At 36.3% G+C, this 72,089-nt stretch overlaps 3 protein-coding genes and 2 long non-coding RNA genes across 5 annotated transcripts; 3 read left to right on the top strand and 2 right to left on the bottom strand.

Moving 5' to 3' along the window:
* Positions 1-3,199: 3,199 nt before the first annotated feature.
* Positions 3,200-20,848, top strand: LOC132633810 (uncharacterized). The gene is made up of 4 exons (XR_009579837.1): positions 3,200-3,954; positions 16,185-17,021; positions 17,360-17,405; positions 17,520-20,848. It is a non-coding gene; the product is annotated as an uncharacterized LOC132633810 (long non-coding RNA).
* A 7,518-nt stretch (positions 20,849-28,366) lies between these two features.
* Positions 28,367-31,041, top strand: LOC132630781 (protein FAR1-RELATED SEQUENCE 5-like; the record flags this gene model as incomplete). The annotated part of the gene is made up of 4 exons (XM_060346370.1): positions 28,367-30,314; positions 30,391-30,454; positions 30,556-30,630; positions 30,722-31,041. A coding segment is annotated over one exon (1,524 nt), but the record flags the coding sequence as incomplete, so codon positions are not given.
* Positions 31,042-32,085: 1,044 nt separating this feature from the next.
* On the bottom strand, positions 32,086-34,143 carry LOC132630780 (uncharacterized). Its single transcript, XR_009578685.1, has 2 exons — positions 33,867-34,143; positions 32,086-32,670 (listed from the first exon to the last, which is right to left on the bottom strand). It is a non-coding gene; the product is annotated as an uncharacterized LOC132630780 (long non-coding RNA).
* A 5,149-nt stretch (positions 34,144-39,292) lies between these two features.
* Positions 39,293-48,081, top strand: LOC132630779 (LIMR family protein At5g01460). The gene is made up of 14 exons (XM_060346368.1): positions 39,293-39,846; positions 41,753-41,838; positions 43,412-43,527; positions 43,649-43,759; positions 44,182-44,280; positions 44,387-44,509; positions 45,739-45,801; positions 45,906-45,970; positions 46,076-46,185; positions 46,278-46,392; positions 46,499-46,564; positions 47,319-47,429; positions 47,521-47,587; positions 47,667-48,081. Exons 1-14 carry the CDS (start codon positions 39,497-39,499, stop codon positions 47,712-47,714), a joined length of 1,530 nt encoding a protein of 509 aa, XP_060202351.1. The 5' UTR covers positions 39,293-39,496; the 3' UTR covers positions 47,715-48,081.
* A 624-nt stretch (positions 48,082-48,705) lies between these two features.
* LOC132630778 (GDSL esterase/lipase WDL1-like) lies at positions 48,706-54,250 on the bottom strand. The gene is made up of 6 exons (XM_060346367.1): positions 53,993-54,250; positions 51,401-51,478; positions 51,051-51,191; positions 50,573-50,649; positions 50,336-50,476; positions 48,706-49,108 (listed from the first exon to the last, which is right to left on the bottom strand). Exons 1-6 carry the CDS (start codon positions 54,101-54,103, stop codon positions 48,895-48,897), a joined length of 762 nt encoding a protein of 253 aa, XP_060202350.1. The 5' UTR covers positions 54,104-54,250; the 3' UTR covers positions 48,706-48,894.
* Positions 54,251-72,089: the final 17,839 nt, after the last annotated feature.

The following is a 72,089-nucleotide window of genomic DNA, read 5'->3' as shown; positions in this document are numbered from 1 at the left end:
CAAAAATATAATAAAGAAAATTAAAATCTTCACTAAATAAGTACTATTGTTGCCACCACCAATCCTTCAATGTTGATAGTTTGATGTTTGTAGAATAATAATTCTTTCATTGTATAGTTACTTCTATCCATCTGTGTTGAATTTCCATGAATCTTTCAGGATGCACAACTGCAACATGTCATGATAGTGAAATACAATCAGGCATTTAGTGAAGGATGTATCATGATAGGTGTGAGTTCAATTGAACCCCTAACTTTTGACTTGAAGCATAAATTATGTATAAAAGTTTATGAAATTTACAATAAATAGAAGACATGATCCATAAATTTTAAAATATGACGCGTTCAAACTAAGAATTTTAAAAGGTTGAACCCGTAGAGTTGGATCGTCTCTTCATGAATTTGAGATCATTCAGGGCAAAGCTCAAGTGAAAAATAAAAAACTAATTGAAGAGCATTTTCCTGGCATAGAAATGACAAACAATGAAGAAATTGTATCTGAAAATAGTTATGTAGCCAAGAGAAAGATATTGACAATTTTTTCTCAAGTTCTTGCTTGTTCTAATTGCATGCTTCGATGTCTGTTTATTCACTTCTCATATATATAAAGAGAGAACTTTTTGGCACACGTTGTTTATCATATGGCCAACTAATTAGTAAAATTGGGCTGAAGTTCGTGCAACATCGGCTGCAATAATGCCACGAAGTGGTTTTCGAGAACACATAAAAAGGAAAAAAAAAATAAACCAAATCGAAGAGTGTTTATCGAGATAGAAAAGGCACACAACTTTTTTAAGAAAATTGCAAAGCATAAAAAGAAAAATATTAATACCGCGTATGAAAAATGTTAGCATAGCAACCAAAATCGATAAACATGGAAAAATAAACTACTAAATGTTATGCTCTATTATGTACCTGAAATTGAAGATGACGGACAAGAAATAGAACTCCAAAGTTAATGGAGGATGTGAAGGTTATATACTGTAAAAAGATTACAAAATCATAGGCACAAATAAAAAATTTAAGAAAAAAAAAGGAACAGAAAATCAAGCAAAATATAAAAATTTGAAGACCAAAAAGAAAGAATTTATCTGTGGCAAGGGGAGGAGAAAGAGGGAAAAGAAGAAGGTATTATTATACTAGACGGCCTATGCCCGTGCTGCGCACTGACCCAACACTTTAGATTATAGTGCATCTATGTGTATGTAGTTGTCTTTGAATAGTGATTATATATATATATATACATAGAGTATATATTATGTTCAAAATACGATTAATATAACATTGTAGTTTGTGCTCTGTATCTAAAATTTTATTATATTGATGTTTGCTACGAATACAAAATCGGCAAATTTATTAATATTTTTTAAAAGAAAAGACTTGTTTAAAAGGAAACTATTTTCCTCTCTTTGAGATAAAACAATAGCAATATGTAAGCATCAGTTGATACTTTTAATTTTAATTCGATTAATTTAAAGGTGTAAAATACTTATTATTTTTTATCAAATTTTGATTTGGATAATTCTAATTCAAATTATTAAATTAATTTTACATGTTTAAAACGAAACAAAGTAGAAATTGATTTTCTATTTAAATGAAGAAATAGTATTTTTTAATTTTTGGTAAATATTCTCGGTTTAGCTCATTTTACTTGTCATGTTGTCTTTTGCATGTTTTTTTAAGAAAACGTCGATTAGAATTATAATTTGACTAATTTACCTTATTCATTATTTGATCTCCATTTGATATATTTTTTTTTACGACATTAATCTCTTTTCACATTTATTAGAGTAAGAATAAAAATAAAAAAGTAATTAAATTCTATCTTATTTTAAAATATAAATATTTTAAGTATATTTATTTTAGTGAACATAACAAATAAATGATATGGCGGAATAGCAAATACAACAGTTTAATATTTAGATTAGATCTCAAACTAATATAAAAAAAGAAAGAAAACTGTATGGTTTGACTACTTAACTTTTTGAAGAAAAACAATTTCATTTGCTCCCACTAATGGATTGATACGCACGTGGCAATGAATCCATCGTTATTGACTTAATGAGATACTTTGGAAATTACATGAATATTGTTTGATTTTTTAATATGGAGTGCATTTTTTTTTTTTTGACATTATTAATTTGCACTATTTTTATGCATATATATATATATATATATATATATATATATATATATATATATATATATATATATATATATATATATATATATATATATACTATGTTCAAAACACGATTAATATAACATTGTAGTTTATACTCCGTATCTAAAACTTTAGTATATTAGTGTTTACTACGAATACAAAGTCTGCACTTTTTTTTTGACATTATTATTATTTTTTTAATATGGGGTTCATTTTTTTTTTTTTGATATTGCTTGATTTTGTTAATATGGGGTCCACTTTTTTTTTACAGTGAGTTTGGAGATGGTGGGTTCCAATTTTTTTTATTTTTTTTTTATATATATATTGCTTGATGTTGTTTAGTATGAGGTCCACCCTTTATGGGGGACACTTTTTTTTTTGACATTATTAGTTTGTACTATTTTTATGCATATAATATATATATATATACTATGTTCAAAACACGATTAATATAACATTGTAGTTTGTGCTCCGAATCTAAAACTTTATTATATTAGTGTTTGCTACGAATACAAAGCCAACACTTTTTTTTAACATTATATTTTTTTTAATATGGGGTTCACTTTTTTTTTTTTTTTTGATATTGCTTGATTTTGATAATATAGGGTCCACTTTTTTTTTTCCCATGAGTTTGGAGATGGTGAGTTCCACTTTTTTTTCTTCCCTTTTTTTTTTATTGCTCGGTGTTATTTAGTATGGGGCCCACACTTTTTTTTAAGGGACAACGGACGACGAAGCATGGGTCTAAACCCATGCTTTATATAGTTTTTTTTTTTTTTTTATATTGCTTGGTGTTGTTTAGTATGGGGCCCACCCTTTTGGACATTATTAGTTTGCACTATTTTTATGCATATAATATATATATATATATATATATATATATATATATATATATATATATATATATATATATATATATACAATGTTCAAAACACGATTGATATAACATTGTAATTTGTGCTCCGTATCTAAAACTTTATTATATTAGTGTTTGCTACGAATGCAAAGTCTGCACTTTTTTTTTTTTTTGACATTGTTTATTTTACTACTATTAGGAAGAGTGAGTTCCAACTCACTTTCTCGTCACTCTTTTTTTTTTTTTTTATTTATATATATATATTGCTTGATTTTGTCAATATGGGATACTATGTTCAAAACACGATTAATATAATATTGTAGTTTGTGCTCCGTATTTAAAACTTTATTATATTAGTGTTTGCTATGAATACGCACGTGGCAATAAATCCATCATTATTGACTTAATGAGATACTTTGGAAATTACATGAATATTGTTTGATTTTTTAATACGGGGTGCACTTTTTTTTTTTGACATTATTAATTTGCACTATTTTTTTAATATTAGTTGTTGTTTAATATATATGGGGCCCACATTTTTTTTTTAATTAAATTAGAACGGATATATATATATTAGAATTATGGGACCCACAATTATTTTTTTATATTAGTTGTTGTTTAAATAATATATATGGGGCACACAATTTTCCTCTTTAATAAATGGTTTTTTCCAGATTTATATTTGTTCCATTTGAAGCCATTGAGAAGTATTAACAAGTAGCATGTGTTGGTTTAGTGGAATGCCTTGGAATAATAAAATGCTTTTCTAGCTTACATATATGTATGTCTTCTCGCTTTTCATAGTTCTCTTTACCCCCCTTTTCGAGGATTGGAGTAATCATGTTTAAAGTACTTATCAAGCAGTAAATGGAATTACACCAGACAAATTGTATTGTTGAGCCGGAGAAAGCAGGAAAGTACTTCCACTGTTAGAGGTGAGTTCTGAACTTTTATATGTTCAGTTATAACACCAAATGGTTGAGCTTTATATTCCATGTTATCCTAAATAGACATGTGTACTTTAATTACAAATGAAACATTAAGATTACAAAACCTCAACTTTAACAAAAGAACGTTATGAAAAACTTGACAATCAGCTGTCTCGCAATAAAATAAAGACGGACGCAACCCAAATTGAGCAGACAAGAGGATACATGAAAAACTATTGGACATTCATGTCTTTCTGCCCAAAATACTGAAAAAAACCTTAGATGATGTTGTTTACCCCGGATTCGGTAATCAATTGAATTTGTGTGTGAGTATAGGATATGTGCTTGAGTCCCAATGTTTATTACAAACCGTGGATGAGAATGCTTATTGATAAACGTGCAAGGAGCGCAAGTGACAGATGACTCCGCGTATGGCCAATTTGATTGAAAAAATATGATATAGATGACAAACTTACAATGGAAAATATCAATATTGAGATTGCTAGAACTGTATATATATATGTATTGTGTTACAAGTGTTCTTTTGAATAAAAGATCAACCAACCCCCAAAGTGAGGAGGGAATGCCCTATTTATAGTGATGAACCCATGGGTGAAGTAATAAAATAATAATAAAAGGACAGCCCCTGTATGGATGTGATGGGATCTGACTGACGGCGCCGTCTGACACACGCATAGTTGGTAGCCGACCGTGATGTGACACCACTGCTGCGCCCCAGTAACGGTCATAACGGACCAACGGACTCACGGGTACCGGACTTCCGGCGGTAACCCCCCGGAAAGAGATCCGAACCTTCGGTGGCTTAAAAACCGAGACCGATGATGCTTCCGCTCGGCTTTGATCCGAATGCTTATCCGGAAACCCGATGCTTATACACGAACTTTCCTTCCTTTTCCTCCTCCGAGCCACGGTTACCCCGGATTGGCCCTCATCCGGTTTTCACCGTATACAGATAGCCCCGCGCTTCCCGGACCAACGATCTATCGGAGTGATGGGAAGTGAATGAATCGTACATCCGGCCACCCGGTCGGCCAATTCTTATCACTTTATTTTGGCGGGAACGGCTCCGTTTCGTCTTCCTTTTTGCCGCCCACGTGTCCAATTCTGGTTTGTTCGTTCCTGTCAACCGCCTTTTACACGTCGTTTCGCATTAATGTCGCAACACGTGGCGATCCTCGATTGGCCGCCCTCGATAACCGTTCCTCCCTTACGCCTATAAAAAGCCCCTTCTTTCCTCATTTTTCACTTTTCTCGTTTGCTCTCCCTTTTCTTCTTCCTTCTGTGCATCAACAACCATCCTTTCCGTTCACAACTTCGTTGCCAAACCTTCTCTTACCAATACAAAAAAAAGAAAGGAAAGGGAATTAGCTTTGTCACTACTCTCGTCAATTGCTTCTTTGTTTCTTCAAATCGTCACCTCCTTCGTTTCCTTCACGCCATTCCCTACTTCCCTCCTTTTCTTTCAATTATGTCTGAAACCACTTCTACAGACATTCCTTCAATCTCGTCCCCGAGGGCCGAGGCCGTATCCCCGGTCAAACAAAAGGGTAACCCCGAAACTGTGGCCTCGGATATTATACCGGCAAAATTTAACTTCAACAAAGACCTGGAGGTAGAAAAACCCTCCGTCGTTTCAGACCGGGGATACGACGTGAGGCGATATCCTTCCTCTATAACCGAGGACAGGCTCGACACAGTCCGGACAGACTGCGGGTGGGACACACGCCCGGTAAGGGTTTTCGTACCCGGGCCGGATGAATCCATAACCGACCACCGGGAGGGGTTTTTGTACGTGTACACTTACCCCTTCACCCTTAAGCTCGATCCCCCGGTTGATCCGGTCATACTGGATATGTGCCGGACTTATGGCGTAACTTTGGCTCAGATCGGCCCAACTGTTTGGAGGGTCGTTGCCTGCCTCCGGTTGCTGGCCATCAGGGCTGAGAAGGAATTCTCATTGGGCCACCTAATACGCTTGTATTCCCCGAGGATATTCCGGGGTGGTGTCATAAGATTAACCAAGCGCAGCCGGAACCCGCTCTTCTCGAAGATGGACGAAGACCGGGACAGGGGGTGGTTGGAACACTACGTCCGAGTAAAATCCGAGGACATAATCCCGGACTCCCATCAACCCTTTCCGGAGAAATGGAACGACAAACGTAAGTTCGATCCTTTGAGTAATCGTCATCATATGTTTAGTTGCTTACGGTATTGTTTTCTCACCACCCTTTCGCTACTTTACAGCAAACGGATTTGTTCCCCCGGTTATTCGAGATCTGACTGAGTGGGTCACGGCGCTCCTCAACCAGCTTCCCTATGAGGACCGGACTTGGGCCCACTTATCACGCGGTCGATGGATCGCTCAAAATCATGGTAATATTTGGCTTCCCTTTGATCTCGTTGCCTCCTTAGCCATTCGAGGCCGTCAATTTCCTTAACCTGCCTATGCTTTTGTCATCCAGGCTTGCCGAAGGGTTCGGTGGCATCTAGATCGGAGTCGGGGGCTGCTTCCCCTGCACCGGCGTCCGCGTTTGACATGGCGGGTTCCGCTCGCGTTCTCGCCGAAGCCGCCAAAAGGAAACGACCCCCCGAAAAGGGCCAACCGTCCAAACGAAAGAAAACAAGGAGTGTAGCCCGGCCACCGAGGGAGGAGGTGGAGTCTGACATCATTGTTCGGAGGGTAGACCCGGCACCGTTAGCGGCCCCAGTACCCGAGGAGGCTGCCTCCGAACCACCCTTGCCTTCTATGAATGAAGGTATCTTAATTCCCGCTCTTCTTTCAAGCGCGGAAGAAATCCTTTCCCCGGCCCCTCTTCGGTCGGTTGACTTCGTCGACATTTCAGGTGAAACTTCTTCGGAAGATACTCCCCTGCAAAGGAGAAAAGGAGCCGGGGAAACGGCGGTTGCTGCAACCGATCAAGGGACCGTTCCAGTTCCGGAGACCGAAGCCCTCACTCAGGCTCGTCCATTGCCCGGCCACGAACCGGTTTCTACTTCCGAGCCCCCGGCCCTCGCCAGGAATATTGAGTCTATACCGAGTTCGTCTACCCCTGCCCCGAGGGTTGCAGACTTCGACGATATGTTTTCAGCCACTCCTCCGGCTACCGGTGAAGCTGCGGGTTTTGGTCATCTTCCAATTCCTCGGGTCACGAGGTCGGCCAACCGACAGTCAGAATCTGGCTCTAGGGATAACCTGGTGACCATCTTCCCAGCCCCGAGCGTTGAGCCGAGAAGGACCAGATCGGTCGTAGTCACCGTCCCCGAGGATTGTGGCTTTCTATCCCGTCCGGTAGGAGTGGCAAGTTATTTGCATCCTCTTGTTTCCGACTCGGATAAGCGCAAAATGACCGGGGTCACTTGGCAATGCCTCATGAACGAAGGCATGCACGCGGGCAACCGGGTAGAACTTACAGCCATCTTTGTATATCAATCAGATTTTGCGCTCATTTTGGTTTTGATTCCTTATGTTTGCTTTCCTTGCAGAGTGTAGTACTGGTGAACGAAGCCTTCATCCGTGCCCAACACGAGATGGATGATCTCCGAGGCCAACTAGACGCCCAGGGCCGAGAAATGGAGAAATACAAACACCTCCTCCGAGAGAAAGAGGAAGAGTTGAGCCAGGTCGCCATTCTCGCCAACCTTCGTCCCGAACTCGATGCGGCTAAGGACGAAAGTCGTCGTTTAAAAAATGAGTTGGCCGCCATGACTGATTATAACCGAAGCCTCGAGGCTGATAAGATTTGCCTCAGCCGAGACAAAGCTCAGTTTTCGTCAAGGCTGGACGAGTTGGAGACCACTGTCTCTCAACTCCGAGGGGAACTTGACTTGGTGAAAGCCGATGCGACTATCTTGGCCGAGAGGAATCGGCAACTGGAATCTGATACAGCCCTGTACGAAAAGCACATGAAAGTTTCCGAAGAGAAGGCCGAGGAGCGGTCTCGGATGAGTGAGGGTTTAAAAGCCGAGCTGGAGGAGGCGGTGAGTGCCAACGACGTTCTTAAGGCCGAGCTAGAAGCTGCTGTCCACATGAGGACTATCGCTGTGGCAGGCCGAGCTGAGCTAGAGGCTAAGTTGGCTAAGGTTGAGGCCGACTTGGAAGAAGCCTGGAAAGGCGTTGAGACGGCCGAGGCCCATACTGCCATTGTTGCCGAGTATGAGAAGTGGAAGTCTCGGCGGCTCACCCTTGAAGAAGCCGATCGCGGATTATCCGATCTTCCGGCCCTGATTACCCAGGCCAAGGAGATGGAGGAGGAGGCCAACCGTGCCCTTGGGTCCGACTCGGATGACTCTGAACGAACCGAGTCCGATTATTCTGACTCTAGCCGTGCTGAGTAGCCTAAGATCTTTTTTATTTTTGATGTAAATGTACTCTTTATAAAAGTATCCTTTGCGTATACGAAAGTTACACTTCTCTTGTGTCTTCGTTTGATTGCTTGTTTTTATTCTGCCTTGAACTATTGGTCCGAATTTCGGACAAGATGATCCGTGGTCGTTGATTAATTCTGCCCGTGGGACTTATCTTTAAGGCCGATTTGAGATGACCTCACTTCGCCCAGTTTTTTGGGCGTACAACTTGAGCACTGCCAAAATATTGGTTATTGTAATGACTTTTGTATTACAAGTGTTCGTACATATAGGAGAATTTTCATTCCTTGTACCTTTGCCATAGCAAACACTAAATGGGACACGATTCATTATGATCGTTTGGTCCTTACATCAAAGTTGGGGGCCGGCGGCCGGCCTACGCTTTTGCCGTGGCAAATGTTGAATGGGACACGATTCATTATGATCGTTTGGTCCTTACATTGAAGTCGGTTGTACCTTTGCCATAGCAAACACTAAATGGGACACGATTCATTATGATCGTTTGGTCCTTACATCGAAGTCGGAGGCCGGTGGCCGGCCTATGCTTTTGCCGTGGCAAATGCTGAATTTCTTCCCTTGCTTCTCTTTATCGTGCCATGCCTCGATGTGGGTACTGTGGCCCCTTAACACTGATCCGAGCTTCGAGGTCGGGTGAGTGTTACCAAGCCCTCACTCGGAAGATGCAACCTCGGGTGTCCGAGTTCTGGCCCTTGGCCTTTATTGCGTAGCACGCTGTACTCGTTGCCTCATTAAAAACCTCGGCGGAAAACCCATTTTGGGACAAAACCGCGCTTAAGGAAAAGAGTGCAACACGTGCTTTCAGTCCTAAGTTTCTATTTTTGTGTTGTGTTCGATTTCCTGCAAAAAGACAATACGGTTAACAGAAGGTACATGAGAGGATCATACCTTAGCAGTAATATCTTTTCAGATGGGCTATGTTCCAGTTGTTGCGTAGGCATTGTCCATCCATGGATTCCAACTGGTACGATCCTTTGCCTGTTACACCGGTCACCTTGTACGGCCCTTCCCAGTTTGGTCCTAGCTTTCCCTCGTTTGGGTTTTTTGTATGCAAAGTGACTTTTCGAAGTACCAGGTCCCCAACCCGGAAATGCCGAAATTTGGCTCTCCGATTGTAGTACCTTTCCATCCTCTGCTTTTGAGCCGCAATTCGGACCAAAGTTCTTTCGCGCATCTCATCTGCCAGGTCGAGCCTTACAACCATGGCCTCCCCGTTTAACTCCTCGGTTGCATACTTGAAACGGAGAGTCGGCTCGCCAACCTCGACGGGGATAAGGGCTTCGGTCCCGTATACCAACGAGAAAGGGGTCTCGCCCGTGCTGGACTTCGCCGTGGTTCGGTAAGCCCATAGTACCTCGGGCAACACTTCTCTCCAACGGTGCTTCGATGCTACCAGCCGCTTCCTTAGACTTTGGATTATTGTCTTGTTAGTGGATTCCGCCTGTCCGTTTGCACACGGGTGATATGGGGTCGACACAATCTTCTTGATCTTCAACCCCTCGAGGAAACTGTTGACCTTACTACCGATGAACTGAGGACCGTTATCACAAGTTATTTCGGCTGGAATGCCGAAACGGCAGACGATGTGGTCCCAAACGAAGTCGATAACCTCCTTTTCTCTGATTTTTTCAAAGGCCTGCGCTTCGACCCATTTAGAAAAGTAATCAGTCATAAATAAAATAAAGCGTGCCTTACCTGGTGCCCGGGGTAACGGACCCACGATGTTCATTCCCCATTTCATGAACGGCCATGGTGAGACCACTGAATGCAACGACTCCCCGGGCCGGTGAACCATCGGGGCATGCCTCTGACACCCGTCACATTTTCGGACGAAGTTTCTCGTGTCTTCATCCATCTGATTCCAGTAATACCCGGCCCTGATCAGCTTCCGGACCAGAGCTTCCGCACCAGAGTGATTGCCACAGGTCCCTTCATGTACTTCCCTCATCACATACTCCGTTTCCCCGGGGCCCAAACATTTAGCCAAGGGTCCGTGGAAAGAGAGTCGGTATAATTGACCGTCCACTAAGCAAAATCGGGCTGCCTTCGTTCGTAACGAACGCGACTCCTTCGGGTCGCTTGGAAGCTTATCATCACGCAAGTAGTCAATGTATTTGTTGCGCCAATCCCAAGTCAGACCTGTCGAGTATATTTCAGCGTGTCCGCTTTCTATGGCCGTTCTTGTCAGTTGCACCGTTTCTCCGGAGTTGATTTCGACCCCTTCGACCGCAGATCCCAAATTTGCCAGTGCATCGGCCTCACAGTTCTGTTCTCTCGGTATATGCTCCAGGGTCCATTTTTTAAATCGGTGAAGTATCACTCTGGTTTTCTCGAGATACCTCTGCATCCGTTCATCCTTGACTTCAAACGTGCCATTCACCTGGTTTGCGACCAAAAGCGAGTCGCACTTTGCCTCGATAGTTTCTGCCCCCATGCTCCGGGCCAATTCTAATCCTGCAATCATAGCCTCATACTCGGCTTCATTGTTAGTTAGCTTGATAGTTTTGATGGAATGTCGAATGACATCACCGGCCGGGGCCCTAAGGACAATGCCAAGCCCGGAACCTTTAAGGTTCGAAGCCCCGTCCGTATACAGAGACCAAATGCCCGTGGCCTTTCCCGAGGTCAGCAGGAACTCTTTTTCGACCTCGGGGACCATGGCTGGGGCGAAGTCTGCTATGAAATAGGCTAAGATTTGGGATTTGATGGCCGTTCGGGGTCTGTATTCGAGGTCATAGCCGCTGACCTCTACAGCCCACTTCGTTAGCCTACCCGACAACTCGGGTTTATGCATGATGTTTTTCAAAGGATAAGTAGTTACTACACATATGTGATGGCTTTGAAAGTAAGGCTTAAGCTTTCTGGAGGCGCTTACTAGTGCCAACGCCAACTTTTCCAGATGGGGGTAACGGGTCTCCGCATCCCCCAATGTTCTACTCACGTAATAGATAGGGAATTGCGTACCTGATTCTTCTCGGACCAAAACGCCGCTTACCGCAACTTTGGAGACCGCTAGGTACAGAAATAGTGTCTCACCTGCCTTCGGCGTGTGCAGTAGAGGGGGGTTAGACAAGTACTTCTTCAGATCCTGCAGAGCTTCTTGGCACTCCGGTGTCCAGATAAAATCATTCTTCTTTCTGAGCAAGGAGAAGAACCGGTGACTCCTGTCCGAGGATCTCGATATGAAGCGACTTAGTGCTGCGATTCTCCCGGTGAGTTTCTGAACCCCCTTTATGCTGTTCACTACCTCGATATCTTCGATGGCTTTGATCTTGTCCGGGTTGATTTCGATCCCTCGGTTTGACACCATGAAACCTAGGAATCTGCCAGATCTCACACCGAATGCACACTTCTCCGGGTTAAGCTTCATGTTGTATTTGCGAAGCACATTGAAGGTTTCCTGCAAATGCTTTAAATGGTCCTCTATTTCCAGGGACTTAACAACCATATCATCAACGTAAACCTCCATTGTTTTCCCTATCTGTTCTTCGAACATTTCATTAACTAGGCGTTGGTAAGTTGCACCGGCATTTTTTAGTCCGAAAGGCATGACGTTATAACAGTAGGTCCCGTACCGGGTGATGAAGGATGTTTTCTCTTGATCCCCCGGGTACATCCGGATCTGGTTATACCCGGAGTAAGCGTCGAGAAAACTCAACATCTCATGCCCGGCCGTCGCATCGATCATTCTGTCGATATGAGGCAACGGAAACGAGTCCTTCGGGCATGCCTTGTTTAAATCTTTGAAGTCGACACACATTCGAAGTTTGTTACCTTTTTTGGGTACTACCACAACGTTGGCCAGCCAGTCCGGGTACTTTACCTCTCGGATGGATCCTATCTTCAAAAGTTTTGCTACCTCGTCCTTCACAAATGCGTGTTTAGCCTCCGCCATGGGTCTCCTTTTCTGTTTCACCGGAGTAAACTTCCCATCCAGGCTGAGCTTGTGAGTTGCTATTTCTGGTGATATACCTGTCATATCTATATGCGACCATGCAAAGCAATCGGCGTTAGCACGAAGAAATTCAATTAATCGACGCCTGAGCTCCGGGGTGAGCCCCGTGCCCAGGTATACCTTTCTGTCCGGGAGATATTCGAACAGGATGATCTGCTCCAATTCCTCCACAGTTGACTGAGTTGCATCCGAGTCATCTGGCATGACGAACGATCTGGGTACCTCGTAATCTTCCTCCTTATGTACCGGGTTCAACCCGGCGCACTTTGATTGCTATTTGGGAATCTCGCCTCCGGTTGCACTTTTCCATTCCGGCCCCTCGGGCCGAGGTGCCGCTTCTTCTACTGCAAACATTTCCCTTGCAGCGGGCTGCTCGCCCCGGACGGTTTTCACTCCTTCCGGCGTGGGGAATTTCAATAGCTGATGTAGTGTTGAGGGCACCGCCCTCATGCTATGTATCCAAGGTCTGCCCAATAATGCATTGTATTTCATGTCCCCCTCGATCACATAGAACATCGTTTGCTGAATGGTGCCACCCACATTTACAGGCAATGAGATTTCCCCCTTTGTGGTTTCGCTCGCCATATTGAACCCGCTTAGCACCCGAGCCACCGGTGCGATCTGGCCGAGCAGTCCTAGCTGTTCAACCACCCTCCATCGGATGATGTTGGCCGAGCTACCTGGGTCAATCAGAATACGTTTAACCTTAGTTTTAAAGACTAGTATAGAGATTACCAATGCGTCATTGTGGGGTTGAACGATGTCCTCTGCGTCTTCGTCATTAAAGAAGATGGATCCCTCGGCCGAATGGCCTCGGGTACGCTTTTCACGAACAATAGAGATCTTCGTCCGCTTCATTACCGGCCCTCGAGGGGCGTCTGTCCCGCCCACTATCATGTTGATCGTATGCTGGGGTTCGACAGGCTCGGACTTTTGAAAAGATTCCCTTTCCTTATAGTGATTTTTGGCCCGGTCGCTCAGCAGATCTCGGAGGTGACCATTTTTCAATAACCGGGCTACCTCGTCTCTCAATTGACGGCAATCTTCGGTTCGATGCCCGTGGGTCCCGTGATACTCGCATACTACACCCGGATCTCGCTGACCCGGATCCGACCTCAATGGTTTAGGCCACCTTACATCGGGGACACGTCCAATAGCCGAGACAAGTCCTGAAGTACTAACGTTGAAGTTGTATTCCGAAATTTTTGGAGGAACTTTATTGCCGGCGGAACTTCCGGCATCGCTCCTAAATGAGAGTCCCCGACTGTTCGATGGCCGCTCCACTCGTTTGCTGCCGCGTCCTGAGAAATGGCTCGGGCTTTCTATTGCCTTTTCCGACCTGAAACTTTGCTTATCCGGATAGGGATATGGCCGAAACCTTCCTTTCGATGATTCAGACATGGCCTCGTATCCCTTCCTTGGCGGCTCGAAACCTCTACTTATTTTGGTCCTTACCGGAGAGAACTCGAATTGATCATCCTCCACCCGAATCTTTGACTCATACCGATTGTGGACGTCGGCCCACGTTACGGCCTCGTATTCCAGCAAGCTCTCTTTCAATTTTGCCGAGGCCACCGAACTTAGCATGTTGAGGCCCTTTGTGAAGGCCTGTGCGGCCCACTCTTCCGGTACCGGGGGTAGCTCCATTCGTTCCCTCTGGAACCGGGTGACGAATTCCCGCAATAACTCGCCGTCCCTTTGGGTTATCCGGAAAATGTCAGCCTTACGGGCCTGCACTTTTATTGCACCGACGTGGGCTTTCACAAAGGCATCGGCGAGCATCTCAAAAGAAGTGATCAAATGCTCGGGCAGATGGTCGTACCACGTCAACGCCCCCTTTGACAGAGTCTCCCCGAATTTTTTCAACAGTACTGACTCTATCTCATCTTCTTCCATATCATTACCCTTGATAGCACAGGTGTACGAGGTCACGTGCTCATGCGGGTCCGTGGTGCCGTCGTATTTCTGAATGTCCGGCATCTTGAATCTCTTCGGGATCAACTTGGGCGCTGCACTCGGGGGAAAAGGCCTTTGAATATATTTTTTCGAGTTAGCCCCCTTCAGCAAAGGGGGAGCCCCCGGTATCTGATCTACCCGAGAATTGTAAGTCTCTACCCTTTTTTCGGTAGAGTCCACTCGTTTCGCTAAGGTTTCAAGCATCTTTAGTACCTCGGTGGAAGAACCGGCTCCGGAATCATTGCTCTCGACCGTCCGCGGCCTGCTTCTCTCGATTTCCGCTGTTCCCTTGGCCTTTTCCGGCCCAGGCTCCCCCTGCCCGCTCTGCAACCGGGCAATCGCCATCCCTTGCTCGGCGATTGCCGCTCTTTGTTCCTGCAACATCTCGAAAATCAAACGCAAATTAATGCCGTCATTTGGTGCCTCCGGCTCCTTCTGGCTTTGGGTCCGAGACAATGTGACGGAGTTGCGAGTTCTTAGGGGATCAGTTGCCGGTAGGGCGGCGTTAATTTGATCCACCGTGTTTTGTCGGTTGAGGCCCTCCCTCGAGTCGATGCGGTTCGGGTCAGCGGGGTTTGGTAGTCCCCGTAATTCGCTTTCCTCGTTTTCTGCCACAATCTCGGTATTATTGACATGGCCGGACTGCTCAACATCAGCCATGAGTCAGTTTTTGTCGAGACAAACGAGGCGGAAGTGTTACGGTTTGGAGGTGAGAACGACAAGAATCAGGACCAAGAACTATTATCCTTGCCCCACGGTGGGCGCCAAACTGTTTACCCCGGATTCGGTAATCAATTGAATTTGTGTGTGAGTATAGGATATGTGCTTGAGTCCCAATGTTTATTACAAACCGTGGATGAGAATGCCAATTTGATTGAAAAAATATGATATAGATGACAAACTTACAATGGAAAATATCAATATTGAGATTGCTAGAACTGTATATATATATGTATTGTGTTACAAGTGTTCTTTTGAATAAAAGATCAACCAACCCCCAAAGTGAGGAGGGAATGCCCTATTTATAGTGATGAACCCATGGGTGAAGTAATAAAATAATAATAAAAGGACAGCCCCTGTATGGATGTGATGGGATCTGACTGACGGCGTCGTCTGACACACGCATAGTTGGTAGCCGACCGTGATGTGACACCACTGCTGCGCCCCAGTAACGGTCATAACGGACCAACGGACTCACGGGTACCGGACTTCCGGCGGTAACCCCCGGAAAGAGATCCGAACCTTCGGTGGCTTAAAAACCGGGACCGATGATGCTTCCGCTCGGCTTTGATCCGAATGCTTATCCGGAAACCCGATGCTTATACACGAACTTTCCTTCCTTTTCCTCCTCCGAGCCACGGTTACCCCGGATTGACCCTCATCCGGTTTTCACTGTATACAGATGTAGCACTTACAGGGAAATGCCAGTTGGAAAAAAGTCAGCACTAGCTCAAAGGAACTTTAGCCACTTCAGAGCAACAATCGTATAAAAAGCTAATTGCATATACATTTCACTTCTGAGGGTACTATTATTAGTTTAAACGGCTGCGTGTAGACCATATCTTGCGTTGAATAAACGTCAACTGTCAAATTATGTCGTGAACGTGATTTGAGCACAGAGTCATTATGACTTGCTGAAGAAATCTAATGCAAATGTCTGAAAACAAGAATATTTGTAACTGCCTATCCGATAATACCAGAGCACGTCATTCAGCATTCACTCTCATGTACCAAGTAAATTATATGTAAGCACACGTTCCTCTCTGATGTCAGAGAAGTATTTTGTGTGATGGTTTGCTCTCATAAAACGGCTTTATAAAATTCATGAGGTTATTTGACCTGCATGCAATGGATATGACATTAAAGTCAGTTTGGTATGAAACTTCATGATATCTGATGCATCTTACCTTACACTTTGCAGCTAGCTTTTCTTATTTATTGCTGCTTGCATTTGAGTTTCATTATTTCGTTCGCAGTTCAGGGTTTCATAACGTTATCTGCAGGTAAAATCTCTCCTGCCCAATGTTTACTATTTTTACCCTTGAGTTCAATTTAATACGCATTATCCATGCCCGTGCCTGTCAAACAGCTCGCATTGGCAGGGAGCATCCGTCCTCCTCTATTTATCTGTTTTCTTTTAAATTTTGGAGAAAAGAGTTCCTCCGTGGATTGATCTTTGTTAGGAAGGCAATGCACATTCATAGGAAAGTAAGTTCCTTTGAAATTTTGCTATCCATATTTTTCAATACCTAATTAGTATTACAGGGTGTTTTGGTGTTAATTGATAACTCCTGAGGATCATTTACGCAAACTGGGAATACATACAATAACGTGAAGAGGAAGAGTGGGAGGGTGCTGCATCTCTTAACCTGGTTCCGTAATAGCACTTTTGTCTATTTGTAGCTTCTGATTAGGATGAGGCCACATTGGAGGAAAATAATATGTTTTAGATTTTATCTATCACAAGCCTCTATATACACGCATGCAATATTCTATCAGTAATTTAGTGCCTACGGTGATATGAAATGTAATATATTTAATTTATTGTAATTAAAAAGGAGTGTAGTTGTTTGATTAAGGTCATATTGAACAGGAAAAGGAAGCACTCGATCATATGCTTTAATAAGTTGTTGTTAAAGACAGAGGATTTTTTTGTTATTGCAGGTAAAAATACTGTAGTGAAAGTGGGATTTCAGCTTGTTAGGCCAGGAAAAAAATTCCTTCTCGATTTCCCAGTATTTGCGATTGTCTAATTCTGGTACTTTTGTTACTTTGTTTTGTTTCATCTTCATTATTTCAGTTTTTTGCGTGTCATGGTAGTTGTCTGTTTGTGAGTCTGTTCAACACTTCGGAGTCTGATAATTATTGTTCTTCTATTCGATTTCATTTTTTTTTTCTTAGTTCCTTCCTCTTGAGGAGGGAAATTTTGTTTTATTTCAGTATGTACGTACGTACATTTGTGTGTATGATCTTTATTGGCATAATTAAATGCTATATGGTTCTGTGATGCTTAATATAGGTATTGTAGGTCTTATGTTATCTATTGAAAGGCTGAGTATTTACTATTTGTACATACTGAACTGTAATGATTTGCAGATGTTGTGACAAATTTCATTGAGGGACTTACTGAGATCTATTTCAGGTTAGTTATCCTGAGATGATCTATTTTTAGTTACTTCACTTACATCTTGCTCTACTGAGATAACTAGAGTTCCAAGGTTGGTTATAACATGTTATCTTTTGTCCTGAAAACCAGGTTATGGTTATCTTGAGGGCTGATGTTTCTGGTAAAAAGTATGACAACATAGCTATCATATCAGGTATTTCCATTTGAAGTTTTGAACTAGGTCCCATCTCTATTTCAGTACTGGAATTTTCTTTTTATTAGTACCACTAACAATAGTGCATTCAAAGCTATATTCATAAATTGAAAATGGATGAAGCTTGATAGATTAATCTGATTTGTATGATATGGTGATGAAACTAGAAAGCCTCTTATAACAAGTTAAACTACAGGTCTCTTGTGCATAGGTTTCCTCACTTCTTCTGAAAGAAAAAACAATTTTTTGTGAGATTCTCTACAGTTTTGTGCTTAAAACTAAATACGATTTTCAGTAGTTCCTTAATCTCTTTTTTGGTGGATTATAAAACCTTAAAAAAAATGATTCTGTACAAACAGCAACCAAATAACTATACTAATTGAGTCCTCATAAGTGCACTAGAAGTCTCATAAACAAAATTGTTTTCCACACTTTCAAGGAATTGCAACGGACGACGAGAAAGTGAGTTGGAACTCACTCTTCTTAATAGTAGTAATAAGCAGAACATAAAGATGAGTCTACGGAGGAAGAAGAAGAATCTGAAACAGCCACTTTATTGTAAACAAATTAAAGTAGCAATCAATATGTGGTCGTGGGCTGAATTAGAAGGTTTCTTCAGTACGTGGGCTGACTTTTGCCAAAGGAGTATTTAATTTATTAAGCTTTTGTTTTTGTTAATTTAATTAATTAAGTAGTAGATTATGTATAAAAATATAGGGAAAAATGCCAAAAAAAAAGGAGATAAAAGATAAATAGAAATGAAGGTCATAGAGAGGTGTCGCATCACCTTGTCTATGCCTAGCTTTATGTTATATATAGATTTTTAAGCGGGTAGATATATACAAACTAGGAATATGGTTTGTCTCCAGCTTTATTATTATTATTATTTTTACGATATATAAGATTTCATCATATGCCCAATGTCCAGCTTTGGTTCATAATGTGATCTCTCAATCTTTAAATTCTTTCTTTATTAAATCAAATATAATTAACATCGTCCTATCCTTGAGCTACGAACTGGATTGTACTAAATTTAAAACCCACTGCAACTAGTATTATCTGATGTCATTATTTTCGTAAAAACAAATAATGAAATTAAAGCTCATAATAGTATCTTTTCTTATATTTTTTAAAAAAATATATGGTATTCAATAAAAGGACTTTGTCAATTTTGTCTCAAACAAGCAAACATTCTCCTGTGGGTAATTAGTTGGTGCAGAAAATAAACTGAAACCATGCATTAGATTGATATGCAGTACTTTGTCTTACCGGTGTTTTAAAAAGCAAGACCGCGAAGCCAGGCGCAAGCCCCATTAAATTTTTATGTTTTAATATTTTATAATTACTATATAGGAATAGATTAAAAACATAAAATTACACTGAAATTTCAAGAAAAAATAGAGTAACTGAAAATGTATATAGTACTACTTCATCTTAAAACGCTAATCAGAATCAACAATTGACTAAAAATGAATCAGAATTCTTTTATCTAAAAAATTAATCAATTTTTTTAAAATAAATGAGAAGAAATTATATAACTAACTTAAAAAGAAAGAAAAGAGAAGAAGGAACCTACAGTTAGAAGCATCGAACCGGAGCAACTGTGAAGGATGATGCATTTTTTGCTTTGTAATTTGCTAATTGACCATTTTCCTCTTTACCTAGTGAAGAGAAAGAATAAAAGTTAGACCAATTTTTTTTTTTTTTTGAAAACCTTTCAACTTCTTAGAATTTAATAACAAGCCGAGTTTTATGTTATTTTTATATTAAACTAAGGACTTATTTAGCAATTTAAAATTCTAATTAGAAAAGCACTTTCTCGATTTAAACTCCAAAACAAAACTTGCCAACACCTAAGAGTATGCCTAAAATAATGAGGTTTACGTCTCACATTACTTTCACCCCCTCCCCACTTTCAAGACCGCTTGGTGTTTTATTTTCTTGCCCCACCCCCGGACTCGTCCAAAAAACTGTCTTTTAATACATTGGTTCTCATAAAATTGTCTTGTGCTACAAATATAAGGTTGCTGATAATGCCTTTTAAGATTCAGATCTCGCTGAATGTTATGTTGATGTGCTTCAAAGTTATGAACTGGATAAAAGGAAAGTGGTAAGTGATAGGCTAGACAAATTTAAGGAGTTGAAATTGGTTATAATCTTTAGGCCCAAGAAGCTAGACAGGAGATGAACTTTTATGCTTTGGTTAATAAGAAGAAGTTGAAAACAATCAAGGACGATACAATAAAATTTAGGTATCAGTGTGATAGTTGGTGATTATCTCTTTATGTGCCTCGTATCATAGGATGGGACGTTAACTACTTATAAAGTTAAAATCTTGGTGTCTAGGCATACTTGTATGGATTGTTAATGGTTGAGGCAGTTGTAGCAGCTGCTTATTTTGAGCAGCAAATTCAAAGCAATTCAAAATATTCTACCAAGGACATGAAAGGACAGTTGAATCTAATTTTAGTTTGAATTTCTCAAAATCTAGGCTGAAAAAGGCAAAAAGAATGATTCTTGATAAGTTAAAAGCAGTTTCAAGAATGACTGTAACAGGCTTGAAGTTTATGATCAGAAACTTAGGCAGTCAAATTTTAGGAACTGATATTGTAATTAATATATCTCTAGAGATGCACTTGGACAAAGTAAAATAAGGGTCTTGAGAATGTACATTTGCTTCAAGGCTATGAAGGATGAATAGAAAGTTTGAAACTTCTAATTGGTTTGATCAATGAAGTTTTTCTAAAAAGAAGACATAAGGGTCAACTATTGATGTCTATTGAGCACGATTCCATGAACCACTTTTAACCACTAGCTTGGGCAGTGGGAGACAAGAAAACCACCAGGAGTTGGTTTATTCAGTCGTTGAAGGTGTTTGGAGCTGAAGAGTGGTGAAGTTGTGACAATCATTTTTGACATGCAAAACGCAACGGTGCTGATTTTTTTCACTGATTTCTGCCCTTTACTTTTCCTTTTTCTTGTTATTTGACTTTGTGTAACTTGCAGTGTCTAGCTAATGCTGTAAAAAATGTTCTTCCAGAAGCCAAACATAGGCCCTGTGTTAGTGATGTCGCCCAAATTACACCTTTTAATGATGTAAAGCGGTCGTTGTCCAATATATAACTCAACTAGGTTGGGGTCGAATCCCATAGAGACTACGATGAGAAACACATCCTATTCGTTTATGTAATTGACTTTACTAGGTTCTTTATTAATGGTTTGAAATGTTTGTTCACTCACACTTTGTTAAATTGAAACTATTTGATTAAAGGGGTTAGGGTTGTGAATCTCACGATGGGTCTTGTGATGGATTATTTAACTAATATAGGTGTAGAGAGTGTGGAATGGGTAGTGGAACCTCATTTACAAGTAGGAATTTCCCAATGCACCCACTTGATTTCACTAAGATGATTTGAATGTTTTATCAATCTAAAGTTTGTTCCATGTACTAGTTGGCAGTTCATGAATTGGGTTTTGTAATTGGAAACTAAATTTGTTAAGGTTGCTAATGCTTTTGTTGGTTTAACAGTAGAAGTTGGCGTTTGAATATTAAAAAATTGATTTTTGAGGATAAAATAGTTTTTGAAAATAAATTGAAAAGGGATATTAGAAAGTTGAAACTGTGTTTGGACATGCATTTAATTTGAAAAAAAATTAGAAGTTTATGAGTGGGAAGAATTTCCACTTGAAAAACATCTTCAATTTTCCTCCTCAAAATATCAGTCCAATGTATAATTGTTGTCCAAACGGGTTAGAGATATATCTTGAGACGGGTTAAAGTTAACAAATTATATCCAATGATCATAGAAATGAGTGATTTTGAATTTTTAATTCTCGCTTGTTCAATGAGAAACTTTCAAAAGTCAAAAGTTTTGCCCCAAGGCAAAATTTATTAAACTTGAAGTTTTTACCCATAGACAAGTGAATCAAAATTTCAAGATCATCCACCTACAAAGTTAATCTTTGTAAATCTGAGTTGGTTCTCTACTTTCTCTTAGCTACTAGTACTACCAAACTATGCCCGTGCGATACACGGGACCCAATATGATTAATTTGGTTACTCAATTTAGTTAGTCTTTATGGTTTGTATATTTTGCAAAGAATACTGCGATTTTTCTTAGTGAGTCTACATATTTTTTTCTTTTCCTCTTATTTTTCCCCTTAATTTCTCAATTGTTGTTAAAATTTGTCTTATTTTAGTTATGTCCGCCTATTTTTATATTTAGTAAGTTGACAATTTAAATATCATACATGTCATGTTTATAATCACAAGATTCAAAGGATATTTTATTATATTATACATATTTTTAATTTGGAATCACAAGATTTGAAAGTCTATCTTTATTTCTTAAACTCCGTGTCTAGTCAAACGCAAAGGCTTAAATTGAGACAAAAGGAGTATATGCCAAATGAAGGAAATGAAAGGTCAATTGAAACACTGCGGACCTGTGGGACTTAAAAAGTAAACACACAAGAGGTAGAATTAGTGTTCAACATCTGAAATGTACACACGTTTGTCCTTGCTTAGAGTACAATTTCAGTTACTTTTTGTACAACCTATTGTTGCTGTGTTCGTCCACCTTGGGCGTTTATATATAATAGAAATATATAAAAAAAAAATATAGAATAGAAGAATAGACATATATTTTTAGTAATGTGGCCAAGTAATATGGGACGGAGGGAGTACTTCATTTATTAATTCTTAAAGAACATGAAAAGTCAAAAGTAAATAAGTAAAAGTGCACAAAAAAAAAAAATATATGTCGGAGAATTAAAATTGAAGTGCATACATGTATACATGAGAAGAGAATAAATATTCAACAAGAACGTGAAAAGTCAAAAGTGAACAAGTAAAAGTGCACGGAGGAAATAAATATGTGTCAGAGATTAAAATTGAAGTGCATACATGTATACATGACAAAAGAATAAATATTTAGTACTATGACATATGTTCATGTGGGATTTATTAATTCTTAAAGAATGTAAAAAGTCAAAGTGAATAAATTTGTGCTGGAGAATTAAATTTGAACTGCATACGTGTCACGACCCAAATCGGAGGGCCGCGACTGACACCCAAGACCCTACTCGGCTGAGTACCATACTACTATTCCATCCAGGAGTCACGACTTTTTGTGAACCTTTAATCTACGAAATGACGCTTCCGTTAGGTAAAGAAAAAAAAAATTCAATAAAACTTTTTCGTCAAATCAGGGACTTCTCCCTTATCGTTAATTCAAAGAAAACCTTTAGTCACAATAAAATCCTTAAAAATAAAACATAAAAACACATCGACCTATATGGTCGCTTTACACAACTGTCGACATCTCGACGCACTATCCACGAGACACTGTCTGCAAAAGTCTCTAACATACGCGAGATACCATAACATAAGTACTCTGACTCAGCAACACTCCGAACTGAGATGGAGCTCACCAATCCAGCTGATAGCCTGGGAACATCCTATAGCCAATGTCTTCTACTCATCTGTATATACCTGCATGGCATGAAACACAGCGTCCACAAGAAGGGACGTCAGTACGAACGGTGTACTGAGTATGTAACGCATGAATAACAACATAATAAGAAATATAGAACATAACAGGGGATAAAGATGACATGTACATTTGATTGCCTCTTAAGGCGGGTACCATACATGCAACTTTAACCTTTTTAAATCAATATGTACATAAAATCATGGAAGACATCTGAGACATTTCAATGAATGAGCAAAGATAAATAAATCATTATGGCTATATCAACAGAACACATAAATCTATAGAAATGCCACAACATAGGCCACATCGTCACCCCTAAAAACATCACAACATAGGCCACAACGTTACCCCTTGTCAACTGTGCCTTATATATATAAACATCACATCATAGGCCACAGCATCACCCCCTGTCAACTGTGCCTTATATATATATAAACATCACATCATAGGCCACAGCGTCACCCCCTGTCAACTATGCCTTATATATATATATATAAACATCACATCATAGGCCACAACGTCACCCCCTGTCAACTGTGCCTTATATATATACATCACAACAAAGGCCACAGCGTCATCCCCTGTCAACTGTGCCTTATATATATAAACATCACATCATAATATCTCGTCCGACCGTTAAGGCGCGGTAATATATATACATAGCATCTTGCCCGGCCAATAAGGCATGGTATTATCTTACCCGGTCATATAGGCACGGTGTTATCTTACCCGGCCATGTAGGCGCGGTGTTATCTTACCCTGCCGTGTAGGCGCGGTGTTATCTCCAGCTGATCAGCGGGATGCGACACATACATACATATATACACATAAAAAAAATACATAAATGAAATCAACATCATCATTAGCATTACCATTATCACCATATCATTCCTTGAAGGATCAACCATCGTAAGATGAAATCGACGATGTCACGGGAGTCTCGAGAATCATGAACTTAGATAGCACTAAAAATAGAATCGTTATCTTCGCTATATCTCACCTCGAAGGAACGAATGACATGAGGTGAGACCATTAACAATAAGTAAGATCAAGGGATTCATGGAATGGCTCAATAATCTCATAATGCTCTCAAATAATAGCTTCGGAGTTTCTAGAAGAGAATCATTATCATCGTCACAATCATCATAGAACATTTTTCATTTAACATCATAAGAATCTTTAAGAGTCATAAACTTCTAGCTTTTGAAACAAGGCGGTTATGGAAACATTTATGGAATCATAACATGGGAATCATGCCTTTGAAAGAAAGGGACGAGCCTTAACATACCTGATTGATCTCCTACGAATTAATGCTTATTCTCCCGAACTTGAAAATCTACAGTCAAGAGAAATTATACTACCGTTAGACTTATCGTCATATGCCTATCTCAAGTCCTTAAACCAAACTCCTTTAGAATCTGTCAAAAGTCGGGCAGCATCTCCCTTGTTTATATGCCTAGCCCGAAATCACAATCCAGCAACCAACAACAACAACAACAACAATACCAACATCAACAACAATATTATCAATACCAATATATTCCATAAAATATCCCACACGATGTATTTCAACATACAACAACAATATACACTTCCTTTCTTCCTAATCAAGGAGCATAATCTCCTCAACACACCAACAACATTAGATACCATCTCTATACATGTAAATCATCCCAGCCACACGACCACAACATGCTCAAAACAGTCCATAAACACAACAACTACAACACAACACTTTATGACCTTTCCTCCATAACTATTTTCACTTTTAAGACTTGCTAAACCTTCAAATCAACTCAACATAAGAGATAGGATGAAGAACATACCTTATACTTGAAGAAATTCAGCCACACCAACTTTCTTCAATACCAAACTTACCACAACATCAAGTAGAAGCAAGAACAATTACCTTTCATGGACTAAATTTGGTGTAATCTTGTTAAATTCTTGACTTAATGGGCTATAAATGTTTGGGGGTTGTGTTGGGAAGTTTATAGGACTATTGAGAATGTAAAATTCTAAAAACATGGAGTTAATGGAGGTATTTATACCCCTCATAAGTCGGTTCCACCGACCTTCTCAAGTGGGACCCGCGGAAGCCATTTGGCAGCTTGGAGTCTTTATCTTAAAATGGTTATAACTCTTAATCCCGATATCGTATGAGGGCCCACGACCTATGATTGGAAAGATCTTTCAATTATCTACAACTTTTATTTTTGGTGTGTTTCCAAATTCCAAACTTATAATAGCGTTTTGGCCCCTCCAAATCAGATCATCCGAAAACGTATCCTTAAATCATCCTTTTGGAGGGCTTATGCCCATATTTGGCTTAAGGGTGCTCTTAAGATTTGCTCAACTTCCCATGTACTACTCATATCACTTTTCATATGTCCTTTATAAAACCCCGACATGTGGGCCCCACCTTAACTTACAGTTACGAGGGATATTCATCAAGTAGTGTGTTAACTGATTTACTCCATACGGTCTCCAAATGTCATATATATATATATATTCTTATACTCAGATCATATAATCTTCATCCTTGATCCTTGTATAATTTTTCTCTCCCTTGAGCTCATACTAAGCCGTTTACAGTCTTGGTAACACGAAATTTTTCGGGGTGTAACAATACGTCTATACATGAGAAGAGAATAAATATTCAGCAAAAACGTGAAAAGTCAAAAGTGAACACGTAAAAGTGCATGGAGAAAATAAATATGTCGGAGAATTAAAATTGAAGTGCATACGTATATACATGAGACGGGAATAAATATTAAGTACTATGACATATGTAAATATTCAGCAAGAATGTGAAAAGTCAAAAGTGAATAAGTAAAAGTGTAAGGAGGAAATAAATATGTTTCGAAGAATTAAAATTGAAGTGCATACGTGTATACATGAGAAGAGAATAAATATTAAGTACTATGACATATGTCCACGTGGGATTTATTAATTCTTAAAGAACGTGAAAAGTCAAAAGTGAACAAGTAAAAGTGCACGGAGGAAATAAATCTGTGTAGGAGAACTAAAATTGAACTGCATACGTCTATACATGAGAAGAGAATAAATATTCAGCAAGAACGTCAAAAGTGAAAAGTGAACAAGTAAAAGTGCACCGAGGAAATAAATGTGTCGAAAAATTAAAATTGAAGTGCAAACTTCTATACATGAGAAGGGAATAAATATTAATATTAAACACTATAACATATGTCCATGTGGGATAAAAAAACAGTTGATTAAAGTGTACAAGTTATATAGCTTTTGGTACAAACATTCATTGCGTATAGGGCTGGCATAAATATCGAAAATTGAAAAACCGGACCGAACCGAACCGAACTTCAAGAAAACGTAATCGAAAGAACCAAACCGAACTAGTTTGGTTCGGTGTTTGGTGTTCACCTTCAAAAAACTAAAACCGAAATAGTCGAACCGAACTTTGATGAAACCGAACCGAAGAACCGAAATTTATACATTACCCAAAAAATTAAAATAGTCCAGACCCATTAAGTTTAAGCCCCAAAAAAAACCCAATTGTAATAAGCTCTCTTTTGCTTTTGTATCTCTAATTTTCCACTTCAGTTGAGAAAATCAAATATCCTTAACAAAGAAAGGTGATTAGGATGTGTTTTTAGGATTAATGTATGTCCTTTATGTGTTTTCTTAATTATTATTACTGTATGTATATAACACCTAGTAATCCTATATTATGGTTATGATTTTCTGTTCTTGTGTATTCTGTTTGTTTGATTTTGATTTTAATTTGTTAGTTTTATGTTTTGTTGCTTTTGAGAATATGAATTAGTGTAAATGGAATCTCTTCTAATATCATATCAAAAAAACAGAATTGAAAAAATCGAAACCGAACGGAACCAAACTTCAAAAAACCGAAACCGAAAGAACCGAACCGAACTAGTTGGGTTCGGTGTTTGGTGTCTACCTTCAAAACTGAAACCGAAATAGCCAAACCAAAGTTTGATAAAATCGAACCGAAGAACCGAACGCCGACCCCTAATTGCGTGTACAATTTGTAAAGCTTTGGGTACAAGTATGTATTGTTGTGTTGGTCCTTGTTTGTCCCACCCAACTCCCATTTCTATATACTCCCTCCATTTCAGTTTACATGAACCCATTTGACTGGGCACGATATTTAAGAAAGAGTGAAGACTTTTGAAACTTGTGGTTCAAAATGAGTCTTGAATATTTGTGTGACTGTAAATCATTTCATAAAGTGAATTTGTTTCCAAATTAGGAAAGAGGTCATTCATTTTGACACTGACTAAAAAGGAAATAGGTTCACATAAATTGAAACAGATGGAGTAATATATATAGATGAGTTTAAGTGTGGTGCACTGTCGGTGTATTTTTTTCTTTCTACACCATCAGGTAATTTCTAGGTAAAACGGTAACTTTCTTAAGTTATTACAGTAACTAATAGTAACTTTTAAATATAATTATAATTTAAAAGAAAAAAGACAAGTTAGAGTCCTATTGAATGTTTAACCAAAATTAATTCCAGAGTTGTAACCGTACTCAAACTCTTTCCTTTTTCTAATTTCACGTTTTCAATCAACCTCATCGTTCTGATGCTTTCATGGTTTTCTTACCAACAACATCATCCAAAGCAGTGAAGTTTTTCCCGGCTCATACACTGTGACTCTATAGGAAGTAATTTTTCAACTCTCAAGATTAATATAACTTGGGTAGCTTCCCGTATGTTCTCAAACATTCACTTCAGATTTTATTTTTTTGGTTTACAATCATCCAATGACTTTTTTATCTCTGCTTTTACATGTTGAAGTATTATAACTTTGCATTTATTTTGTATTTAGAGGTATACTAACCTCAGTTCAGTATATAGCTTTTGAAGTAAATTAGTAGACTACGTAATTAAAAGATCTAAATTAATCAGATAGATTTTCTATGTTAGTCTAACATCCATAATCCATAATCATATGCTGCAGAACAAATGGGAATTTCAAATTTAGATGAACAAAATATAGGAGCTGGAGATGCATTAGAAGAAATAGAAAGTGATAGGATGGCGCTAGACAGATTGTTCCTTATTTAGGCGCTGAAAATTCAAGAGAGCCTTATATCGGTATGGAGTTTCAGTCACTTGATGATTCGTTTAGATTTTATCTTGATTATGCTCATCGTAGTGGTTTTAGTGTGCGTCGAGGTCGTATGACTAAATCAAGAAAAGATAAATCAATAATTGGTCAAGAGTTCGTTTGTTCAAAGGAAGGATTTCGCTCAAAAAAAAACGTCGGGAAAGTAATAGACCATAAGATGAAACTAGAGAAGGATGCAAAGTGTTGTTATATGTGTCAAAGAAAGAAGAAGAAAAATGGGTTGTTTGTAGACTTGTTTCTAAGCACAATCACGAACTTGCTTCTCCATATAGTCAAAAGTTTTTGCGATCAAAAAGGAAAAAGACAGAGGCTCAGAAGAATCTTATTGATTTGCTTGATAACTCTGGAGTTCGTCCAGGAAAAATTGCATCAGTATTAATTAATCAAGCTGGGGGTGTTGACCACCTTAATTTGACAGGACAAGATATTCAGAATTATTTGAAAACTAGGAGACAAAAAAATCTTGAAAAAGGAGATGCCCAATTGATGTTGCACTATTTTCAAAAGCGTCAATCCGAGAATCCAGGTTTCTTTTATGCGATCCAGATGGACGTAGAGAGCCGCTTAGCTAATTGTTTTTGGGTCGATGCTAGGTCTAGGGTAGCATATAAGAATTTTGGAGAAGTTGTAGTTTTTGATCCGACGTATCTGACAAACAAATATAGGATGCCTTTTGTCCCATTTACCGGGGTTAATAACCATCATCAGTCTATTTTGTTTGGTTGTGCACTACTTTGGGATGAAACTGAAGACACTTTCGAGTGGTTACTTCGTACTTGGAAAGAAGCGATGTTTGGAGTTGCCCCTCGTACAATCATAACAGATCAGGATCGTGCCATAACAAACGCAATTGCAAAGGTATTCCCTAACAGCGTACACCACTTTTGTATGTGGCACATCGAAAAGAAGATCCCAGAACATTTGAGTCATGTTTACCATCAGTTTGATGATTTCAAGAGCAAGTTTAGTTGGTGTATTCATGCCACGACCACTCCTGAGGAATTTGAAACAACGTGGGCTGAAATAATCAAAACGTATAATTTAGAAGAAAATAGTTGGTTGCAGAGGATATATGCAATTCGTGAGAAATGGATTCCAGCATATGTGCGTACTACTTTTTGTGCAGGCATGTCATCAAGTCAAAGAAGTGAAAGTATGAATAAATTTTTCGAAGATTATTTAAATTCTAGTACTCCAATGAGTGTATTTGTGGTGCAATATGATAAGGCTATTGATGCTCGATATGACAAAATAAGGGAGAAAGATTATAAGACTAAATGTTCAAGGCCTATCTTGAAAACATTATATCCAATGGAGGATGAAGCAGCAAAGGCATACACTAGAAAAATATTTCGAATTTTCCAAGAAGAATTGATTCAATCACAAAAATATGTCTCTGAAAAGATTGAGGTTAAGGATGAAAAGCACTTTTATAAGGTACATCAGTTTCAAAAACAAAAGCCTGTGTACATCGTTATCGTTACCTTGAATCCTGCATTAAAACATGCGGTTTGGTCATGCCACAAGTTTGAGTTCATGGGAATTCTATGCAGGCATGTGCCAATGGTATTTATAAAAAAACAGATTCTCACACTTTTGACATGTTATTTGTTAGATCGATGGACTAGAAACGCTACCAAAGAAAAAGTTGGGGACTATCCAAATGAAACAAAAAGTTGAAACCTTCTACTTTATGGTTTAATAACATTATGATGCATTCCATGGGGCTTTCTGAAAGAGCAGCACGGTCTGAAAAGCATTATCAATTTGCACGTCAAAGATTGTTGCAATTGTGTGAGGAACTTGATGAACTCCCTTATGAATCTGAGAAAGATGGTGTACCAAACGCTCAAGTTAGTGAGAAAGATTGTGAACTAAACTCATGTGAAAGTCAAGATATTACTCTGCTGGACCCTCCACGAGTGCTAACTAAAGGGCGTCCGCAATCTTTGAGAATGCAAGGTGCTCTAGAAGTTACTCAGAAGACCAAAAAAGTTTCTACTCAGAAGACCCAAAAAATTTCCGCTCAGAAGACCACAAAAGTTTCCGCTCAGAAACCAAAAAAGCTAACGAGAAGTACGAAACTTAAGAGAAAGGGAACAAGGTAATTTCAGTTTACACAATGCATATTATTTATTTAGTAGTTACTTCTATAATAACTTCTAGAATTTCATATGCAGTTCGAACTCTATTGCCGAAGCCGAACAGAAAAGTACAACAACATCTAACGTGGCTCATACAATGGTAAAAAATATTATAACAACTTTTGTCAGTTGGCTTATTTTAATGTACCTTTTTCTTCAACTAACAAATGCTTTCAATTTTTTTGTCATTTAATTTATAAGCAATTTCAGCGATATCCAGAATATTATCAAGGATATATTGAGAACACTGATTCTGCATATGCCACCTCATTTATGGTAAAGAACTACTCTTACCTTAATCCTGTCACTTATACGTTGTTTAAATATGCTGAGGTGCATGCTGATGAACTCTAACTCTTCCTTTCAGGATTTGATGAAAAAAGCTTCAACTCCATTCCAACAAAATTATCCTAGTTAGTGAGTAAGAATATAGAAGATTTGGAGCTTTAGAATACAAAGGAAACAAGGAGAGAGAGTTATTTACACTTCAATATTAGTTGTTATTTACACTTCAATATTAGTTGTTATTTACACTTCAATATTTTTTTTTATATATTTTCTTATTTTGAATTCTGAATTGTCCTTTCATCGTTTGTTTTAACGTGTATAGTGGTATAGACAGTTTTGGTATTTGAACATAATAAGATTGCTTGTAATGCAGTTTGCCATCTATTTTTGGGTCACAAATATTTGATTTCATATTATGCGTGAAAATAGATGCATTTTGTATAATTAGAAACCGAACATGGTGATGTAAAGATTCCTCTGCAACTTGATAAATTTACTGTAAAAATAGCTGATGTGAAAATAGGTGCTCTCAAAGGTTAGTACTCTAGCAAAAAGAGTCTATATTGTCACATTTTTTTATAATATATTGCGAGCACATTCACTGCAATGCTTTAAGAGTAAAGCTAGTATAGATTCTTGAGAATATAGAGCTAAAAAGATAAATCAACTTACTTTTTGTTTCTTCCAGATCCCATAGCTTTATCACACCTGATGAAGCTCTAGCAAGCACTAGAACCTCTGCTGAGTCAAAAGCTACAGATTCTATTCGACTCATGTGACCGCTTAGGCTCTGCAAAATTGCACAAAACCATACTATTCAGTCTTAGATGACTAAGTGATTTAAGATAAATAAAAATAAGAACATGTAGCAGTAAACTATTCACCTATGTTGCTTGGACTCTTCCAAAATGCCACCAGGTGCGTGTCGGATCCTCCCAAAGTAGTGCAATTTTGGAGGATCCGACACGGGTGCGACATCATTTTTGAAGAGTCCGAGCAACATAGCTCTTCACAACACAATGAGCCAACAAATAATTTCATGATTCATACTTAGATGAATGATCCATCACTTGATACTCGAAAGGTTTACAGTTTCCATATATTTGTATTATATGTCATATCACAGGTTGCAAATCAACACATCCACATGTAACCTATTTCGGATCATTTAAAATAAACCACAGCACTCTGGCAATTTCAAGGAGCAGATTCCAATTGAACTGATAAAGATTTTTATAAGGCACCAATGAAGAAACAATGGCAATATAACCTCATTTATAACTAAATGGCAGCATAGAAGGCATGATCATAACAGATCACTCGTTTTATCTCATCCCCCTCCCTAACCAGCTGCTAATAGCATTATGAGTCAATGAGTTTCCTCTTCGTTTCTTGGTTTAAAAGATGACAAAACAAGAGATACATGTGATAGAACATAAAATGTATGTGAAATCACTTATCAAATAAGTTTTTATTGATAAACAGTACCAAGATGGTATCACAACAAGTACAAAGATCTTGACTTGTATTACATTACATACTTAGATTCTAACAAGTCCAGCAAGTCTTTCATATTCAGAACAAAATTTCGTTTCATACAACAATATAAATTCTAAATACATTTATATTTGAAAGCATAAAGCATCTCTTTTTCTCTTCGAATCATCTCCCGTTCCTTTTACCCCATATAGCATCCGTGTTGCTTAAAAGAATCGATGTAAGATTCTTCTTGTATGTTCTTCAAGCATAACCTGGCCTCCAACTGCTTAGTAGCAAGTAGACTCTTCATTTGGGAATTTACATGACAAAGGGCTAACTTAAACCCTTTCATGTCCCTCTGAATCCTTGAATAGCTTTGTTACTTCAAACAAATGGTTGCTCTACCAGAACATCTTGGAATTCTTCAATAGATAAGGTTCCAGAATGATCCGTATCCGCAGCTTCAAAAATGGTTGAAGTATCTTCCTGAACCACATAGTGACGCACAATAATGCAAATTGAAGGAGAAAAAGGCAGCTGCTTTTCTGCCTACAAAATAGAAAAAATAAATCATCTTTAATAGATGTTTAGGTTCATCCTTCTTATATACAGGTTCTTTCACCTAAGCTAATCAAACCAAACTCAAGTTTTGATAAAGCAAAATCTAGATATTTAATGAAAAACTGATTTCTTTCCAGAAATTTATCGAACACATATAGCGGAAATAATTTAACATACAGGTGAGCAATATCCAATTCTTATTAGCTCCTACGGGAGAACTGAAGGTTTGGAGTAGTAGTTTTTAACCCTTCCTCTGTTATTTCTCAATAGACAAATAATGCATTTGCAATAATATTAGTAATAGGGCTTTCTCATTTTATGCAGTAAAGTGATAGATGCAAGAAATACTATGACTAAACACGACCAGCTGCCTCAATTTCAAATACTATGGAATACTAATTCTTTCAGTTGAAGCAATTGTGTTTAAAATGGATGAGAAATCGATTTCATCAATTAGCGCTTCAATTCCAGATAAGAAATCAATATCTGTAGCAGTAATGAGACAACAACTCTCATGAATCAATTCCCTAATTCAATCAATTCCAAAAAAATTACTAACTTATTCATGAACTTTAAACAATGAAATAGTCCACTACTTGATAGTTTCACATGCCGATGCATCCACCTTCTAGATATCCATTGGTAGCACGAAGGCCGAGAATCACAGGCGTTATAACAATGCAAGTATAATATTTTACCGAATTTCAGCCTTGAGGAAATTGATCCTGGTTCATATGAATATGTAGGATACTTAATGCTAACAGCATACAGAGAAGTTACTCAACCATAACTGTGTATGTTATGAATATGTAGGATACTTAAGCAGATTAGGAATTAATCAATTAACCCAAGTAAATGTATCTAAAAAACAACTAATTCTGGACTCTAAGTCTTTGTAGTTAAAATAATGTAAAGCATCTAAATGGGGATTTTAATCAAGCATCCAGAAACCTCAGCGACACCTACATTCAACGCGAAAACTGTCAGAATATATAATAAAGGTAGCAAACCCCGCCCAAAAAGCAGTCATAGGAAGTAATAATCAAAGCAGTAGCTACACCTCGAACAATATTTAGCCAGAGGCCGTGATGGGATGCTTTAAATTCACATAGTTTCAGGAACTTCATTATGGGAGGCCTAAGATGAGAAGCAATTGAAAGTAGAAACAAAGGAATCCTTTTTACCTTGAAGTTTGAGACAATAGATCTACACAGAAGACACTTAATGATGCCATTGAAATCCAGTCTTCGTTGCCACCATTGCCAGTTGTAAACATGGGAATCCGTTCAAAAATCCCAATCCGATTGAGAATCAGAGGTTTACGGTGGTAGAAGTAGGAGAGAGAACGATGAAGACGGGGGATTTTAAGGGAAGAAAGAGAGAAAAGGTAAAGATTTTAATTTTATATATTCAAATAAAAGAATTAGGGAAAAATAGGTGACCTAAAGTTAGCTGATAGTGTAAAAAAATGGTGCACCGACGGTAAGCCTGTTAACCGGTTTGAATTGGATCGGATCGGTAATCAGTTAATAAACCGATTAGTTTTCGGTTCAAAAACTGGAACCGGCCATCGATTCTGATTTAATCGATTCCGGTTTACCAGTTAAATAATCGAAACCGGATCGGTCCGGTTCAAAAGTGGCAAAACCTCTTCTTCTTTTTTTGTATATTATATATATATTATAGTATTTATTAGTATATTATAGGTATATTTACATATGTTATATTTATTTATAAGTAAGGTTTATATATTAACTGACTAGCAGCAATACAGGCAGCATATATGTATATGTATATATATGTGTGTATATATATATATATATGTTTAAGTTATATGTATACTATATTGACTTATGACTTATATATGTATGTTTAAGTTATATGTATACTATATATACTTATATATTATAACTTAGTTTTTTTCTAAGTTTATAAATTCGTATTTTATAAATTAAGTATATTCTTAGTATATTTTAGTTATTTTTTAAGTATATAACTTTCTTGTTTTTAATTTAAGTAGATGTATATTATAAGTATATTCTTAGTATATTTTAGGTATATTCCTAACTTAATATAAGTAAAAATATGAACACAAGTAAATAGAAGAAAGCTCAATGAGCCATATATTTTATTCATTCTTGGATAACATTTATTTGCAAGATGTAGTTTTTTTTAACTTGCAAATAATACATGAATTGCAAAGAAATAGTAGAATAATAAAATCACCAATTCTCAATCATTTGATTAATTTCCCCCATATCATATTCGGCCATGGAGATATCTTCAAAGTCTTTCATTTGGTCCGGTCCACTTGCTATCAAATCTTCAATCTCTTCCTCTTGGCCTTCCTCCGCTTCTAAGTTTTGGTTGCGTCGCTCCGATCTAATCCAATCGCGAATACACACTAGTACTTGCAAGCTAAAGCCGGATAATGAGTGTCTATGGTCTCCAATTTGTTGTCTTCCTTGGCTAAATGCACTCTCCGAAGCCACGATTAATACTTGAACCGTAAGGATGTCTGGAGTCATTCTTGAGAGTATCGGATGACTTGCCTTGTATTTCTTCCACCATGCTAAGACGTCCAACTCATCTAGTTCCTTGATATCCACATTTGGCTGCATCAAATAAAAGTGATATTCATCAAAGTTTACATTACAGGAAGGAGTTGGATGTGAATGTAAAACTTTTAAACCCGACAAGCCCTTTTTGCTACTTTGAGAAGTAGTAGGGCGTGGAGCAACGGGTGTAGCATGTTCTTCCAAATTAGAATAATGAGTAAAAACTTTTCTAAACTCGTCATCAATAGCGAGTTCGGCTTCAGCTAAAGATGGTTGAACTCCCTCTTCAATTTCTAAAAATGTATAAATTTGACCAACTAATGCTTTAGTATAAGACACTTTTAAACAAGGATTTAAAAGAGAACCCAATATAAATAAAGTTGAGATGGGAAAAAAATACTTCTTAAATTTTGTTGTCATATCAAAAATAGCCGCTTGATAACCGGGTTTATATTTATACTCTTGTAAAACTCTAGCTATTTCCGCTAAGTAGGCTAAAATTTCGATTACCGTGGGATAAAATTGTTTAGAAAAAGCAAGAGTTGCATTATAATTTTTTTTTAAGAGTTCAACACATTCCTTAACATCTTCCCAATTCGTAAAATTTAACCAATCATCACTATTAATATTATATTTGTTGTGAACTTGTTGTATGCGAATCCTATACCCATATGCTTGTTGTAGCATAATGTAAGTGTAGTTCCATCTAGTCTCAATTTCTACTTGAATTTTCCTAGGTCTAAGGTTATTTTTCACACAAGCATTCTTAAAATCTCTAATTCTTCCCCTATTAGCATTACAAAAAAGAAACGCAACCGCATATCTAACTTTTTGAATAGAATCGTCAAAACGCACAAGACCATCTTTAACAATTAAGTTTAAAATGTGACAACTACATCTTATATGAAAAATATTTCTTAGCAGAGGGTTTAGTTCTCTTTTTAAAAGACCAATCGTCTTTGTATTATTAGAAGCATTAACTAAAGCAATACAAAGTGTTTTTCTATAAATGTTAAAAAATCTCATAATAGTAGACATTGAATCCGCTAAAAATTTTCCATCGTGACGACCTTTTCCTTCATCATATAAAAAAGCTATAATTCTTTTTTGCATAACCCAATTGTCATCAACCCAATGACATGTAATAGCAAAAAAATCTAACTTGTTAAGACTAAGACCCAAATCAGCGGTAAGAGAAACATTACAATTTAAATAATTAAATACATGACGCAAATAAAATCTATATTTTTTATACAAATCTATAACATCCGCTCTACAAGTACTTCTAGGAATACCCTCAAATAACGGATTATAACAACGTTGAATGTAAGTAACAAACCCCAAACCCGAAGGAAAGGAAAATGGTAAACATTCATAAGCTGTCATTTTAGCTATTTCTACACGCTCTTTTTTCTTGTCATACTTAAAATTTTTACCGGTTCGTGAATTTATCGTCATTTGAATCCCCCCACGTTTGAACCTGTTTGCTCTCCCCAAACATCCATACGTTTCTTTCTCATATGACCATTTAGTGTACCCGTTCCACCATCCTTACTAATTTCTTGCTTAAAAGTAAATACTTGTCCACATAGGGTACATTTAGCTGTTTGGCTTTCCTTATCCTTAGTCATAAATTTCCAAATTTTAGCGGTTGACTTACGAGTTCTAGGCGGTTTATCTTGTGTATGTGATTGTGCAGGACATGTATCTCCTATGGGATTTTCGGGGGGTTGTGTTTCATCATCATCATCATCATCATCAATTTCATTAAAAGTGTCGGTATAATGTTGTTGTATTGCCTCATGACCTAAAAATGGATTGTTTCCACCAATATCAATACCTAAATTAGGTGTTTCTTCCACAAATGTTTCCTCATTAAGCCCACGCCTAACAATACCACTACTACTGGCACCACGTCTAAATCTCTTCGCCATTATTAAATAGAATTAATTTAAATCACACTCAAATAAATCACAAGAAAATGAATTGCAACAAATTAAATTGCAAAAAATAAAGATAGAGTTGGAACAAAGGTACCAAATTGCCGGACTAATTTCCAACAAAGTGAAGACGGCTAGAATTGCAAATCCACCAAAGCTACTTTGGATTGTTGCAAAATCACCAACTCCACCAACAATATTATAATTGCAAAATTAATAATTAAAACTATAATAAGACTTTATAATATTTATTTGAGAGAAATTTAAAGTGGCTAATGTTGCAAAGTAATTATAATTGAGAGATTGAGATTTGAGAGAAAGAGAAGAGTGAATTGGTGTGGATTAAAATGAAAATGGAGAGGGGTTTATATAGGGGTGGGGGAAGGGCTAAAGTGTTAAAAAAAAAATTGGGGGGTTTGGGGGGGGGGGGGGGGGGGGGGCAAAAAATGAGTTGGGGACCGTTTGGCAACGACCATTTTTGCAAATGGACCGTTGCCCAACGGTCCATTGGGCTGCCAACGGCTACAATTTTTTTTTTTTTTAAATTCCACCGGTTTTACCTGTTTAACCGGTCCGGTTCCGGTTCCAAAAAATTGAAACCGGACCGGTATATAATAAACGGTTAACCGGTTAACCGGTTCTGGTTCCGATTTTACCGGTCCGGTTAGCGGTTTGAGCTGGTAAAACTGAATCGATTGACGGGTTTAACTGCCGGTACACTAAACTTAAACTCTATATAGATAGCAGTAGTAGTAGAGGATATTTAGCTCTTCCAATATCTGTGATTCCCTATAATTTCGGCCGTGACAAAACCGCAAAAGTGAGGAAAGAACAAGAACTGAGGAAATACAAAATTATGCCTTGACTGACTGGATGGCATAGAATGCATCTTTTAAATCTTTTTAATCCAGCGAAAACGTTGGAAACAACACATAATGGTTCCAATGTCTTACTTTGCCAGGCTGTTCCCTCTATTAAAAATTTCAATTTGCATTTAAGCCCTCCCATATATTCACATAAAAATCAATAAGGAAAAGAATAAAGATCAGTAGAGCTTTTTAAAAAAATTCTTCACTATTTTCTATTAATTGAACTTCTTTATGAACTAGGACCAATGGACTTGCACAAATCAAAGGACCATTTTACGTGCATTTTCCTATATGGACTGAAATTATAATAAAAAGGAGACCAGTTATACAATTTCCTTCTCCAAAGCCAGTTATACAATTTTCCCTCTCCAAAGCTCTTCAAAATGATTTTAAATACTCGTCGAACCTTTACCTTATCTAATTATTTTCATAATACAATAAAAATAATAAAATTTATCGCGTTTAATTGTAAGACGGTTGATACTTACAATTAACGTGTACATCAAGAACTAATTCTAAATAAGATTAATATACATTAAAGTGAGATATACATAGTTAAATTTTAGGCAAAAAAAATGTCTTGAATTCATTTGCTCTGTACAAATACATATTATTCACTTCAGTTGTTTCTTTTTCCCGAATTGCTTTCATTTGCTTGCCTAGAGCCGAAGGCCTACGGAAACAATCTCTCTACTTCTCAAGGTAAGAATAAGATATTTATCCTGTTCAGATCCCACTTGTGAAATTACAATATGTATGTTGTTGTTTTGGTTGGTGGTGGTACAAATACATATTACAAGTATGTTTATTTTGTAAGATTGCCAAATAACAAACTTAACACAAATTAGTTTGTCATTAATTATGATTTGTGATAATGACAGTGAACATTATCAATGAAGGTTTTGCATAATTTGAGATTAGTACATATGTTTGTTTGATACAGTTTGATATTTTTTATAGCTTCTAAACTTATGAGCATGAGTGATGTTTCATTTTTTTTGTTTTAAAAAGTGAAATATGTTTTGAAAAATTATGACAAACACATTTTTAAAACTTAAAAAATTTCACCCAAATCAATTTTTTTAATTTCTTGGAAATATATGACCAAACGCGAGCTTACGATGATGGTGTAAGAGACTTCAAATTTTAGTTCAAATTAAAAGAGGCAATATTAAGCCAATGTTAAATAAAAAATACAGTTGCTAAAGTCTATGACAGGGTTAAATCAGTAATTCAGCTCCCCCACCTCAAACAATCCCTCCCCCCTAATTCATCAAACCTCTACCGGAGCAAACCCGCCCGCTCCTCTCTTTCCTTTCCTTTCCCAAAAACCCCCAGATCTAAAAAAAAAAAAAAGGCCCTCAATTCAAACAAAATTCAAATCCAAACCCTAAATTTACCCGATTTGAATCAAAATTGATCCGACTGTCGAAATCCTCACATAACAATGGGGGATTTCAATCTAGCCCTTGTTATCGTAGCAATAGTCGTATGTATTCTCGTATTTCTCTTCAACATTTACCTTCTTATCAATTATCAACATCCAGATGATGCAAATCAAGCTTATTTCCCCAAATTCGTCGTCGTTTTTGGGCTCTCAATTGCTGCTATTTCAATTCTCATGTTGCCGGCTGACGTGGCGAATCGACAAGCTTGTAGACACGCGATTTATAATGGCGCGTGTAATCTCACGCTCCCTATGAAGGAATTATGGCTTGCTATATACATTGTTGATGCTGTTCTTGTTTTCTTCATCATTCCTTTTGCTATGTTCTACTATGAAGGCGACCAGGATAAGTACGTACATCCTCTTTTTTTGTTTTTGTTTTTGTTTTTTTGTTTTGTTTTGGGGAAATTGCGCTCTATGTCTATTGGAAAAGAACATTTACCCTGTTTAGCGTATTTTTTCCTTGATTACCTGGTTTACCCCAGTTTTTCGTTAAACACAGTATAATGTTGCGAAAAATAAAGTTGATTATGCGGATGTAAACTGAAAATATGGCTATGTTGGTGTAATTTGTTATGTTGGGTTGTATATTTTTGCAAAAATCCTTTTTTTGGGGGAAAATTACGGTTTACGTCTATTGGGAAAGAATATTTACCCGGTTTAGCTCAGGATAAGTCCGTATATCCTCTCTTTGTTTTTTGGGAAAATTACTATTTATGTCTATTTTTGGAAATATTTACGCCACGTAGCACATATGTTGAGTTTGTTACCTGATTTAGCTCATATTTGTGTAGAAAAGCCTTCTATACACTAAAAAGGTTGATACATTATGTATAATGCTTTCCACCAGTTATAATGTTGTATATTGGGATACACGGCGTAAATATTTTTAAAAGTTGTATATTTTTGAAATTGGGAAAATTGCGCATTTATGTCTATTGGGAAAGAATGTTTACCCGCTTTAGTCTATTTTTTCCTTAATTACCCGGTTTAGCCCAGTTTTTCCTTAAACACAGTGTATAATGTTTGTATACCATGTGTATAAGCACTGTTGCGAAAAAAGAAGTTGCTTATGCGAATGTAAACTAAAAATATGGCTGTGTAGGTGTAATATATCATGTTGGGTTGTATATTTTTGTAAGAATCCTTTTTTTTTTTGTTTGGGAAAGTTACGCTTTATGTCTATTGGAAAAGAATATTTACCCAGTTTAACCTATTTTTTCCTTAGTTACCTGGTTTAGCCCCCCCCACCCCCCCCCCCCCCCCCCTTTTTTTTTTTTCCTTATTTCCCTATGTTATAACAAGGTTGATACATTATGTATAATGTTGTTTCCCGAAGTATAATGCTGTATAATATTGTATATTGGGCTACCTGGCGTAAATATTTTCAAAAGCTGTATCTTTTTGAAAATATGCCCTTTTGTTTAGTTTAAGTGTATAATGTTGTAAAAGTTGTATACCTTGTGTATAAGCACTGTTGCAAAAAAAACGAAGTTGGTTATGCAAATGTAAACTGAAAATATGGCTGTGTAGGTGTAATATTATGTTGGGTTGTATATTTTTGTAAAAATCTCTTTTTTGGGGAAAATTACGCTATGTCTATTGGGAAAGAATATTTACCCGGTTTAGCCCAGTTTTTCCTTAAACACCTCTTATACACTATATTATACAAGTTGGACACATTGTTGGAAAAATTACGCTCTATGTCTATTTTAGAAAATATTTACGCACGCAGCTGATATTTGAGTTTGTTACCCGATTTAGCTCATATTTGTGTAAAAAAACCATTTATACAATGTTGATACATTATGTATAATGCTTTCCCCCTGGGTTTAATATTGTATAATATTTTATATTGGGCTACGTGGCGTAATAATTTTCAAGAGCTGTACATTTTTGAAAATTTCCCTTTTTTGGTTACCTGGTTTAGCCTAGTTTTTCCTTCATTACCCGGTTTAGCCCAATTTTCCTTAAAAACCTCTTATACAAGGTGGACACATTGTTTACAGTAAGTGTATAGTGTTTTATAATGTTTGTATAATGTGGTATAATGTTGTATACTCTGTGTATAAGCAATGCTGCGAAAAAAAAGTTAGTTATGCTTATGTAAACTGAAAATATGGCTATGTAGGTGTAATTTATTATGTTGGGTTGTATATTTTTGTAAAAAATCCCTTTTATCTTCTTGGGGATCAATTTTGGGTATGTGTATGAATCTGTTGTTCTGATGTTTTAATATTTATTATTATTGTGCAGGACAATTGGCAAAAGGATTAAAAGTGCAATGTGTTGGGTGGTGACCACAGCAATCGTGTGTGCTTTGTTGCTTGGAATTTTATATGGTTAGTTTGAGTATGCGTTGATCAGACTTGTTGACATGTACAATATGCTGTGCATTATTACCTTTTGGATGCTAATGTGATGTAGGGTGAGCTTGGGGGCTAGTTGATTTTGATTGGAAACGTGAGAATTTGGGTACGCAGTTAAGGATTTTAGATGTAAATCAAATAATCAATCAACTATGTCAACAACAACAACATACCCAGTGTAGTCACACTAGTGGGATCTGGGAACGGTGGGGTATACACAGACCTTAGCCCTACCTTTGTGGGCTATAGAGGGTGTTTCCTATAGGCCCTCGGCTCAAGAAAATTGTTTTTTCAGAAAAATGGTTTGAAAGAATGCAAGAGTAAAAAGCTATGATGAAAATATGAAATAAATTGAAGTACTAACAGGACAAATATAAAAGATAACCAAAGTAAAAGAAACAACAGTTGTAACAATATTGAAGCATAAGATAATGCAAGCGATCTTATTTTGGTTTATGGCAATCAATCAACTATGCCACAAACCAAAATTAGTTGGGTTGACTGAATGAATTATTTGTATCCATTTAATGCAAGAGTTAGAATATCTTTTGGCCACTGTCAACCTACCACCTCTCTCTTCCTTTATCGAGTCTTGAACCGACTATTTCATTATGCAGCTCCTAGGCATAGTTAGAACCTAAAGTCTTGGATATGGAGTAAAATTGGTGTAAAGGTCACATACTTACTTGAGTTGTCTAACTGTTCAAATTACCAGCTAACCGAGGGAAGTTGCTGTGTTTCTTATTTGGACTTCACTATCATTTGTTTACCTTTGAAGTTATTACAGTTTCTTCAGTTATTAGGTTTATCTCATGAGTGTTTCCCCCTAAAGATGATGGGACAAATACAAGAAGAATATCTGGATGCTGTTTATGGGAATTATAAGCTAAGAGTTAGGAGTTGTACTTTGCCATTCTAGTTTTCTTTTTATAAGTCAATTGCTCCTGTATTTGATAATGTGAATATATCAAGATGGTGTCAAGAATTTCATCTGGTTTTGTAGCTCAATCACAATCGTCCCACAGATTTTCCCATCTTTACCGCTCGAGTTATTGTAGTGCTTCTCGGGTCTAGTTTTGATCAGATCAGGAAGTGTCATTTTTGTGCCAGATTGCGCAACCTTATGTATTTTTCACTTGTGGATACTGAAGAACCAAAGGAGAGAGGCGAGATGATCATGCCCCCTTCATGTTATCTAAGAATTTTACTGCCACTACGAGCAGCTGAATTTTAGTTTATGAATTTTTTGGTACCCCAAAACTGCTCTTAATCTGGCACCTCACTCTTCGCTAAATTATGTAATGGGGAACATATTTTACTTACATTCATCCCTTTCCTTAAGGTTTATATAGTTTTCCTTGCAATTTGGTACCTTCGTTGTTTCTAATTTTGTGTGTTCTCTTTGCTCAGTTATTGCTTGTTATTGTTTTTCCTGATAAGTATACTAAAGTGGTTAGTTATATTTAATTGCTTAAATTCTGATACTTTGCTTAGGTTTTGTTACTTCTTTTCTGATCTTTATCTACCCCTCTTTTGAGTATTGTAGGCCTCGCTGGAAAGGCAGACTTCACTGTAAGACACCTGTCATCAGCCACCACTTCCTTTCCAAATTCATTCAATTTGAACAATGGTCAACAATGTATTGGAAACGGTGCCCGACAGGTTGGTGCAAATTTAAATAATTCGAGTCGTTAGTTCATTGAGCTTATCTAAGCATCGCGTAAGAAGTTTGATGTCTGATCTCAACGCTGCCTTTCTAATCGTTGCCTTCAATTTTTACCAGTGTTCAGCATATTCTGCTAATGCTGCCTCTGAAACAACCTGGACCATGCGTGCTACTTTTCCTGAATATGTTGTTGCTCTGGCTACAATTGTTGGATCTGTACTTTTCACGGTATGCCAATGCTTAATTTTTAGACACTTGAATATTGTTATTGTTGTGGTGAAAAGACTGAATGTCCAGTTCTTCGGTCTTTTCTGTCTTGGTAGAATGCAAATTAATATGGAGAACTTCCCCGATGTCACGTTGCTGGTTTGGGAGTGTAGAACTTGGAATCAGTTTGTTTGCTGTCGTTTGCAATTGAATATAAATAAATTTTGTAAAAGGGTGGTCATTTGACCATGAATATTTTGTTGTGTCTTCTGATTGTAGTTGAGGGGGTTGGGGTGATCCGTTCTTGTGAGGTTGAGGAGCAGTATTGGAGAACAAAGAAGGGAACCCATCACCCTAAATCCCTAATATGCATGTTTGGTGCTTCTAAAAAAAAAAATAAGCATGTTTGGTAATGACTTATCTGCTTCACATTATATTTCCAGATTTTTGGTGGTGTTGGCATTGCCTGTCTCCCATTGGGACTTATATTTTCGTTCATCAGGCGTCCAAGGGCTGTTATTACACGGTCACAATATATCAAGGTATTTGTTCCTGTTAGCAGCTCTTTGCAGACTTTCCTGATCGGAATTTTAAAATAAAATAAAGGTATACATTCTGGTGTCATGATGCTTCATTTTGATTCTGTAGGAAGCTACTGAGCTAGGTAAAAAAGCAAAAGAATTGAAGAAAGCAGCTGATGCACTTCATCAAGAAGAAAGAAGCGGGAGTAAGGGAAGAAAATGGCGGAAGAATGTGAAGGCAGTCGAGAAGGTATATCTTGTTTTGTACTGTGGTTTTTCTAAATCTTATTTTCATTTTAGCACTACGTGACATATAAGGTGAAATTAAAAAATAGAATGTTATAGAGCACCTAAGGCTGTGGCCTAGTGGTCAATGAAGTTGGTTGAGAACCATGAGGTCTTAAGTTCAAATCCCAATGAAGGCAAAAACAGTTTGGTGGACAATTTTGTGGAATTAGTCTAGGTGGGTGGCTGGGAGCAACCGCGCAAGCTTCCCCAGACACTAATGTTATAAAAAAATTATTCATTTTTTAGAAAATGAAACATGCTATAACTGACTTAAAAATAGTGTTTGTGGAAAATAGTTTATTTTCTTTTCATCTTTTGTTCCTACTTCGTGTACAAAGTGCTCCAACTCCTTTTAGATATGTGAACGTTGCTCCCTATTGGGTGAAGAAAATCTTTGCTTTACCTTCAAAACACTATTGAATCATAGAAGACAAATCAAGTCTTTAATTGATAAAATAGAAGGAATTTACTGTGGTTAGAGGAGAGTGGGGATAGATTTGGGAAGTTACTACTGTTGTCATTTTATACTCTCGAAATATCGAAATGTATAATGAGCTTGGTATACGAGGGTAAAATCATCTTGTTTTTGTGCTATTTCGAATGTAAATTCCTTGATATAGAAAATAAATATCTTCATATTTAGAAGCTACAAAAAGTATTAAGTTACAAATTTTAAACCAAAAAAATGTTCTAGGAAATGTTTGAATAATTTTTAGTTGAAGATAAAGTTGTGTGGTTCCCCACATAGTATTTGGTATGTGAAGTAGGAAAAAGAAAAGGGGGCAGGGGTGATAATCATCGTTCAAGTTGCCATTATACATTTTTTGAAATTCTGAAAGTAAAAATAAATAAAATAAAACGTATTACAAGTTGAGTCCGACAGTTGTCCAGCAAAGGCTGAATAAATCATCTTACGCTATTTGTGTATGGTTTATTGATGTTCGTAATCAGTGTATGCAGGTGGCACTCCTCTTCATATGCATGATCCATTTGTCCTTGTAATTCTATCTTGAAGTTATTTATGATTTTATTTCAAACCTCATTCCAATTCTTATCTCATTTATATTAGGATGTTGGATGAAGATTCTGTTTTCTTGTCAGATTAATATATCAAGAAATGAATAAACTGAAAAATTCTGGTTCCTTTTTATGTTAATGTGAAAATTTGTTTAACTTTGTTTTACCTTGTAGGAGGTGCTTCTTCTTGAAGAAGATGTCAAGGCTCTAGAGGAGATGTACCCTCAAGGTGAAAAGGTAAAGAAATGTGCTTTTATACTTGGTCGGCTAAAACTTGTTCCTCACGCTTTGCCAAAGTAACTTTGTTGAGCAAACTAGTTTGATATCCTTAATTTTTGCAGGCTGAGACTGCTTGGGCAATGACGGTTCTAGGATATTTGGCAAAACTCATCCTGGGCGTTTTAGGGTACGTGGCAGTGATGGAAAGTCTAATTTCCACTAGTTCTTTTTAATAATATAACGTTCATATGTGGTAGTTACTGAATCTGCATTTTTTGGTTCGTGTAAACAGGCTGATTGTGTCTGTAGCTTGGGTTGCCCATATCGTGATATATCTTCTGATTGATCCTCCACTTTCTTCTTTCCTTAATGAGGTTTTCATCAAATTAGACGATATTTGGGGTACCCTCAACCTTTCTCTCCTTTGTCTTGTTTGCTATATGCGGTGACTGATACATGAAGTGTGATGGTATTCTTTTCTGTTATTTCTCCAGGTCTTTTGGGCACTGCTGCATTTGCATTTTTTTGCTTCTACCTTCTGCTTGCTGTGATTGCCGGAGCAATGATGCTTGGCTTGAAATTAGTTTTTGTTACGATTCACCCAATGAAGTAAATATCTTCTGCTTTTTGAAATGATACTTTATGGATCTGTTTACCACCTGGTTTGCTCCTCCATATTCCCTGTCTCACTGTTGTGCTGGAACACTATATACAGGTGGGGAGCTACGCTCATGAACTCCTTTCTTTTCAATGTGGGCCTTATTCTTCTTTGTTCTATCAGGTAGGATTACGCTGTTCAATTTTTCTTATGTATTTGTTACTTTTCCAATGGTCTAACAATTGACCTTAATGATAAATATCTGAAGGACAAATGCTTAGACCACTGATATGTGGGACACTTCTGGTTATGTCCATACAAGAAGTACAGCTCTTAATGAACCAGCTAGGGTTTAATTTATTAGGGAATTGTGTGGGGATGTTCGGTTGAAGTGATGCATGAAGCTACATGCTAACCCAGGACCTCCAAGTTATGGCTAGATCCTACAAAAAAAGCAGCCTGCTTCTTATATGGTCTTGATCTCACTGGGGAATTATTGTTATAGCTTTGATACCAGTTAAAAATAAATAAATTATTGTTATAGCCTTGATCTAAATTGGGGGTAGTTCTATACCATGTACTAGCTACAACTATGTAGGCAACTACGCAAAGGAAAGCAAGAACATCTGATAGAATATCCTGAAACTTCCGTGCTGAATTTTTTTTGAGGCACATGCTAAAAGAGCGTGCATTGCCCCCCTTAATTCTAAATTAGAAAGCAGATAGCTTCATCTATTTCATTGTTGGATGATGGTTTCATCTGTTAAATACTTTGCTGAGTTGATAGGTGGTATATAGAGGACATATATGTTTATTTAGTATTCTGGTTTTCTGAAAGGCTATCAGCCAACCTGCAGTTTTTGGATTGCACCTTTTTCCTGCTTTCACTTGAGAGTGAAAGTTTGGTAGTAAGATCCTATTGTTTCTGTGCTTGCAGTGTCATTCAGTTCTGTGCCACAGCCTTTGCATACTATGCTCAAGCCACTGCAGCTCAAGAAATTTTTGGTCACAATCTACAATCTCTTCGTGGAATTAAGTATCTATACAAGTAAGTTGCAGATGTTTCTAGATCTTCCCCTAGAACTGGTTTTCTGGCTGCAAAAATCATGTTTTTATGAATGCTAAATATGTCTCTGCAGGTACAACGTGTTTCAAATCGGATTCATAGTTTTAGCTGGGCTGACATTTGTTTACTATGCTGCCTTTGTAAGTCCATTACTGTCTGATATCTCAAATATTTGCTCTTATGATAGAGGAGAGACTTAACCAATTTTCAAATTTGCAGGGGTGGAGAAGGAAAAAGCCTAGTGCGAGGTTCCAGCTCTCCAGTTAAAGGTTTTGATGGATAGCAGTGCGCGCATCTGACTGAATTTGGACTTACTCTGGTCTATCACTAATGTTGAGGCTTTGAACCTTGGTGCATGTTGCCTAGTTTTGTTTAATATTATTCTTGGAGGAGGCAACACCATTAAATTTGATTTCTGCAGTGGAGGTAGGGTGTTGGTGACTCTGTACTGCTGCTGCCACTGTTCTTGCCGCTTTTACTTTAGTTTTTTGTTTTCACCTTCTGTATGTATCATTTGTTTGGTAATGTTATCATTTGTTGGGGCATGTAGTCATCTGAATGTTGAGATATTGGTTTGAGATTTGTCCTTGATGTATCATATGGTTATTATATACAAAAATCTTGGATGCTTGTATATTTAATGTAAACTCGTTTATTTTTGCTTTTGAATCCTACCAATTTCTTGATCCTTCAATGGAGTTTCAGAATATTTGATTTAGCTGGAGTTACATATGTACATAGTTTAAAAATTTGTCAGCAATTTTACAGTTAAAAGTGCATATTCGTTAAAGGAGAAAGTAATAGTAAATAGGATGAGCTGGCCACTTTTTAAAAGGGTGTTCAAAGTTTAGCAGTCATTCAAATATAATTCAAACATAGCTACTTTTTGATGTGGAAATAAAACTTTGATAAAAATAACCTCGACTAAGATGGTAAGAAATTCAGTAGTGTGCTGGAGTTTGATGTTTTTACAAGTGAATTTTCATCACATTGTGCTGGAGTTCAATAACTACATGTGGGACTCTTAATACGGTGGTTAAGTTTTGGACTTTTACTCAAGGACACAAAGTTGTAGAATCATGCACTCCACGACTTTCCTTGTGAGTTCTCAGTTGCAGAATCATGAACTCCACAACAGAATTCTTGAGTTCTTAGTCGTAGAACCACAATATCCATTACACTTTTCTTGAGTTTGAAAATTTCCTACATGTGAAAGCTTTTACGAAATATCATTCTCTTTTTTAAGATAAAAAGCTGATTCACTAACAACGGAATTTTCTTTCGGGATGTTTTCTTGATAGAACGATTTCTTGTGTGCCACGAAACATATAATCCAAGTCATAAGTATGAAAGCTATCGAAGAAGAGTCAATTCAATGCTCAACTCAAAGGGTGGAGTCCACTTATTCAATAGCGTAGAAACCTATATCTGTCAAACCTACAATGAATTACTGCCACGGAGTCTGCCATTCATGAACCATCTCCGAAATTTTAACAGCGGTCTCACCCTTGGGATCAACAAAGATATACGGAGAGATTTCAGGGAACTCAGTAGGCAACGAGCTCCAATGCAGGGTCGGTTCCCACTCTGCCTCTTTGATTACTTTTAAGATTTCCTTGACCACAATTTCGCTCCCTTCAGATGATAAATGTATTCCATCCCTTCAGAGTCCAAACACGACCAACCATGCAAACCGGAAAAAAAAAAAATCAACAAAGTTAACATGAAGATGATGATTGCCAACAGAATGTGTAAAAGATGATCTAATATTTGAAGCAACAGGAAGACACTGTACTGCAAACCCGGAAAATAAAATTCAAATAAACATGATGATTGCTAATATTACAAAAACCAGGGTATAATGTATCATCCAGCCAGATATATGATCCGAACCACTGGTAAAAATCAAGCAATGTATTGTGTGCTCGACAATGATAATTCTTCAGTAGTTTTCCTTATAAAAAAAACAATGAAAATTGTTGAGCACACGCATATTGGTAGAGCTTTTGATCATGCAGGTGATCTATGATCTCAGGGGCAAAAGGAGAGAAAACTTAAGCCCATCTATCGATGCCTTCGTTTTTAAGGTGTGAAAATGAGGGCTCTCCTGGACAAATATCTGTCATCCTCGCCACGAGGCATTGGTAACAACCAGTCCATTATATAGTTCAAGTAAATTTGATGTCACTTATGTCCATATCCAAGCAAATAAAACATGCCACTTATGACAGAAGACCTGTAGTGTCTCCTTGCATTTTCAGGTTTTGCAGAAAATTTAAAAGCAGTTACAGTAGTTACTAAGAAAATGCGGTAGCATTTTGGTTTATCACTACAGGTACTAGCCAAAAGGAAAGATGTACCACAAATTTGAACTTAAACCAGTTGATTCTTTAAATTAGGAGATCTCAAGAAGGTAATTCCATATTTAATTGATTGACAAATATGTGAAGCTGGATTTTGCATCGGCAAAGCCACAGTTATTTTTACTACATGTTCAGCATGACAACAACAACTGAACAACATACCCAGTGTGATCCCACAAGTGGGGTCTAGGGAGGGCGGGTGTACGCAGATCTTACCACTGCCTTTGTGGGGTAGAGAGGCCGTTTCCAAAAAATAGTTTTTCAGAAAAGGTTTGAAAAAAAAAATGCAAGAGTAAATAAGCTATGATGAAAATATTGAAGAAAGAAAAGTACACCGACAACAAAAATAGTAAAGCTAACCAAAGTAGAAGTACAGTAGTGATAAAAATGAAGAATGAGACAATGCTAGCCTAATAGTAATAACTGGTAAGAGAGCAGATATGTGCTCTCTCCAACATGTATGGCATGACAAAACACAAAAAAAAAAAAAAGGTCAGAAATTGATCTTGTATAAAGAAAACTTACGTAAAGCAAGCAGTCAACCAATCATCCCTCTGCTGAAGTGCTGTCCATAGATCTATTACCTTCACGCCTAACTCTTTGCACAACTGTACGCAAGCTTCTGAGTATTTCCGACACGACCCATTTGATCGACCAAGACCGTTACTAGTTATGTGCAGTAATGAGAAGCATGTATCATTAATCTAGCAATAAGAACTTCGAGAAACCACGAAAAAAACCTCCATGTTTAACATTGATTACCCGAATACTTGAGTGATTTGTGCCTCATTCACAGCAGGAGCAGTGAGAAAGATTATCCGAGTCTTCTCAGAGAGGCTCTGCTAGTGCAGCAGATATATGTTAGGAATGCACATCAAATTCAGTATTGTATAAAGAAAAGCGCTGATTGCTGAAGTGCTAACTAGATTTTATCAAAATATATGTGTACATTCGCTTTAATTTTATATTTTGGTAAAACTTCATCCTGGCAAAGTAAGTGGATTAAGTTTACTGTTTGTATCCCATCAATTTGACCTCTATGATGATTGTGAATTGAGTTAGTATAGGATGAATAAAATGTTGAAATAAATACAGTCAAATTTGAAACAAAAACAGATTATAATTACCTGAGCAGGTTGTTGTGAGGAAAAAAACAAGAAAGATATTCTTATTCTTTAATGTTAAACCTAACCACGTTGGAATATATTCACAACGTGCACCTCAAGTTTAGAAATGTTACCTTAAGGTGAATTGCAATTTTCTTCATATTTTCTACATATTCAGGAAGAGGAACATGAGCAGTTAGGCCACTCGGGTGAGGCTCCAACGAGTCATTCCCTCCGAAATAAACTATGACCAGAGAGGGCTGTACAGCTGCATCCTGAGTTTAAAAAGTCAACCACATTGAATATGATGGGGGCAGAGGAACTTTATGGGCTTAAAGGCCCACATAAGAACAAACTTTAGATGAAGTTCAATAATTTCCATGAAGTTGCCTAGCAAATGTTATATTGTCTTGGATAATAGATAAAATTATTCGAAAGATGGAACTAGGAAAATGACAGCACACTTTGGTCATCAACAAATTACCTTGGGGAACACTTCATCCAAGACTTGAAGAGCGCACCTTGAATTCCAACCTGCATATCCACGCAGCAGTATATCTGCCTATTCCAATAGTAAGGATGATTAAATAAGTCGCCAGACTTTTGTACACACAACTGACTGAAATTATGATACATTCTGGAGCACACACAAAACACAATAAGAAGCATTCAGCTAGCCTAACCAGTATTACATTCTTTTATCAAATTTTCATCTCAAAACATGTATCTACACCACTCAAAGGCGGAGTCAGGATTTCAACTTTATGGGTTCTGAATTTTAAAATGACCACCTCAAGTGATAATAACTGGGTTCTAAATCTAATATTTGTACATATTTAATGAATTTCTTAATACAAATACACTGTTTGAGTAAAAGCTATTGACTCTGCCCCTGATACCACTTATTCAAAAAAGTTCAAATTCAATCTAAACAATTGTCCTTTCACTTCTGACACACGAACGAAGAGGTAACAACATCTTGAAAAGCTTTCAATAGTTAACACATCTGGAAGCATAAAGAAACAGAATAATGCAAGACGAAAGAACCAATTACAGCCAAAAAAAAAAAAAAAGGAGAGAGAGAGAGATGTGAACTTGAATCCAACTCAATAAAACCCATGCTGTAATTCTTTACCATAACATCATTTAGCACTTAAAACTGAAGCTCAACCGATCATTCATCATGGTTCACGATGGAAAAGAAACATTACTTAGCTATTGGAAAACTTGATACAACAGGAGAAAAATTTCAACCAAGTAAACTTTACTTATTGTGTTCCAAGGAATTGTTAATTAAATATACTTGGAACAAACATGCAACTTATGCCAAACAACAACAATTATTTACCTTGTTAAGTGCTGGTCAATCTTACCCTCTTTCTTACTGTTGAGATTATAAATGATTTGCAGTGATTTAGATCGATTAGGTTTAATTTTATTTATTTTGGTTGATGAAATTAAGCTAAGATTAGGATATGTGTCTTTCCTAGAATCACTAGCTTACCAAAGTTGTAAACTATGTAATTAGTATATTCTCAACCAAGAATGAAGGAATAGTCAAACTTCTTATTTTTGCTTCATCTATTATATTTAATTCTTCACTGATCTCTCTAATTCTTCATGGTAACATGCCAGACAACAGGCAGAAGTTCTGCATTCGAGTCTCACCAACATCTACCAATAAAATATTTCCACATGCTTGCCCCAAGAAAATTAAAATCAGGTCACCATAAGGGAGTGTTGAAGACTTAAAATAAGTATATAGGAGTATCCCATCTCTAACAACTTATACTTTTAGATGACGCGGTTCACATAATTCAAAACTTTACTTTGCTCTCCGACCATTCCTCCTCTTTTTCCACAGAGAAGAATGACTAACAATCTAACGGTCTTATCAGTTCTTGTTATGGAGTCAAAAAGGTTTAAAGAGTACATCTCCACTGATTGTTAATATTAGCAATTTAGCGGGGCCATATACACAACTTTTGTCCAAATCCCTGATTCTTGACAGAACAAAACACTCATTCACATGGACACGCACAGAGAGACAAAGAAAGAAGTTGTTGCAGCCTTAGCCTTGTCATCATCTTGTGGTAGACTGAGCTTTTTCCTAGCACAAAAAATGAGTTAACTTGCACTAAAATTCATGTTCACTCATGCATTAATGCAAAACATTGTAGCAGACAAGAAACCGTTAGAGCCCGTTTGGTTGCTTGAATAGAAGAATTAATCTCCTCATTGATATCAGCATAACCAATTACCTTGTTTGGTTGCTTGAATGAACAGAATAGATCTCCTTATTAAACTCAATGAAACTTACACACTATTTGGTTGCAATTTTTGCATATTCTTATAAATAATAACTATTGCATAAGTTATACAGGAATCTATGTATTATTTTATGCGGTATAAAATATGGAATAAGAACAAGGGGTCGTTTGGTATGGTATTAGAAATGTGGCGAATATATTTTAAAGACAAAATGCCCTTAAGTAAGCAGTTCTTTGTATAACAACAATCTTTTCTATATTAATTACATCGTAACAATTCTTCCGTTATTCATTTCAACATAACAATTCTCTCATTATTAATCTAAGCATAACTTGTCTCCGAACCAAACAACCCCTTAACATCATAAGAAAGAACATACATTGAAGAAAAAACACTGCTATTCTAAGACCAATTGAGTGCATTTCTGACTCATTTTATTTGAGAAATGATAAAAAAAAGTTGCAAAATCAAGTGGTACCCACTAACCACTACCTCAAGATTCACTGCACTGATTACAAACTTCCATGTAATAACAGACACACAAACACATAACCCCCATCCCAAAACAAATGTCGTTTTTGCCAACAAGAGTTAGTAACTGTTTCTATTTCCAACTATACTCTTATATTAAAAAACTATTCCTTCTTAATAGTGCTCAATTTTCAAGAAACAATAAAATATTTAGTAAATCATACATTATATTCATTGATTTCTTAATAGACGTGAAATGAGCCGGGACTCTTATTTTGAGACAGAAGAAGACCAAAAAGATATAGAGTTCAAAAAAGAAAAAAAGAAAAAGAACCTTGCGAGAATAAAGGTCAGCGAGGGTAGCACCCCATCCTTGATGACTATAGCTGAACTGTACAATTGATGAACCAAAAAGCACAAATTGTGGACGAATTGGTCCTACCATTTTATTTGATTATAATCTTCGATGACAACTGCAGTCTGCAGATGTTTTGTCTACTTAAAACACACAAAACTCAAATCGAATATTTGTCACTGCTCTGGCGGCGCAATTACGCCAGTTTACGGAAATTACTTGCTCCACTCCATATTATAGGACACTTTTAACTTTTATACTCACTCAGTCAATTTATACATATAGTTTGATTTGCACACAGTTTAAGAAAGAAAAAGATTATTAAAATTTGTGATTTTTCATTAAGGTAAAAGGAGAAATTTTAAGTTAAATTATTTTTAAATACATAAATACATTATTTTTTTGAATAAACTAAAAAAAAAAGTGTATCACATAAATTGAGACAGTGAGAGTAATTAATTGAAAATAAATAATTTTTTTATAGAAACAAGTTTTTTTTTTTATTTAGTTAAGTAGTTTTTTTTAATAAACAGAAAATCATATTAAACATATACTATTTATTTAAAAGTAACCGAGTGAAAATATTTGTTACCCTCCAATAGTGAGTGAATTTGTTAAGAAGTATACATAAGCTAAAAACATTTCGGACAAGGGCAAATCTGTATGTTAAATTTGGGCCACGTTCAACCATGATCTCTTCGTAAAACTAGGTATTTATACACTCCCCCGTCTTAAAAAGATTGTCTTAGTTTGATTTGACACGAAATTTAAGATATAAAGTAAGACTTTTGAAATGTGTGATCCAAAACAAGTCTTAAATACTTGTGTGACTGTGAATTATCCCGTAAAGTTGAATTGTTTCTAAACATACAAATGTGTCAATCTTTTTGGGACAAACTAATAATGAAAGTAAGACAATCTTTTTGGGACAAAGGAGTATAGATTTTCTAAAATTGCTATAATATTATCTGGTGGCCCCAATGCTACAAGAAGGTCAAATGATGTACTTGGTTGAATGTTAGTTATTTACCTAGAGATTAGAGATCAATTCCAACTTAATACATTTTTTCCTACTTTTTTTAAATGGTGCACTCATGTTCTAGAAATTTTAGATTCGCTTCGGATTTCAGGGTGTGTTTGGTATGAAATAAAATATTTTTAATGAATTTCTTTTTATAATTTTTTTTAGCGATTTTCCTACTTTTTTTGTGTTTGATATATAAGCAGAAAATATTATTCCAAACGTATTTATATATAATCTAAGCAAATACCATAATAGGGATTAAGAGATAAGGTTGTGGTGGTGGTGGCCATGATGGCTATGGAGGTGAGGATGCATGTGAGATGTATTGGAGGATGGGGATAAGTGAGGTGTTACTTATGAAACTTATTTTTCCTAGGGAAATTATTTTCATCATTTTCGATGAATGTATTTTGTAAAAGGATGACTTGTGGCTAGGGGTGAAAGGCTAACCAAGATCGGATATCTGGTTTTCCACGAAATCTATTTCAATAGCGCGTATGATATCGATGGCCCCAATGCTAGATGCAAAGGTGCATAATAGATCGATATGAACTAATTTCTAAACATTTAGACCAACCAAACATGAAAAAATATTACTAAAAGTTATTTTCCTCCATATCAAATAAACCTGGCAACCGGTTTAACAGGAATCGGACCGGTAACCGGCCGGTTTTCGGTTAAAAAACTGAAACCGTTTAACCGGTTTGAAACCTCAAACCGGAACCGGTCCGGTTCAAAATGTCCAAAACATGTTTTTTTTTGTTTTTTGTATTATATATATATATATATATATATATATATATATATATTTATTAGTATATTGTAGGTATATTTACATATGTTATACAAGTTTATAAGTAAAGTTTAAATATTTACTGACTAACAGGCTAACAGCAAGTTAGCAATACAGAATATACGTATACATATATATATATATATATATACCTAAAATATAGTAAGAATATACTTATATATATATATATATATATATATCAATATATGTATCAATATACTTAGGTTATATAACTTAATATATATAAATATGTTTAAGTTATATATAGCTTATATATATGTATAACTTAATATATATATAACTAAAATAACTAAAATATAGTAAGAATATACTTATATATATATATATATATATATATATATATATATATATATATATATATATATATATATATATATATATATATCAATATATGTATCAATATACTTAGGTTATATAACTTAATATATATAAATATGTTTAAGTTATATATAGCTTATATATATGTATAACTTAATATATATATATATATATATATATATATATATATATATATATATATATATATATATATAACTAAAATAACTTATATATATATATCAATATATGTATCAATATACTTAGGCTATATAACTTAATATATATAAATATGTTTAAGTTATATATAGCTTATATATATGTATAACTTAATATATATATATATATATATATATATATATATATATATATATATATATATATATATATATATATATGTTTAAGTTATACTTATAGTATACTATACATTATAAGTATATTCTTAGTATATTTTAGTTATTTTTCAAATATATAACTTTTTAGTTTTTAATTTAAGTATATTCTTAGTATATTTTAGGTATATTCCTAACTTAATAAAAGTAAAAATATGAACACAAGTAAATAGAAGAACGCTCAATGAGCCATATATTTTATTCATTCTTGGATAACATTTATTTGCAAGTTGTAGTTTTTTTTAACTTGCAAATAATACATGAGTTGTACAAAAATAGTAGAATAATAAAATCACCAATTTTGAACCATTTCGTTAATTTCCCCCACATCATATTCGGTCATGAAAATATCTTCAAAGTCTTCCATTTGATCCGGTCCACTAGCTATCAAATCTTCAATTTCTTCCTCTTCGCCTTCCTCCGCTTCTAAGTTTTGGTTGCGTTGCTCCAATCTAATCCAATCGCGAATGCACACTAGTACTTGCAAGCTAAAGCCGGATAATGAATGTCTATGGTCTCCAATTTGCTGTCTTCCTTGGCTAAATGCGCTCTCCGAAGTCACGGTTGATACTTGAACCGTAAGGATATCTCGAGCCATTCTTGAAAGTACCGGATAGCTTGCCTTGTACTTCTTCCACCGTGCCAAGACGTCCAAGTCATCCAGTTCCTTGATATCCACATTTGGCTGCATCAAATAAAAGTTATATTCATCAAAGTTTGCAGTAGAAGAAGAAGTTGGCTGTGAATGTAAAACTTTTAAACCCGACAAGTCCTTTTTGCTACTCTGAGAAGTAGTAGGGCGTGGAGCAACGAGTGTAGCATGTTCTTCCAAACTAGAATAATGAGTAAAAAAATTTCTAAACTCATCATCAATAGCGAGTTCGGCTTCAGCTACAGATGGTTGAACTCCCTCTTCAATTTCTAAAAATGTATAAATTTGACTAACCAAATTTTTAGTATAAGACACTTTTAAACAAGGATTTAAAAGAGAACCCAATATAAATAAAGTTGGGATGGGAAAAAAATACTTCTTAAATTTGATTATCATTTCAAAAATAGCCACTTGATAACCGGGTTTATATTTATACTCTTGTAAAACTCTAGCTATTTCCGCTAAGTAGGCTAAAATTCCGGTTACCGTGGGATAGAATTGTCTAGAAAAAGCAAGAGTTGCATTATAAAAAATTTCTAAGAGGTCAACACATTCTTTAACATCTTCTCAATGCATAAAAGTTAACCAATCCTCACTATTAATATTATATTTGTTGTGAACTTGTTGTATGAGAATCCTATACTCATATGCTTGTTGTAGCATAATGTAAGTGTAGTTCCACCTAGTCTCAATTTCTACTTGAATTTTCTTAGGTCTAAGGTTATTTTCCACACAAGCATTCTTAAAATCTCTAATTCTTCCCCTATTAGCATTACAAAAAAGAAACGCAACCGCATCTCTAACTTTTTGAATAGAATCGTCAAAACGCACAAGACCATCTTTAACAATTAAGTTTAATATGTGACAACTACATCTTACATGAAAAATATTTCTTAGCGGAGGGTTTAATTCTCTTTTTATAAGACCTATCACCTTTGTATTATTAGAAGCATTATCTAAAGCAATACAAAGTGTTTTTCTATAAATGTTAAAAAATCTCATAATAGTAGACATTGAATCGGCTAAAATTTTTCCATCGTGACGACCTTTTCCTTCATCATATAAAAAAGCTATAATTCTTTTTTGCATAACCCAATTGTCATCAACCCAATAACATGTAATAGCAAAAAAATCTAACTTGTTAAGACTAAGACCCAAATCAGCGGTAAGAGAAACATTACAATTTAAATAATTAAATATATGGCGCAAATAAAATTTATATTTTTTAAACAAATCTATAACATCGGCTCTACAAGTACTTCTAGGAATACCCTCAAATAACGGATTATAACAACGTTGAATGTAAGTAACAAACCCCAAACCTGAGGGAAAGGAAAATGGTAAACAATCATAAGCTACCATTTTAGCTATTTCTACAAGCTTTTTTTTCTTGTCATACTTAAAATTTCTACCGGTTCGTGGGTCTATCATCATTTGAATCCCCCCTCCCCCCCACATTTGAACCCGTTTGCTCTCCCCAAACATCCATATGTTTGGTTCTCATATGAGCATTTAGTGTACACGTTCCACCATCCTTACCAGTTCCTTGCTTAAAACTAAATACTTATCCACATATGGTACATGTAGCTGATTGATTTTCCCTATTCTTAGTCATAAATTTCCAAACTTTAGCTGTTGGCTTACGAGTTATAGGCGGTTTGTCTTGTGTATGTGATTGTGCAGGACATGTATCTCCTATGGGATTTTCAGGGGGTTGTGTTTCATCATCATCATCATCATCTAAGTCTTCATTAAAAGTGTCGGTAAAATGTTGTTGCATTGCCTCATGACCTAAAAGTGGATTATTTCCACCAACATCAATACCTAAATTAGGTGTTTCTTCCACAAATGTTTCCTCATTAAGCCTACCCCTAACAATACCACTACTACTACCGGCACCACGTCTTAATCTCTTTGACATTATTAAATAGAATTAATTTAAATCACAATCAAATAAATCACAAGAAAATAAATTATAACAAATTAAATTGCTAGAATTAAATTGCGAAAAATAAATTGCTAGAATTAAATTGCGAAAAATAAAGATAGAGTTGTAACGAAGGTACCAAATTGCCGGATTAATTTCCAACAAAGTGAAGGCGGCTAGAATTGCAAATCCACCAAAGCTACTTCGGATTGTTGCAAAATTACCAACTCCACCAACAATATTATAATTGCAAAATTAATAATTGAAAGTTGAAACTATAATATGACTTTGTGGCTAATTATTGCAAAGTGACTATAATTGAGAGATTGAGAATTTGAGATTTGAGAGAAAGATGAAGAAGAGTGAATTGGTGTGAATTAAAATGAAAATGAAGAAGGGTTTATATAGGGGTGGGGGATGGGTTAAAGTGTTAAAAAAAAAAGTTTGGGGGGTTGGGGGGCCAAAAAATCATTTTATGACCGTTTGGCAACGATCATTTTTGCAAATGGACCGTTGCCAACGGTCCATTAACGGACAGGCCCAACCGCCCAACGGCTATTTTTTTTTTTTTTTTTTTAATTTCACTAGTTAAACCAGTTTAACCGGTCTGGTTCCGGTTTTACCGGTTTAACCGGTTCCAGTTTCAAAAATATCGGAACCGGACCGGTAACCTTTTAAACGGTTAACCGGAACCGGTTAACCGGTTCCGGTTTTACCGGTCCGGTTACCGGTTTTAACCGAACCGGTTGACGGGTTTAATATCAAATACACCTAAGTTACTCCTACTTTCCGTCACCACTCACCACATATTGCATTATTGCAATTATAATAATATGTAATAAATAATATATAAGTCGTTACGTTCATGGTAAATGATAATATATGAATTATTATACCTGCAGAATTATACAAGCATTATTTTGCATGAGTTGCTTATTTTAAGAGTAATTTTGTCCATAAACACCTTTATCAGATATTGCTAACAGACCTGTTCTTACTCATTCTATTAGATATAAATTGATAATTTTTTTATATAAGTTATATTAGTATTTGTAATATAATATTTCATTTTTGATATGAGACTTTGTATACCCGTAAAACGGTATAGTTGAATTTATACACGTGATTTAAGGGCACACGGATTGAATTGACCAAGTTGAATGAACAAGAAATAAATTATAGCAATGTGATTAAAAAACAAATAGAACAATTGTAATGAATCAATTTAAGAAAAATAAATAAGAGTAGCCTGAATTACGGCTTTGGATCTGACAAAGTCACCCAAGAAGGCTTCTGAATTGAAAAACTGAGTAATGAATAACAATTTATAAATTGCTAAGCGTATATGCAATGTTCCGTATGACAAATTGACAATCAGAATTCGAAAACAAGAATGTAAAGCCCTATTTATAGCTATGTTTCTGGCAACACGATCCACAAATCACGCCCTCATAATATTTATTAATTGTCCATCATAATGGCCGAGTAACGTCCGGAGAAGTTCTTGAAATCTTCAGTAACAGCTAAACCTCAACCTTATCCTACCCCGCCAAACCTTCCTCCGGAGCCATTTTTGTCAAAATTAGCCATTTCAGGCGCAAATCTGGAATCTTTGATTGTTTTGTGAGTACTTTAAAATTTATTGCAATTCTTTTCCATTTTTGTTATTTTAGATGAAGACAAAATTCCAGAAATACAAGATATTTATGATTTTGTTATTGAGTTGTGTGCTGTCGAGGAATGAAGGGTTCCAAAATGGAACTCTTATTGATGGTATTTCGGTGAGAATAAATCAATTAGAGAAGGGTCTGTACTCTGTTGAGAGAGAGAGAGAGAGAGAAGTTGAGGCATGGTTAGAGATGGTTTGTGGTTTCATTCAAAAGAGGGGACGCCCATGGAAAGTGGGAGAGGTAATGACTCTTACATAACATCAGCTTAAAAGAATGACTTCAAGCACTTCGGGATTGTTTGGTAGCTTGTTAGAAGCTAAGTTATTCATGTATTAAATTCTACAAAGTAATATCATGTTTGGTAGTATTCTTTTGCTATGTATAAAGTTCAGCACACCTAATACGATATTTGGTTTGTCATTTAAAAACCCGCATAACTAATACATGTATAAGTTATGAGGGAATCTATGTATCATTTTATGCAGTATAGAAACTGGAATAACTAATACATGAATAACTAAAGGCGTAAAACATAGATAGACCCCTGAACTAGTCCAGAAATTTCATTTGAACACCCCAACTGAGCCCGGTAACAACCAAACCCTCCAAGAAGACTTTTAATGTGCCGCTTGGGCGCGTCGCTTCAGCTTGGCACATTGCGTGGAATTCACAGTAAATACACGCGTGAAAACTTAAAAACGTGCTGACTTGGACCATCCAACGGTAAAATGGTCTCAACGGTAAAGAGGAGAGGATCATTTCATATATTCGACGTCACCCACTATTCATTAGGATTTTACAATACCAAAAATATGGTTAGATATTTTGAATTTTAAGCATTTTAAGAAAATACTTCATTCTTCCAAAACATGATTGTCCTAATGAATTTATTACCAAATTAAGATCAAATTATTTTGATTATTTGAATTATTTCACCATGTGGTATTAATAAGTCTCATCATAAATCTATATATACATTTCAATGATGCGCTTCTATCTCGACAATTAGGTATTCATTCAAACAACTCGATCAATAATTTCAGACTTCTCAACCTCCAGCACTTCTCTTTCATTCCGAGCCAAAAATTAAGGATGATGTAAACCAAAGTAGTGATTTTCATGTTGGGGTCCCATCAACAAGTTTGGTGGGCAGAAGCAATGCTAGTCATGGACCAATATAAGGTCATGGTGACTAATCATATTAGAATTTCTATTGTTCTACTTTTTATCATGTTTTTCTTAAATAGCATTCCCTACTTTTATTTTGTTGCACATCGTTTATTAGTTCAATTTCTTGATTATCGTATATTTTTCCTTAACTTTCACATATCATTAAAATAACATGAACTAATAAACGATATGCGACAAAATAAAAGTAGGGAATACTATTTAAGAAAAGCGTGAGAGAAAAGTAGAACAATATAAATACTAGTATGAATAGTCATCATGACATTCTATGGACCGATTGGTAGCACCGCTTCCACCCACGAAACTTGTTCATGGGAACTCAACATGAAAACCTCTACTTTGATTTACATCATCCTTAGTTGTCGACTCGAAATTAGAGAGAAGTGACGGAGACTGGGAAGTTTGAGATTGTTGATTGAGTTGTTTCTTCCTTTCATCAAATTTAGTCTGTTTAAGAGCAGATAACTTTAATAACCATCATTTTGCCTAGGTCGTGTATATATATATATATATATATATATTAGTCTTTACCTAGACAAGTTGGTTAAACATGATTTTTGTACACTGGCTAGTTACACTAGTGGAAATAGATTCGCAGGTATTGATTAGCCTCATATCCCAAACAATGGACAATCGAGCTCAATTAATTTATTAAATGACTGCAAGTTCCTCGTTGCAGCAATGAGATGGCTGCCGATAATCCACACGCTCCTTGAAGGAAACAAGATTGTGCACTACGTGCAAAAGCTATGGGAGTACTTTAGACTCTAATGTAATAGCTAGGGGAGCGGATGCATCTTGAAACCGACCTCTGCTTTTATCTCCTCTGTTTTTAAGCAACACTACTCAGGAACGTCTGTTTCCTGCAATTTAGTTAATGCACTTCCTTTCAAGCAACAAAAGAGCTTAATTTTAGTTTTACAATCTAAATTAAATATCTATGAGTTTTCATGCTAAAGTGAAAAAGTTTAATTTTAGTTTTAAGTTCATATCACATCAACATTCTTCAAGATGACACACGACTCTTCTTCTTCTATTTTATACGTGCGCTTTTCACCCTTTTTTTTATCACGAGAACTTTCATCCTTGTATAATAGCAACTTGTATTACAAATAAAATATTTGATTTTCAATGGATACATAAATTATGCAAACTTTAAAACGAACGTCTTATTTGTTGTATGAAGATTATATTAATAATGAACAATTCAAAAAATTAATAATATATAATTAATATTCTATCATCATAAATCCAAGATTGATACATCGGAAGGTTGACAAACTGAAAATCGTGGTATCTTTTGACATGATTTTCCCAATAACGTCGAATAAAATATATCTTCTGCTCCGGTATAAGTGATGAATACTGACTCTTATTAGTTACAACCTTAAAATTTGGCATAATATATAGATGGACACTCAAACTTGATAGTGACTATAGATAAACACGTTAACTATAATTGTGATCAAATAGACACACATTAACTATAATTGTGATCAAATAGACACATTTTTAGGCAAAAGTTTATCTCGATTCTCGTAAACCCCTCATCCGCTTGGCCTCACACATGAAATACAGTTTTTGTTGAGATAGCAAACTAACAAATAAATAAGTGATTACTGTTTGATATTGACTTTTTTGTATATTTTTACAAACGAGTTTATGCGATATGTAAAATAATAAAATTATTTGATTCTATATTTACTTCAACCAGCCGTTAGAATTTTGAAGTTAGAATCTATGACAGAGGAATTGATTTGTGAAAAGTTGAAATATTTGAAAGAAACGATTTATTTGTTGGCCGGTAAGTCAGAAGTGGAAGAAAAAACGATCCAGCAGAATTAGCCATTACTTTTCTTGGCAACACTATTTCTGTCAAAATTAGCTATTACTTGCCTTGGAAGCATTATTTCTGTCAAAAGTAGCCATTTCAGGCGCAAATCTGGAATCTATGATTGTTTTGTGAATATTTTAAAATTTATTACAATTCTTTTCTATTTTTTATTTATTTTAAATGAAGACAAGATTACAGAAATACAAGATTTTTATGATTTTATTATTTGAGTTGTGTGCCGGAGAGGAATGAACTCTAATTGATGGCACTTTGGTGATAATAAATCAATTAGAGAAGGGTCCGTTGAGAGAGAAGTTGAGGCATGGTTAGAGATGGTCTGCAGTTTCATTCAGAAGAGGCCCACGGAAATTGGGAGAGGTAGAGAATGACTTTTACATAATATTAGCTTAGAAAGAATAGCTACGTTATTCATGTATTAAATTCTACAACGTAATACCATGTTTGGTCGCATTCTTTTGCTATGTATAAAATTCAGCACACCTAATACGGTGTTTGGTTTGCCGTCTAGAAATCGGCATAACTAATACATGTATAAGTTATGAGCGAATCTATGTATCATTTTATGCAGTATAGAAAATGGAATAATTAATACATGAATAACTAAAGGCTTAATACGTAGATAGGCCCCTGAGCTAGTCCAGAAATTTCATTTGGACACCCCAACTGAGCGTGGTACTAACTAAACCCTCCAAGAAGACTTTTACCATGCCGCTTAGACACCTTGCTCCAACTTGGCACATCGCGTGGAATTCACAGCAAATACCCGCATGAAAACTTAAAAACATGTTGACTTGGACCATTTCAACGGTAAAATGGTCTCGACAATAAAAAATGGATCATTTCATATATACAACGTCACCCACGAATCATTAGGATTTTACAACACCGAAAAATTGGTCAGATATTCTAGTTTGAATTTTAAATTTTAAGCATTTTAAGAAGATACTTAATTCTTCCAAATTGTCCTAATAAATTTATTACCATATTAAGATCAAATTTTTTTGATTTACTTGAATCATTTTACCATGTGGTATTAACAAGTCTCATTATGCATCTATATATCATTTCAATGCTCCTCTTCTATCTCGACAATTAGGTATTCATTTATTATTTTGCTCCCAAAGAAAATGCTATTTTCGTCTCTCCTTTTTTATTTTTTTAATGTGTGTAGAAAGGGTCTTAGATACTAAGAATTTGAGTGAAAGTAAGAGAAAAGCTATTGATTCTAAGAATTTGAGTGAAAGTAAGAGAAAAGCTATTGATTCTATGTGATTTTCTTGTTGCCCACGTTATTTTTAGTCCCGGAGAAGTCATTCCTATTGTTTGGCCAAATGAAACTGGAGCTAGGGTTAGAGTCATGAGGTATTTAAGTCATACTGAGGTTGAAACAACAAAAATGTTAGTTCATGAAACCTACCTTTCAGCAAAATTGAGAGCACCGAGCAAAACAATTATTAGGAATATCATGCAAAAAACGAGGAGAAGAGAATAGAAATGATATTCAACCGAATTGTCGAGGGAAAAATTAATATATATGAACTTAATGCTAGGAAAATCGAAGGATTGCTAAAGCTATCTTCTCTCAAACAAGTTGAGCTTTAAGAAATGAAGGAACAACTCGATCAACAATCTCAAACTTCTCAGCCTCCATCACTTCTCTCTAATTCTGAGCCGACAACTAAGGATGATGTAAATGAAAGTAGCGGTTTTCATGTTGGGGCCCATCAACAAGTTTGGTGAGTGGAAGTGGTGCTAGCCATGGGCCAATAGAAGGTCATGGCGACTAATCATTCTAATATTTCAATTTTTCTACTTTTTTGTCGTGTTTTTCTTAAATAATATTCCCTACTTTTATTTTATCGTACATCATTTATTAGTTCATGTTGTTTTAATGGTATGTGAAAGTTATGCTATGTATAGTAGGAAAAATGTACTATGTTATTCGATCGTCAAAGAAATATGTGATTTTTATTATACATATTTCTAGATTGCCCTAATAGCACTAGTACATTTTTCCTACTAACATAACATAACTTTCGCATACCATTAACATGACATAAACTAATAAATGATACACGATAAAATAAAAGTAGGGAATATTATTTAAGGAAAATATGAGAAAAAAGTAAAAACATAGAAATACCAGTATGATTAGTAATCATGACCTTCTATTGATCTATGGATAGCACCGCTTTCACCCACCAAACTTGTTGATGGGCCCCCAACATGAAAACATCAACTTTCATTTACATCATCCTCATTTGTCGCCTCGGAATTAGAGAGACGTGATGGAGGCTGAGAAGATTGAGATTGTTGATCGAGTTGTTTCTTCCTTTCTTCAAATTTATCTCGTTTAAGAGAAGATAGCTTTTACAATCCTTCTATTTTCTTAGCATCAAGTTCACACACACACACACACACACACACACACACACACACACACACACACACACACATATATATATATATATATATATAGATGTTAATCTTTCCCTCAACAATTTTCCATTCCCTCAACAACTTGGCGAATAGCAACACCCGAAACTGGAAAACCTTGAAACTGAGGAGCCACAGCAGCAACTGGTTGTGACCCTAGGGTCCTATACCCTGCAACAACCATAAAATCAGGGGTCTAAGCTCCAACTCTAGTATGGAACCCTATGGAGTAGCCGGTAGTACGCCCGCGTGGGTCATACCCTTAAAGAAACTCAAGATGCGCACCAGGGTGTCCTGAAGAACATGAGTAACAATGAATATAGCTGGTGCCTGGGCGGTTCCAACCTCGTCCGCCTGAACTAACTCCTCCTCTAGAATATTCTCTGGGTCCAGAGTCACATATCTAGCATGGGCTCGAGAAACAACTGGTGCTCGGCTTCTGGCTGGTGTAGCAATGCGGGCTCTAGCCCTGCCTCGCCCTCTACTGCGTCCCTTGCCTCTCCTACGAGAAACTTGGGTAGTGGGTGCGGGTGCAGGCTCCTAGTATTCATCTGCGGCTGATCATGTCCTCATCGCCTATGAGAGTGTGAAACAAAGAAACTCTTAGAATCCATTTAGAATAAAGTATGTACGTTAAAGAATGAAAGATTAATGTTTTCCTAGTTGTCTTATAGCCTCTCGAAGATAGATACGAAGCTCATCGTACCTGTAACACCCCGTATCGTTAGAGTTCTAGTGGAAAAACTGAAGGGTTGAACGTTTTGCGAAAATGGTTGATAGGCCTACTTCGGGCAGCCATAACTCCTTGATTAATTGGGAATTTGGAAAAGTACCCTTAATGAAAGTTGTGGTACGTAGAAATACCTTTCTAACGATATAAGGACCAGGCCAATCAGAGGTCGGAGCAAGGAGATATGATCGTCTAAATATGGCTAATAGTAAGGCACTTAAAATTCTATAGAATCGGCTAAGTTTTCGATACGTCTGCCTTCCAGTCAAATTTCGTGAAAATCAGTTGGGAATTTGAGAAAACTTAAAACATAAAAGTTTTAGCCCTTTGAAATATATTTCCAACGGTATATTGTGGAGCCCAAAGAGAGTTGTGTACAAGAAGTTATGTCCATTTTACCGAACACTGTGCAGCACCGACACAGGTCCATTGAGAGGGCGCGTGCGCTGGCCCCGCATCGTGCGCCGATCGCACAAAAACCGCCTCTGACTATTGACCTGCAGACGGTCGTGCGCTGCCTGTGCGTCGCGGGTCCATCGCATAACAGGGCCGGTTTCGGGTAAAAAATCAGGATTTCGCGTTTTAAGTTATATTTAAGCTTGGGATTTATTTCCCTAACACCCCTAGTCACGAAAAATCACCCTAAAGTCAGAGGGAACAAGTTACAAGCCTCAAGAACCCTCCAAGGTAAGTTTTATCATGATTCTAGATTGAATTCAAGTCCCTAATCTCTTTCTAACTTGAGTAAACCCTTCTAATCAATAGAGTTGTGAGTGAAACATTATTGTTGGGCGTGGAAACCCTAGACCTCGTATTCAAGAGGATTGAACGTCAAAAAGGTAATGCTTCTACACTCTAATCATTCATAATAGTGAATTGATGAGTTCTTGGGAGAATAGTAAATGAGTTTAGTAAAGAGAATTACACGAACTATAGTAGGGTTTTGGATTGTTGACTTGAGATTGTTATAATGATATGGGTGAGGGAGAATGATGTTAATTACACCTAATTGAGATTCTAGAATCACCTAGAAGTAATAGAATGAGAATTAGGTGAAGAAACACCATTAATGGAGATTGCGGAGCTTTATGCCTACTAAGTGTTTGATAAAATGCTTAGGTGACCAAAGCATGAATATTATTGCTAATATAGAATCCCTTTGACTTGTATTGATATAGATCAAAGTTGAAAGGGTTGACGAACATTGTATTACGCTCAAAGGCTGGAATTAAGGTATGTGAGGCTAGCTATCTACGTTAGGGAATGTTCATGATTCTCCCTACCCCTCATTCTTCATACTTGTCAGTAATTTGACTCAGAATATAGTTTAGCCCTAGTTTCATGATATGATATAGAACTGTTATCTTTTAGGGTTGCAATTACAGAATTCGTTCATGGTTGTCGCTTTGAACATCATGAACTCGACACTTAATCTTTATAGACTTATGCATTGTTATCACATGAGTCTCAGTCAGTGTATAACCATTTATTTGCATGAGTCCCATAATCAGAAACAGTTATCATGCTATCAGTTATAGCCAGTCTCAGTCTTGTAAATTGTTAATGTTGAACACCTGTATCTGTATTTTTGGGCCCTAGGCCACAATTTATGCATACGTATTGCTTGGGCCTGAGGCCACAGTTTTTGTGCACATTATTTGGGCCCTAGGCCACAGTTATATTTACAGTTTTACAGGTGATTCTTCATCCAGAACAGGGAGTACTTTAGCTTCTTGCTTTCTTATTTAGTTCAGTTTCAGTTTCAGTTCCAGTATCTTATTGCTTCAGTTGCTTTACATACCAGTACAATTCAAATGTACTGATGTCCCTTTTTATTGCTTGGGGGCCTGCATCTCGCGATGCAGGTAACGACATACAAGTTGACGATCCAGCTACTTAGGAGTGTTCGTATCAGCTACTGTGGTGAAACCCAGTTTCCTTCGGGGCGATATCAGTCATGCAGTTCTTACAGCTTTCTAGACAGTTACCTTTTGTATTCATTAGAGGCTTCATAAACACAGTTCAGACAGTCAGATATTTATTATATTAGCCTTGTTGGTAGTTGTTCAGTCGTTTTGGTTTAGCCATGTTGGCTACGTTCAGATATTTCAGACTGTCTAAGTATTTCCGCATTATGATAATTCAGTCAGACTTTTAGTTAATCAACATGTGTTAGTTTTATTTTATAAATCAGTTATGTTTGATATCACATGTTGATTCAGCCAGCCTGTTGGTTCGCTCGGTCACATGCAGTCAGGCATCGGGTGCCGTGTTACGTCCAGGCCCAGGTTCGGGGCGTGACAGTACTGATCCTCAAGACTCTACTAGAGATTATTCTTATACTTGTGAGATCGATTAAGCTAAAGCTCTGATACCAATTTGTCACGACACAATTTGAAAAGCCGTGAAGGCACTAACTCCCCCGAGTTAGTAAGCCATCCACAACCCAAATAGAAGCAAAAGAAGAAGAGAATAAAGTGGAATAAACATACTGTTGACACCTAATTTTTGACCTCCGTAATTTATTTTAATCACCCAGAGTCCTTGGATGTCAAACAAAGTGAAATATGTATTTTTAGAAGTCAAAATGATTTCATAAAATTTATTTAGATAAAATTTTACCATTCTTATTTGGTAAAATAATTCTTATAATATTATAAATCATTTAGAAATTAATTTACACATTTATTGCAACAATTATGACATGTGCTAAGTTAACCAAGAGAAACACAATTTATAAAAAAATATTTATTTAATTGTCCAAAATTGTTAAACTGGCAATTACCAAGTATTTTACTCTGTTTAATTAAAGAAATTTGAGTAATTAAAATAAATTAATCATTTTTACCCTTAATGATTGTTTAATCAATTTATTAGAATTTATCATAATTAATTAAGTGTTTAATTGTGATTAATTTTGAAAAAATTATCCACCAAATGACAATAATTAAAATAATCAATTAATAGCCCAATTATAGCCCAGTTGGGAATCATTTCCCATAATTGAGGTCATTATTACAAATTTGTCCTTCTAATTAATTTTATGACCTCATTGGTATACCACAAACAGAAGTAAAGGGTGCTCGAAAAATGTTTCATTTGACAAAATAAGGCCAACAACTCCAATCACTATCACCACAAGAAATTCACTAAAACTAAAACATAGACATACAAAATCTATAAAATATGTTACAAATGAGAATAGAACCCCACAAACAGAAGTATAAAGTGCTCGATAAATGCTAAATTTGACAAAGTACCACTATCACCACAAGAAATTGACGGAAACCTCCACGGCCTAAAACCTCAAAGGCATAAAAATCTTTAAAATATGTAACAAATAAGAACAGAACTCCACATAGCGAAATCTTGCTGCAAACATTGAGAAGTAAGTTAAGTGAAATCTCTATTTTAGAGTTGCAGATACTACACCACCAATATTAAAACACCACCAAAGTTAAGTGAACTATACCTGCACCTTGGTCTACTAGAATACAATATAGAATTATAAGATTAGTGCAGATTTAGCCACACCTAAAAAATATGCTTTGCGACATAACATAATTTCTACAAAACTTGAAGGTGCATAGAATGACGATTTGAGAAATAAGCAGCATCGACTAAGTTTGAATGTCTCGTTATGGTTGTGAGCCAACAGAGACAAGCTATAAAAGCTCTAAAACTGAAGCTTTAATTAATTAATTTGTTTAGAGGATTTTAGGTTAAGAAAAGGAGTCAATATACAATAGCGACACACCAATTCAACAAAGAAATCTAAAATAAATAGAGAAAAACCACATCCAATAGATAGTACCCAAAAAACCAGCGGAAACAGATTTACAAGCCATTCAAAAATACACAAATTACAGATTACACAAACCCAAAAATAGGGAAGATGAAAGACCCATTTGTAGAAATAACTGTAATTGAAGAGATACCTGTCGATTTCTATGCCAGAGTGAGTGATAGAGACGCCTTAGCCACTGCTAAATCAGGGAAACCGAAGAAAATGAGGGCAAAGTTCACACAAAAAAAATTCAATTATGAGAAAATTAAAGTACAAGGAAGCACGAAATTTGAGCTAATCTCTCAAAAGGAAGCATGAAATTCAAGCATGATATTACCTTGAGGGAAAAAAATAGTGAAAGATGGAGCTTTTTGAGAAAGGGGTTTTGTTATTGTGAAATGGGTTTTGTTATATTCAGAGAAGAAGAGGCAAGTGAAAAAAAGTGTGGGAAAAATGCGCGCTAGTTTTTTTTTAGATGGAGGAGGTTTTAAACCGCTGCTAGTTTCTTTTAATAATGTCGGTTATATAAACCCCCGTTATTTAATGAGATTTGCGGGGGTTGGAGCTGACCCCCGCTATTAAACCCCCACAATTAGGCTGTTTGTTTTGTAGTGGCAATCAATTAAGGTCATTTATGCAAATTTGTCACTTTAAATTGGCTTATTGGACTAAAGGCTATAATTGAAATAGCCTGGTCTTAAGACTAGGTCAGTTAAAGGACATATTAAAAAATTAAGCCTTTACTTGTTTAATTAACCATTGCCTAACCATAATTAAGGGATTAAATTAATTAGTTGTCGCTTAATTGTGGTTATTTATTAAAACCAGTATTAAAAATCGACATATACATATGTATACATGGATATACATGTGATATACATGTACATATGTGAAAGAAAGGGCCCTTGGCTTTATTTTTAAAAATGAACCTAGTCAGCCTAGTGCAAAAGGCATGACCCGACCCAGTACATTAAAATATCAGGGGGTATACCCCATTTCCTCTGTATTTTTTTTCACCCAAATGCACCTCATTTCATTTCCTCTCTCCCAAAAACGGCAAAACCCTTGCAGCTTTTACACCCCCTCTCTCTATCCTCGTCACGTAGCCAAAAATGGCATCGGAACAATGGCTTTTCGCTTATGCAGTTGAGGTTCGGCAATTTGAGGCAAGTAATCAATGCTTCGTTTTCAAATACCACCAAACACGACCTTAAACATTGGTAAGGTCAACGCTTTTCTCTATCTTCCACCTTCCAACGTCCACAGACTGAAATCCTTTAATTGTT

Source organism: Lycium barbarum, chromosome 3 (genome assembly GCF_019175385.1).
Source record: "Lycium barbarum isolate Lr01 chromosome 3, ASM1917538v2, whole genome shotgun sequence".
Lineage (NCBI taxonomy): Eukaryota > Viridiplantae > Streptophyta > Magnoliopsida > Solanales > Solanaceae > Lycium > Lycium barbarum.
This window is presented reverse-complemented; position numbering and strand designations above follow the sequence as displayed.

What these genes read in the sequence shown, in the direction of transcription:
- LOC132630779 (XM_060346368.1), top strand. Translation starts at nt 39,497, where the DNA reads ATGGGGGATTTCAATCTAGCCCTTGTTATCGTAGCAATAGTCGTATGT. An exon ending in TTGGAAACGGTGCCCGACAG is followed by an intron (nt 43,528 to 43,648) that starts GTTGGTGCAAAT and finishes AATTTTTACCAG; the next exon opens with TGTTCAGCATATTCTGCTAA. An exon ending in ATTCTTCTTTGTTCTATCAG is followed by an intron (nt 46,565 to 47,318) that starts GTAGGATTACGC and finishes CTGTGCTTGCAG; the next exon opens with TGTCATTCAGTTCTGTGCCA.
- LOC132630778 (XM_060346367.1), bottom strand. Translation starts at nt 54,103, where the DNA reads ATGGTAGGACCAATTCGTCCACAATTTGTGCTTTTTGGTTCATCAATT. An exon ending in CTGACCTTTATTCTCGCAAG is followed by an intron (nt 51,479 to 53,992) that starts GTTCTTTTTCTT and finishes CTATTGGAATAG; the next exon opens with GCAGATATACTGCTGCGTGG. An exon ending in TGGTTGACTGCTTGCTTTAC is followed by an intron (nt 49,109 to 50,335) that starts GTAAGTTTTCTT and finishes TGGACTCTGAAG; the next exon opens with GGATGGAATACATTTATCAT.